The sequence below is a fragment of the Vitis vinifera genome, chromosome 15, assembly GCF_030704535.1.
Source record: "Vitis vinifera cultivar Pinot Noir 40024 chromosome 15, ASM3070453v1".
Classification (NCBI taxonomy): Eukaryota; Viridiplantae; Streptophyta; class Magnoliopsida; order Vitales; family Vitaceae; genus Vitis; species Vitis vinifera.
This window is the reverse complement of record NC_081819.1, coordinates 21,961,530-22,023,708: the sequence shown is the minus strand read 5'-3', so window position 1 is coordinate 22,023,708 and position 62,179 is coordinate 21,961,530. Positions and strand designations below refer to the sequence as shown.

The window sequence follows — 62,179 nt, the reverse complement described above, 5'->3', positions numbered from 1 at the left end:
AACCCACTATATGCATAGTAGGATATCATAAAACTGACATCATCAAGCCCTATTTTATTGCCCACATATTAGAAAGTTTGGGAACAACACTTCCAGTGGCGTTTGCTCAGTTAAACACTCCATAAAAACTATCTAAAACGGGGTCTTTCTTTTTGCCACCTGGTCAATCAACAAGTCCCATAACACCAGTCCTGAAAATTTGAAGCAAGATTGCATCCATCTTTACTGGGTCCTGATCCACTTTTCACCACTCATCAAGATGAAACTGCTCATCAAAAAACAATAAAGTCATACCTTACTATTTTATATAGTACAACTGATAAAAACGCGATGATCACAGAAAAGAATGGGCTAAAACAATGTTTGGGAAACATGATTGTAACACCTACACGCATCAGCTTAGTAGTCCTGGACATACACACATTTATATGATGTATACTATGTACATATATAAATACAGAGAGAGAGAGAGAGGACTTCGTTTGCTAGCTTAATTGTCTTGAATCAGACAAAATTGAGAGTATAGACTTGAAGAATGCTTACTACAAAGCATCAATGCAAAATTTGTTCAACTGAACAAGGCATGTTCTTGTATGACTAAAATTTATGATATGACTCGCACAAATTCATAGTTTGTTTCTAAGTAAATCTAGCAGATAATAAGAAGCAAGAATCTAACCTCCATACAAGGAATTTGTTTCTTCGCCTGCCATAATACTGACTGGTTGCACTTTACATGGAGAAAGTGCTACCCAATGTAGAACCATGCTGCTTAATTATACGGACCGACTGCAGAAGAATATCTTGTTCTGTAGAGTATAACTCGTCTTTGCTCTGAAGTCACAAATAACATTAAGACATATCTTAGTAAAATGAGAAAGAACTAAAAAAAGAAGTGCATGAAACATGGTTGGAGTGTTGAAAAGAAAATGTATCCCAGCATTAGGCACTGAAAACAATACTAATGAGTAATAAAATTAAAGACAGGCCTTGTTTCTTGACGGAACTTTGCAGGTCCTAGCAACCATCAGAGAATCAATATGGACATCATCTAGTGCTGATAAAGGAGACATCAAAACAAAAGCTCATACAAGACTACTTCCACTCCTTTCAACATTCAACAGAAATTAGATCTATTTTACTATAATAGATATCAGCCACATGAAAATTATCACGATTCAGCTTTTGGGACTGAAATATCTGATGAATAATTTTGGCATTAGACAGTTCTAAATATGTAGATGCAAAATGAACTGTTCACAATATGTTTACTGCATCATGGATCAGTTAGCAGCTGTTTAGAACTCGATAAGAAATTGAACAAAACAGATACTTCTTGTGCAATGTGATGTTTAAAGATGCTTGATTTGTTTCTGAACTGATGAGCCTGACACAATTCAAATAAATAAAATAGTGGTTTCATTTTTGCTCTATTTACAATGGTGGTTAATATTTTAGATAGAGAAGTTCAATAAACAAGAAACTGAAATGGTCAATTCCACCAGTAATAAGAATATTTGAAAAGAAAATTTACCATATGTTTGAGATTGCATCCAATAGTCAGCTCAGCATATGACCTTTCTACTCTAGACAGGAAACAGTAAGGGGCCTCCTTTCCCAAGAAAATTTTTGAGTTTGATCTTAGCATGTTCTTTATATCATCTGATATCTGGGGAATCTTGTCCAGATTGTCGCTTTGCAAAGGAATTTTGGTGGCCATAGCATGCCATTGTGCCCGTGATTTATTCACAATTACCTACCAATTTTATGAAGAACATGATGAATTTGGTTAAAATGAAAATCCTCAGCACAATTAGGGTAAAGCAAGCAAAGAAGATCCATCATCTAAAGCTTACTACATAACTGAGATAACAGATGCTCATTAGACAAAGTTCTAATAACATTATTTTCTGTGTGCACACGTGTATGTGTGTGTGTGTGTGTGTGAGAGAGAGAGAGAGAGACCATTCCTATCACATGCAAGGGATCAGAACAGAGATACAAGCATAACACAGCTTAAATGAGATCATTTTGTGAACTATGTGCTGTCCACATAAGAAATCAAAGAACTTAGCTTGTATGTAGCATTGGCAGCATAACATATACAGGATCCTACACCAGGAAACCTCTGCTTTTGCATTATGTAGGCTCAGCATGGTGACTTTCTTCTACACAATTTCTGAAGTCATTGGCATTCATGCTTTGGCTTATTGCAAAATCCAACACTACTTCTAAACTGTTTAAACTTAGTACAGATAACTTTCATCCAAATAGCGGTAAATAAGAGGTAAATAAACTAGTCTATTAAAGTTTCTAAAATTCCTAGCTTTTCTTTAGAAGCAAATGGTGCCTACTCTTGCAAGGAATTGCTTATATAAAAGTTTGTAGCAAGCAGATTGCAGACTTAACTCTAGTGGATTTGTTTTTAAGTGCATCCTTATAATGATATGGAAAAGCTCAGACAACAAGTTTAGGAGGTTGAAACTGTGTGAGTTGCAGATTTTAGATTTTACATTGGTTTGGTGAAATGGCATGGTAGTAGTTCCCATTACATAGTAATAACTAATAGATGGATGTATTAAAGCCTAACTAATAGACAGATGCATTAAAGCCAATCTATATTCTCCTAAAATTCTTCAACACTAGTGAAACAAAAGTATGGTTGACCGTGAGTATGAATGGCATGTGGTGATTAGTTGCAGAAGGGGCAGCGGAAGAGAAAAGGATATGCTCACCTGACTAGAAAAAAGCGAATTTGGAACTATAACAGGAAATTTCTCAGCATTCAGCAATGATGTGGTAGTGAGTCCCATTTCTACAACTTGACCTTCTATGGATCCAGCCTGGAAAAATAGAAGTTATTCATAGCTCATGGAAGAAATCTCAAGAAACTCAAGCAAATAATGTTTCAGTAAAGTGCTTAAACTTTATGAAGCAGGTAAGGATTTTGAGATCATAACAAACGTATAGCAAGCATAGTTTCTTTTCTATTTTTAGAACAACATGCAAATATTATTCCTTCAATAATTGTCCTTTGCACACCATTATGCTGGAACAAAGATTACAAATCTGCAATAAGTTGTTATAATGGCGTAAACAATCAAAATCATTAATTGGTCTGTAGTGTGATAAAACATTACATCCTTACTTGTCTCTTGTTGGGGCCATATGAAAGTACATTGCAATATATGTTGAAGAAAAAATGTCAGACTAGACGGAATGATGGTCTTCAAAAATAACATATATCTCTAGTGATTAGCGAAGATCCTTGCATATATGTAGCCTAGTAAGGAATGAGAGTAGATGCTTAACACTTTGATATATAAAAATAAAAAAATAAAAAAAGGGAGACATTAAGGAGTAATGAGAAAAGGAAAAGAAGAAGAAGAAAACTTCGGTATGCTTGTGTTTTGGAAACTTCAATAAATTCCTTTTTTGCATAGTCATATTAAATGGGGACAATGAAAAATGGCCCCTGTTAACTTCATTATGGAGCTATTAAACAAAGAAAGCTCAATTTGATTGATGGCTCCGAAATAATAGTTTTTAGTAACAGAGAACATGTAGAACATACTTTTATTGTATCTCCAAGTGAGAATGGCTTTGAGAACTGCATAGACAAACCACTTAGCACATTCCCAAGAATGTCTCTAGATGCAAAAGCAGTAGCCACTCCTGCATACAAGATATGAAGAGACAAAAGTCAATTCTCAGGATAATACTTATGAGGAGATAAAACAAGCTTTATTTTCATAAAACTACAACCAAAGTCTCGGGAACAATACCAAAATAAAGAAATTATTTTTCCTAACATCAGATAGTTAACTGCAACAATAATCCTTGAGTTGGTGATAAGAGGGAGGAGTCACCATGTTAATCATGAGATCAAAAAATGAAGAAGAAGAAGAAGAAAGAAAGAAAGAAAGAACCGGAAGGAGGCAGTCATGTGGAAGGTCAGGGGAGTCACTTGAAACAGACAAGAAACTTTGTACGTATGATGGAATGTCTTGTTAGCATGTTACCCAACGGTAGAGACACACTGCTCACTTGGTCCAACCAACAACAATCATATACAAGTTAGAGATGCTTTTGAGCTGCTGTTCTGGTTGCGGGAAACATCCTAATTGATGGAATGCCCAATAATATATTCAATTGCTCTTATGCAATTAGAAATGAAAGTGCATATGAAATTGGCACTTCAAACTTACCTCCTATGCCACCAACAGTCAAAATAGATTGAACAGCTACCCCACATGCCTCCGCTAATGCCATCAATCCAAGGACAAATAGACCAACAGATGAAAGTTTGTCAAGTGCTAGCAACTTCTCTCGATCAAGCCCCACTACAGACTGAGCAGCCAAAGCACGAGCAAACACATTGGTTTTCCAACGATGTAGAAACCATACAAATGACAGGATAAGTGCACCCCTCCAAGCTGGTCCAATGTATTGTGATGCAATTGTGGTTGGTGCTATCATCGTGCCTCTACACACCAAAGTCATGCACATTGGACAATTATAATCATAATACAACAAGCAAAGCAAACAATAACCAAAAGGAACATGTTGAACTTAGAATCACTAACATTTGAGTAAATGATATGAAGGTGATTAGATATCGCACTGGATCCTCCAAAGCACTCCAAAAACTTTTCTCATATGGAACTTGCTCCTCAGGTAAGCTTCCTAGTAGTAATACAGCTGATCCTTGGGTTGCATACTTATGAAATCTCCTCAAAAGCCTCGGCATCACCGCCCAAGCCAATATAGTAGCAGTCAAAGTACACCCAACTGGAATGACAACAGTTTTAAGATACGGAAGTGAATCCAGCAACTGGTCAACATAAGGTGCCAGTTCATCAGAAGTTTCTTTAGCCTTTTGCCCTCTATAAGCCGCTGCATCGACTGTAGACTGCCAAACATCCTTAACCTTATCCAACCAATCACTACCCATAACACCACTATTACTAACATCCGGTTCACTCATACCAGTAGCAGCCTGAACTTCCTTTTCTTGGGGTTTATCTCCTTTACTACCGAAATAAGAAGAATATGATCTATATTTTGAAATTGGGATTACAGAAATAAGAGGTATACTACTCCCAAAGCGTGAATTCAGTAATGTGGGTGAAAATGCATTGACTTGTTTGGCTTTGTAACATTGAGTATCTACAGGAGATGCAATAGACGGTATTCTAAAACGAGCATTTACAAAATTAGCAGCAAATGGAGATTCTTTTGTGTGGTTACTACGATTACTAGAAGCATATGATGATTTTAATTCAACTTGATAGGCATATTTTGCAAAATCCAAACAAGAATCATACGATCTAAACGAATGCGTTTTTGAGATGGGATCACAAAGTGACTTCAAAATTGGAAACCTAATTCCAGCCATTAGAGAAACCAGAGCACACTCAGTGAAAATCCACAAATTCAGCGATCGAAGTTGAATTCTACCCACCAAAGCAAGCTCAAAGAAGCTTCATCAATCTGCAAATTAAATAAACAAAAAGGAAAAATCAGTAGAAGAAGTTGATTTCGCTCTGTTTGTTACTCAGATGGGGAAAGGAAAAGAAAACAAATCAACTTAGGTCTTTCACTATCTCGGCTTTAATTGAGTAGAATCATTTCCTTGTTTGAATATTTCAAGGAAGATTAGACTCAAAACTTTCGTTAATTAACTTTTCTTTCCTCGCAAGCCAAACGGAAAATGAAATCACAGTTTTCAGACAAACCTCATGGAATATTTTGCTTTTTCTCTTTCCATTACGAAGAGCGACGTGGATACAGAGGAGGGGAAGATTAGTGTGTATTTAAGGAGTACGTTAGTCTGAGGTCCGAAGGAGTTGAGTTTCAAATGATTTTGTGTACCGGAATTTGGTATGATGATCCAACGGTGGAAATGTAGCATTGATGGCAGAAATTTTTTACTCTTTCTTCGAAAAATGTTTTGGAAAACACTTTGCCTTCAAATGAATGGGCTAAGGCCTTGTTTGCCTTCAATTAAAACCTAAAAATTATTTTCTGATCTCACAAGAGCGTTTGTACTTTTACATAAATATAATAATTATTATATATTATTTACCTTATATTCTTAAATATTATCAAAAAAATTTAAATTGATATAGGATTTTTTTTTAAATACTTTTTAAAATAATATTTTAAAAGTATTATCATTTTTAAGACATTTCCTTTAAAGTGTGAGTACAACTCTATAAATATGGTGCAACCTATAAGCATAATGCCATAAGGTTTGGTTAACGCACATGACATGGGCTACTCATGCCTTGAGGGGAAGGAATTAGCAATGTTGTCACACATGGGCCAACAATGCAACAAGTGTTGGTCATGGGCTGCTCATATATTCCATGGGCTAAGTGTCACACATGGGCTAACGTGTGACTTTTCTCTCTCTTATATTATCTTTTTGCCAAAAAAGAAAAAGAAAAAGAAAAGAAAAGCCTTTATGTTGACTGGATTGACTTTTGACCAGTTTGACCTAATGGGGAACGTGTTCGGGTTTCCTCGCGGCGCACCCGATCACACCCCGAGTCTCCCTCCACAACTTAGACATAATCGAGCCCATATCCCCAAACGTGAGCCGAGTCCAGGCCCTTGAACGCCTCAAGGTCCCAACCAAACTGGACTCAGCTGGCCTAATGCAACAGTCCATTTGCTACCACACAGAAAGGGCCTGGACCGTATCGGTTTCGTGGGGCTATGCGGTCCATATAATTCGGGGCAAGTTGTCGGCCAGATAAATGGAGTTGCCACATAGGACGTTTTGAACTGGTACAGGGTGATGACTCAGCGGGCTTCACCTTCAACACTCGCCCAGTCATCACGCACACGTGTCAATTACCGTTCCGGTGTATGCTGGCGAACGCTGTTTTTAACGAGGCTACAAATCAAACGGCTAGCGAGTGGGCTGCGAGTATGGAATCGACATGCAGTTGGCCTATTGTGGATCCTTCCAGGATTCATATGAGGTTTATAAGAAACCCGACCCGGATTTGTGGAACCGGGTTAGTGCATCTCTTTCTCATAAATGCTAAGTTTCGATAGTGACCAATAATAAGTAGCCAACAAAGAAGGAAGGCATCATGGTTATTGGTGTGGGCATGTGTAGACAAAATGAAGCCATTCAATACTCGTAAATGCAATTATATCAACACACAAAAATAAAATGGCATCATTCCAATTTTCTTCTTCTTTTGTTTTCTAAGCGTTCTTCTTATTATTATTATATAAAATCTCGCTTTAAAATAAATGATTTTGTTTATATTTTGGCTTTTTTTTTTTACGAATTAAAATTTGAAGTGCGCATCACACGGAAAAGGGCCTGAGTGTGGGCCCTTACGCGTAAAACCCATTAGGCCCATCTCCACAAACGAAAACCCGATAAGGATTTTGACAGTTGTCACCGCGTAAAGGAAGACCACGACTCGGTCAAGTCATTCTGTTTTAACTCGGCTTCCACTAGATCTTTAACTCACTTCCCTGTTTCGTCTTCGACGTCTCTCCGTTCCTCTCTCTCATGGAGAATCTTTACGGAAATCCTAGCTTCTCTCTCCTCCTGTTTCTCTCTCTACACCTGCTAGTTGTCTCCTCTCTCTACCAACGCTTCTCTCCCGTCGACAATTATCTCATCAACTGTGGATCCTCCGACGAGGTCTCCGTTGACGGAAACAACAGGAAATTCATGGGAGACTCGGTCAAGTCCGACTCGGTGTTGATGTGCGGGACTCGGACGATCTCTATCAGGGACTCAAATCCTGATCTGGGTTTGTCCCCAATCTACCACACGGCTAGGGTTTTCACAAAACCATCGAAGTACGAGTTCGAGATCAGAGACAAGGGGACTCACGCGGTACGTATTCATTTCCACCAGTTGAATTCTGCCAAGTACGATGTTAGTGATGCTCTGTTTCATGTTTCGGTTAATGGGTTTCTGGTTTTGAGCAATTTCACTGGTTACGATAATGAAAACGCTAGAATTAAGGAGTACTTGATCTGGGTCGATGCTGAAAAGCTTGTCATTGGGTTTATTCCATCAAAAAGATCGAAATTTGCGTTTGTTAATGCAATTGAGGTGATTTCTGCGCCAAAGGATTTGATTGCTGATACAGCTCAGTTTGTGAATGGTGATAGTGTTGAGAATTTTGATGGGTTGACGAAACAAGCGCTTGAAGTTGTGTATAGAGTCAATGTTGGAGGTCCTAAGGTGACCCCATTTAATGATTCTTTGTGGAGGACTTGGGTTCCTGATGAGGAGTTCTTGAAATTTAGTGAGGGCTCAAGTAGGGTTTATACTAGTGGTCGGATTAGGTACCAAATGGGAGGGGCAAGCCGTGAAGTCTGTCCAGATAACGTTTACAATTCTGCTAGAGTGATTAGTAGTTCAAATGCAACGGTTCCAAATCATAACATTACTTGGGGTTTTGATGTGGTTGAAGGGTATAAGTATCTTGTTCGGATGCATTTTTGTGATATTGCTAGCATTGCAATCGGTCTGATTTACTTTAATGTTCATGTTGATGGCCATTTGGTGTATAAAGATATGGACCTCTCTTACATTACAAATGAAGTGTTGTCTTCTCCTTTCTATGCCGACTTTGTGGTTGATGGAGATAGTTCAGGGGTATTGACGGTAAGTGTAGGACCTTCGAGTAAGAGTTTTCCATATGCAGTCGATGGTATTCTGAATGGGGTTGAGATCATGAAGTTGAACAATTCAATGGGTAGTCTTGATGGAGAGGTTTCAGTGGAACAAGTTTTGAAGAATTGGCCAAGAGGAAATATTGGTGTTTCAGTTGCTTTGTTTGCTTCTGTGTGCTTGTTACTAACTGCATCACTGCTTATGCATAGGAGAAGGGTTGGAGTAAAGGACTCTGTGGCATGGTCACCATTACCAATGGATATCTCTAAAGGTAATCTGAAGTCCAACAATCAATTTTCATGTGGTAAAGTGGAATGCTCTTAAAGAATTATTAAGATCTTGTAACATATATCTCAGATATTTTATAGAAGGGTACTAGAGATACCTTTAGTACTAGTATAATCAAAGATTGTCATAAATGTAAATTGAAGCTTCAATAAAGCTTCTTATGTGGAGAGTGCTGTATTTTTCTTTTTAAATACATTGTATTATGTTGGCTGTATTAACACGATGTGGTTTAATCCTAAAATATGTTTTCCTATCTTTTCATGTTCGTTATGTATTGATGTTCTTTTAGGTGATTCTGCAACAGTTAGGAAATAGCTATGCCTATGAGCATATGTAACTTATAAATTTAGATATCATCATATCATTTTGTTGTATGTTTGAGCTGAACATACCTTTGTTTACTTATGTACCACTAGATAAACAAAGTAGCTGTTTGAAATCCTTCTTTCTTTTCAGAGTAGTACAGTGAAGCTTTACATTTCTTGGTGTCCTGCCAAATATCCTAGAATATAGTTGGAAGAGGAAGGAGGAAAATTTTCCTTTCCTGAATTAAGCATTCTTCTTGGGGGCTAGAAATTCTGAAGAAGTTGAGGTTTCAACCATATTACCATAGTAGAAGGCTAAAAATATGACTTTATTGATCTTCATTTTCCCTTTCCTTTGGAAATCTGGGTTTGTAAGTTCAGCAAGGTCTCTTGAATTTTGCTTAGTCAACTTGGCCAGAGTTGGTTGTTTCAAGGGAAAGGCAATCAAATTGGATTTTGTAGGTCAAAGTGCCAAGTACTTTGACCGCAGCAAATAAAGTCTCATTTGGTTTTTTGAGTTTGCATTGTTTGAGAAGCATTGGGTTTGCTGTGCATGCTTGAGAAGCTTTACATTTCTCGGTGTCCTGCCAAATATCCTAGAATATAGTTGGAAGAGGAAGGAGGAAAATTTTCCTTTCCTGAATTAAGCATTCTTCTTGAGGGCTAGAAATTCTGAAGAAGTTGAGGTTTCAACCATATTACCATAGTAGAAGGCTAAAAATAAGATTTTATTGATCTTCATTTTCCCTTTCCTTTGGAAATCTGGGTTTGTAAGTTCAGCAAGGTCTCTTGAATTTTGCTTAGTCAACTTGGCCAGAGTTGGTTGTTTCAAGAGAAAGACAATCAAATTGGATTTTGTAGGTCAAAGTGCCAAGTACTTTGACTGCAGCAAATAAAGTCTCAGTTGGTTTTCTGAGTTTGCATTGTTTGAGAAGCATTGGGTTTGCTGTGCATGCTTGAGAAGCTTTACATTTCTCGGTGTCCTGCCAAATATCCTAGAATATAGTTGGAAGAGGAAGGAGGAAAATTTTCCTTTCCTGAATTAAGCATTCTTCTTGAGGGCTAGAAATTCTGAAGAAGTTGAGGTTTCAACCATATTACCATAGTCGAAGGCTAAAAATAAGATTTTATTGATCTTCATTTTCCCTTTCCTTTGGAAATCTGGGTTTGTAAGTTCAGCAAGGTCTCTTGAATTTTGCTTAGTCAACTTGGCCAGAGTTGGTTGTTTCAAGGGAAAGGCAATCAAATTGGATTTTGTAGGTCAAAGTGCCAAGTACTTTGACCGCAGCAAATAAAGTCTCATTTGGTTTTTTGAGTTTGCATTGTTTGAGAAGCATTGGGTTTGCTGTGCATGCTTGAGAAGCTTTACATTTCTCGGTGTCCTGCCAAATATCCTAGAATATAGTTGGAAGAGGAAGGAGGAAAATTTTCCTTTCCTGAATTAAGCATTCTTCTTGAGGGCTAGAAATTCTGAAGAAGTTGAGGTTTCAACCATATTACCATAGTAGAAGGCTAAAAATAAGATTTTATTGATCTTCATTTTCCCTTTCCTTTGGAAATCTGGGTTTGTAAGTTCAGCAAGGTCTCTTGAATTTTGCTTAGTCAACTTGGCCAGAGTTGGTTGTTTCAAGAGAAAGACAATCAAATTGGATTTTGTAGGTCAAAGTGCCAAGTACTTTGACTGCAGCAAATAAAGTCTCAGTTGGTTTTCTGAGTTTGCATTGTTTGAGAAGCATTGGGTTTGCTGTGCATGCTTGAGAAGCTTTACATTTCTCGGTGTCCTGCCAAATATCCTAGAATATAGTTGGAAGAGGAAGGAGGAAAATTTTCCTTTCCTGAATTAAGCATTCTTCTTGAGGGCTAGAAATTCTGAAGAAGTTGAGGTTTCAACCATATTACCATAGTCGAAGGCTAAAAATAAGATTTTATTGATCTTCATTTTCCCTTTCCTTTGGAAATCTGGGTTTGTAAGTTCAGCAAGGTCTCTTGAATTTTGCTTAGTCAACTTGGCCAGAGTTGGTTGTTTCAAGGGAAAGGCAATCAAATTGGATTTTGTAGGTCAAAGTGCCAAGTACTTTGACCGCAGCAAATAAAGTCTCATTTGGTTTTTTGAGTTTGCATTGTTTGAGAAGCATTGGGTTTGCTGTGCATGCTTGAGAAGCTTTACATTTCTCGGTGTCCTGCCAAATATCCTAGAATATAGTTGGAAGAGGAAGGAGGAAAATTTTCCTTTCCTGAATTAAGCATTCTTCTTGAGGGCTAGAAATTCTGAAGAAGTTGAGGTTTCAACCATATTACCATAGTAGAAGGCTAAAAATAAGATTTTATTGATCTTCATTTTCCCTTTCCTTTGGAAATCTGGGTTTGTAAGTTCAGCAAGGTCTCTTGAATTTTGCTTAGTCAACTTGGCCAGAGTTGGTTGTTTCAAGAGAAAGACAATCAAATTGGATTTTGTAGGTCAAAGTGCCAAGTACTTTGACTGCAGCAAATAAAGTCTCAGTTGGTTTTCTGAGTTTGCATTGTTTGAGAAGCATTGGGTTTGCTGTGCATGCTTGAGAAGCTTTACATTTCTCGGTGTCCTGCCAAATATCCTAGAATATAGTTGGAAGAGGAAGGAGGAAAATTTTCCTTTCCTGAATTAAGCATTCTTCTTGAGGGCTAGAAATTCTGAAGAAGTTGAGGTTTCAACCATATTACCATAGTCGAAGGCTAAAAATAAGATTTTATTGATCTTCATTTTCCCTTTCCTTTGGAAATCTGGGTTTGTAAGTTCAGCAAGGTCTCTTGAATTTTGCTTAGTCAACTTGGCCAGAGTTGGTTGTTTCAAGGGAAAGGCAATCAAATTGGATTTTGTAGGTCAAAGTGCCAAGTACTTTGACCGCAGCAAATAAAGTCTCATTTGGTTTTTTGAGTTTGCATTGTTTGAGAAGCATTGGGTTTGCTGTGCATGCTTGAGAAGCTTTACATTTCTCGGTGTCCTGCCAAATATCCTAGAATATAGTTGGAAGAGGAAGGAGGAAAATTTTCCTTTCCTGAATTAAGCATTCTTCTTGAGGGCTAGAAATTCTGAAGAAGTTGAGGTTTCAACCATATTACCATAGTAGAAGGCTAAAAATAAGATTTTATTGATCTTCATTTTCCCTTTCCTTTGGAAATCTGGGTTTGTAAGTTCAGCAAGGTCTCTTGAATTTTGCTTAGTCAACTTGGCCAGAGTTGGTTGTTTCAAGAGAAAGACAATCAAATTGGATTTTGTAGGTCAAAGTGCCAAGTACTTTGACTGCAGCAAATAAAGTCTCAGTTGGTTTTCTGAGTTTGCATTGTTTGAGAAGCATTGGGTTTGCTGTGCATGCTTGAGAAGCTTTACATTTCTCGGTGTCCTGCCAAATATCCTAGAATATAGTTGGAAGAGGAAGGAGGAAAATTTTCCTTTCCTGAATTAAGCATTCTTCTTGAGGGCTAGAAATTCTGAAGAAGTTGAGGTTTCAACCATATTACCATAGTCGAAGGCTAAAAATAAGATTTTATTGATCTTCATTTTCCCTTTCCTTTGGAAATCTGGGTTTGTAAGTTCAGCAAGGTCTCTTGAATTTTGCTTAGTCAACTTGGCCAGAGTTGGTTGTTTCAAGAGAAAGACAATCAAATTGGATTTTGTAGGTCAAAGTGCCAAGTACTTTGACTGCAGCAAATAAAGTCTCAGTTGGTTTTCTGAGTTTGCATTGTTTGAGAAGCATTGGGTTTGCTGTGCATGCTTGAGAAGCTTTACATTTCTCGGTGTCCTGCCAAATATCCTAGAATATAGTTGGAAGAGGAAGGAGGAAAATTTTCCTTTCCTGAATTAAGCATTCTTCTTGAGGGCTAGAAATTCTGAAGAAGTTGAGGTTTCAACCATATTACCATAGTCGAAGGCTAAAAATAAGATTTTATTGATCTTCATTTTCCCTTTCCTTTGGAAATCTGGGTTTGTAAGTTCAGCAAGGTCTCTTGAATTTTGCTTAGTCAACTTGGCCAGAGTTGGTTGTTTCAAGGGAAAGGCAATCAAATTGGATTTTGTAGGTCAAAGTGCCAAGTACTTTGACCGCAGCAAATAAAGTCTCATTTGGTTTTTTGAGTTTGCATTGTTTGAGAAGCATTGGGTTTGCTGTGCATGCTTGAGAAGCTTTACATTTCTCGGTGTCCTGCCAAATATCCTAGAATATAGTTGGAAGAGGAAGGAGGAAAATTTTCCTTTCCTGAATTAAGCATTCTTCTTGAGGGCTAGAAATTCTGAAGAAGTTGAGGTTTCAACCATATTACCATAGTAGAAGGCTAAAAATAAGATTTTATTGATCTTCATTTTCCCTTTCCTTTGGAAATCTGGGTTTGTAAGTTCAGCAAGGTCTCTTGAATTTTGCTTAGTCAACTTGGCCAGAGTTGGTTGTTTCAAGAGAAAGACAATCAAATTGGATTTTGTAGGTCAAAGTGCCAAGTACTTTGACTGCAGCAAATAAAGTCTCAGTTGGTTTTCTGAGTTTGCATTGTTTGAGAAGCATTGGGTTTGCTGTGCATGCTTGAGAAGCTTTACATTTCTCGGTGTCCTGCCAAATATCCTAGAATATAGTTGGAAGAGGAAGGAGGAAAATTTTCCTTTCCTGAATTAAGCATTCTTCTTGAGGGCTAGAAATTCTGAAGAAGTTGAGGTTTCAACCATATTACCATAGTCGAAGGCTAAAAATAAGATTTTATTGATCTTCATTTTCCCTTTCCTTTGGAAATCTGGGTTTGTAAGTTCAGCAAGGTCTCTTGAATTTTGCTTAGTCAACTTGGCCAGAGTTGGTTGTTTCAAGGGAAAGGCAATCAAATTGGATTTTGTAGGTCAAAGTGCCAAGTACTTTGACCGCAGCAAATAAAGTCTCATTTGGTTTTTTGAGTTTGCATTGTTTGAGAAGCATTGGGTTTGCTGTGCATGCTTGAGAAGCTTTACATTTCTCGGTGTCCTGCCAAATATCCTAGAATATAGTTGGAAGAGGAAGGAGGAAAATTTTCCTTTCCTGAATTAAGCATTCTTCTTGAGGGCTAGAAATTCTGAAGAAGTTGAGGTTTCAACCATATTACCATAGTAGAAGGCTAAAAATAAGATTTTATTGATCTTCATTTTCCCTTTCCTTTGGAAATCTGGGTTTGTAAGTTCAGCAAGGTCTCTTGAATTTTGCTTAGTCAACTTGGCCAGAGTTGGTTGTTTCAAGAGAAAGACAATCAAATTGGATTTTGTAGGTCAAAGTGCCAAGTACTTTGACTGCAGCAAATAAAGTCTCAGTTGGTTTTCTGAGTTTGCATTGTTTGAGAAGCATTGGGTTTGCTGTGCATGCTTGAGAAGCTTTACATTTCTCGGTGTCCTGCCAAATATCCTAGAATATAGTTGGAAGAGGAAGGAGGAAAATTTTCCTTTCCTGAATTAAGCATTCTTCTTGAGGGCTAGAAATTCTGAAGAAGTTGAGGTTTCAACCATATTACCATAGTCGAAGGCTAAAAATAAGATTTTATTGATCTTCATTTTCCCTTTCCTTTGGAAATCTGGGTTTGTAAGTTCAGCAAGGTCTCTTGAATTTTGCTTAGTCAACTTGGCCAGAGTTGGTTGTTTCAAGGGAAAGGCAATCAAATTGGATTTTGTAGGTCAAAGTGCCAAGTACTTTGACCGCAGCAAATAAAGTCTCATTTGGTTTTTTGAGTTTGCATTGTTTGAGAAGCATTGGGTTTGCTGTGCATGCTTGAGAAGCTTTACATTTCTCGGTGTCCTGCCAAATATCCTAGAATATAGTTGGAAGAGGAAGGAGGAAAATTTTCCTTTCCTGAATTAAGCATTCTTCTTGAGGGCTAGAAATTCTGAAGAAGTTGAGGTTTCAACCATATTACCATAGTAGAAGGCTAAAAATAAGATTTTATTGATCTTCATTTTCCCTTTCCTTTGGAAATCTGGGTTTGTAAGTTCAGCAAGGTCTCTTGAATTTTGCTTAGTCAACTTGGCCAGAGTTGGTTGTTTCAAGAGAAAGACAATCAAATTGGATTTTGTAGGTCAAAGTGCCAAGTACTTTGACTGCAGCAAATAAAGTCTCAGTTGGTTTTCTGAGTTTGCATTGTTTGAGAAGCATTGGGTTTGCTGTGCATGCTTGAGAAGCTTTACATTTCTCGGTGTCCTGCCAAATATCCTAGAATATAGTTGGAAGAGGAAGGAGGAAAATTTTCCTTTCCTGAATTAAGCATTCTTCTTGAGGGCTAGAAATTCTGAAGAAGTTGAGGTTTCAACCATATTACCATAGTCGAAGGCTAAAAATAAGATTTTATTGATCTTCATTTTCCCTTTCCTTTGGAAATCTGGGTTTGTAAGTTCAGCAAGGTCTCTTGAATTTTGCTTAGTCAACTTGGCCAGAGTTGGTTGTTTCAAGGGAAAGGCAATCAAATTGGATTTTGTAGGTCAAAGTGCCAAGTACTTTGACCGCAGCAAATAAAGTCTCATTTGGTTTTTTGAGTTTGCATTGTTTGAGAAGCATTGGGTTTGCTGTGCATGCTTGAGAAGCTTTACATTTCTCGGTGTCCTGCCAAATATCCTAGAATATAGTTGGAAGAGGAAGGAGGAAAATTTTCCTTTCCTGAATTAAGCATTCTTCTTGAGGGCTAGAAATTCTGAAGAAGTTGAGGTTTCAACCATATTACCATAGTAGAAGGCTAAAAATAAGATTTTATTGATCTTCATTTTCCCTTTCCTTTGGAAATCTGGGTTTGTAAGTTCAGCAAGGTCTCTTGAATTTTGCTTAGTCAACTTGGCCAGAGTTGGTTGTTTCAAGAGAAAGACAATCAAATTGGATTTTGTAGGTCAAAGTGCCAAGTACTTTGACTGCAGCAAATAAAGTCTCAGTTGGTTTTCTGAGTTTGCATTGTTTGAGAAGCATTGGGTTTGCTGTGCATGCTTGAGAAGCTTTACATTTCTCGGTGTCCTGCCAAATATCCTAGAATATAGTTGGAAGAGGAAGGAGGAAAATTTTCCTTTCCTGAATTAAGCATTCTTCTTGAGGGCTAGAAATTCTGAAGAAGTTGAGGTTTCAACCATATTACCATAGTCGAAGGCTAAAAATAAGATTTTATTGATCTTCATTTTCCCTTTCCTTTGGAAATCTGGGTTTGTAAGTTCAGCAAGGTCTCTTGAATTTTGCTTAGTCAACTTGGCCAGAGTTGGTTGTTTCAAGGGAAAGGCAAGCAAATTGGATTTTGTAGGTCAAAGTGCCAAGTACTTTGACCACAGCAAATAAAGTCTCATTTGGTTTTTTGAGTTTGCATTGTTTGAGAAGCATTGGGTTTGCTGTGCATGCTTGAGAAGCTTTACATTTCTCGGTGTCCTGCCAAATATCCTAGAATATAGTTGGAAGAGGAAGGAGGAAAATTTTCCTTTCCTGAATTAAGCATTCTTCTTGAGGGCTAGAAATTCTGAAGAAGTTGAGGTTTCAACCATATTACCATAGTAGAAGGCTAAAAATAAGATTTTATTGATCTTCATTTTCCCTTTCCTTTGGAAATCTGGGTTTGTAAGTTCAGCAAGGTCTCTTGAATTTTGCTTAGTCAACTTGGCCAGTGTTGGTTGTTTCAAGAGAAAGACAATCAAATTGGATTTTGTAGGTCAAAGTGCCAAGTACTTTGACTGCAGCAAATAAAGTCTCAGTTGGTTTTCTGAGTTTGCATTGTTTGAGAAGCATTGGGTTTGCTGTGCATGCTTGAGAAGCTTTACATTTCTCGGTGTCCTGCCAAATATCCTAGAATATAGTTGGAAGAGGAAGGAGGAAAATTTTCCTTTCCTGAATTAAGCATTCTTCTTGAGGGCTAGAAATTCTGAAGAAGTTGAGGTTTCAACCATATTACCATAGTAGAAGGCTAAAAATAAGATTTTATTGATCTTCATTTTCCCTTTCCTTTGGAAATCTGGGTTTGTAAGTTCAGCAAGGTCTCTTGAATTTTGCTTAGTCAACTTGGCCAGAGTTGGTTGTTTCAAGGGAAAGGCAATCAAATTGGATTTTGTAGGTCAAAGTGCCAAGTACTTTGACCGCAGCAAATAAAGTCTCATTTGGTTTTTTGAGTTTGCATTGTTTGAGAAGCATTGGGTTTGCTGTGCATGCTTGAGAAGCTTTACATTTCTCGGTGTCCTGCCAAATATCCTAGAATATAGTTGGAAGAGGAAGGAGGAAAATTTTCCTTTCCTGAATTAAGCATTCTTCTTGAGGGCTAGAAATTCTGAAGAAGTTGAGGTTTCAACCATATTACCATAGTAGAAGGCTAAAAATAAGATTTTATTGATCTTCATTTTCCCTTTCCTTTGGAAATCTGGGTTTAAGTTCAGCAAGGTCTCTTGAATTTTGCTTAGTCAACTTGGCCAGAGTTGGTTGTTTCAAGAGAAAGACAATCAAATTGGATTTTGTAGGTCAAAGTGCCAAGTACTTTGACTGCAGCAAATAAAGTCTCAGTTGGTTTTCTGAGTTTGCATTGTTTGAGAAGCATTGGGTTTGCTGTGCATGCTTGAGAAGCTTTACATTTCTCGGTGTCCTGCCAAATATCCTAGAATATAGTTGGAAGAGGAAGGAGGAAAATTTTCCTTTCCTGAATTAAGCATTCTTCTTGAGGGCTAGAAATTCTGAAGAAGTTGAGGTTTCAACCATATTACCATAGTAGAAGGCTAAAAATAAGATTTTATTGATCTTCATTTTCCCTTTCCTTTGGAAATCTGGGTTTGTAAGTTCAGCAAGGTCTCTTGAATTTTGCTTAGTCAACTTGGCCAGAGTTGGTTGTTTCAAGAGAAAGACAATCAAATTGGATTTTGTAGGTCAAAGTGCCAAGTACTTTGACTGCAGCAAATAAAGTCTCAGTTGGTTTTCTGAGTTTGCATTGTTTGAGAAGCATTGGGTTTGCTGTGCATGCTTGAGAAGCTTTACATTTCTCGGTGTCCTGCCAAATATCCTAGAATATAGTTGGAAGAGGAAGGAGGAAAATTTTCCTTTCCTGAATTAAGCATTCTTCTTGAGGGCTAGAAATTCTGAAGAAGTTGAGGTTTCAACCATATTACCATAGTCGAAGGCTAAAAATAAGATTTTATTGATCTTCATTTTCCCTTTCCTTTGGAAATCTGGGTTTGTAAGTTCAGCAAGGTCTCTTGAATTTTGCTTAGTCAACTTGGCCAGAGTTGGTTGTTTCAAGGGAAAGGCAAGCAAATTGGATTTTGTAGGTCAAAGTGCCAAGTACTTTGACCACAGCAAATAAAGTCTCATTTGGTTTTTTGAGTTTGCATTGTTTGAGAAGCATTGGGTTTGCTGTGCATGCTTGAGAAGCTTTACATTTCTCGGTGTCCTGCCAAATATCCTAGAATATAGTTGGAAGAGGAAGGAGGAAAATTTTCCTTTCCTGAATTAAGCATTCTTCTTGAGGGCTAGAAATTCTGAAGAAGTTGAGGTTTCAACCATATTACCATAGTAGAAGGCTAAAAATAAGATTTTATTGATCTTCATTTTCCCTTTCCTTTGGAAATCTGGGTTTGTAAGTTCAGCAAGGTCTCTTGAATTTTGCTTAGTCAACTTGGCCAGTGTTGGTTGTTTCAAGAGAAAGACAATCAAATTGGATTTTGTAGGTCAAAGTGCCAAGTACTTTGACTGCAGCAAATAAAGTCTCAGTTGGTTTTCTGAGTTTGCATTGTTTGAGAAGCATTGGGTTTGCTGTGCATGCTTGAGAAGCTTTACATTTCTCGGTGTCCTGCCAAATATCCTAGAATATAGTTGGAAGAGGAAGGAGGAAAATTTTCCTTTCCTGAATTAAGCATTCTTCTTGAGGGCTAGAAATTCTGAAGAAGTTGAGGTTTCAACCATATTACCATAGTAGAAGGCTAAAAATAAGATTTTATTGATCTTCATTTTCCCTTTCCTTTGGAAATCTGGGTTTGTAAGTTCAGCAAGGTCTCTTGAATTTTGCTTAGTCAACTTGGCCAGAGTTGGTTGTTTCAAGGGAAAGGCAATCAAATTGGATTTTGTAGGTCAAAGTGCCAAGTACTTTGACCGCAGCAAATAAAGTCTCATTTGGTTTTTTGAGTTTGCATTGTTTGAGAAGCATTGGGTTTGCTGTGCATGCTTGAGAAGCTTTACATTTCTCGGTGTCCTGCCAAATATCCTAGAATATAGTTGGAAGAGGAAGGAGGAAAATTTTCCTTTCCTGAATTAAGCATTCTTCTTGAGGGCTAGAAATTCTGAAGAAGTTGAGGTTTCAACCATATTACCATAGTAGAAGGCTAAAAATAAGATTTTATTGATCTTCATTTTCCCTTTCCTTTGGAAATCTGGGTTTAAGTTCAGCAAGGTCTCTTGAATTTTGCTTAGTCAACTTGGCCAGAGTTGGTTGTTTCAAGAGAAAGACAATCAAATTGGATTTTGTAGGTCAAAGTGCCAAGTACTTTGACTGCAGCAAATAAAGTCTCAGTTGGTTTTCTGAGTTTGCATTGTTTGAGAAGCATTGGGTTTGCTGTGCATGCTTGAGAAGCTTTACATTTCTCGGTGTCCTGCCAAATATCCTAGAATATAGTTGGAAGAGGAAGGAGGAAAATTTTCCTTTCCTGAATTAAGCATTCTTCTTGAGGGCTAGAAATTCTGAAGAAGTTGAGGTTTCAACCATATTACCATAGTCGAAGGCTAAAAATAAGATTTTATTGATCTTCATTTTCCCTTTCCTTTGGAAATCTGGGTTTGTAAGTTCAGCAAGGTCTCTTGAATTTTGCTTAGTCAACTTGGCCAGAGTTGGTTGTTTCAAGGGAAAGGCAAGCAAATTGGATTTTGTAGGTCAAAGTGCCAAGTACTTTGACCGCAGCAAATAAAGTCTCATTTGGTTTTTTGAGTTTGCATTGTTTGAGAAGCATTGGGTTTGCTGTGCATGCTTGAGAAGCTTTCTCGGTGTCCTGCCAAATATCCTAGAATATAGTTGGAAGAGGAAGGAGGAAAATTTTCCTTTCCTGAATTAAGCATTCTTCTTGAGGGCTAGAAATTCTGAAGAAGTTGAGGTTTCAACCATATTACCATAGTAGAAGGCTAAAAATAAGATTTTATTGATCTTCATTTTCCCTTTCCTTTGGAAATCTGGGTTTGTAAGTTCAGCAAGGTCTCTTGAATTTTGCTTAGTCAACTTGACCAGAGTTGGTTGTTTCAAGAGAAAGACAATCAAATTGGATTTTGTAGGTCAAAGTGCCAAGTACTTTGACTGCAGCAAATAAAGTCTCAGTTGGTTTTCTGAGTTTGCATTGTTTGAGAAGCATTGGGTTTGCTGTGCATGCTTGAGAAGCTTTACATTTCTCGGTGTCCTGCCAAATATCCTAGAATATAGTTGGAAGAGGAAGGAGGAAAATTTTCCTTTCCTGAATTAAGCATTCTTCTTGAGGGCTAGAAATTCTGAAGAAGTTGAGGTTTCAACCATATTACCATAGTCGAAGGCTAAAAATAAGATTTTATTGATCTTCATTTTCCCTTTCCTTTGGAAATCTGGGTTTGTAAGTTCAGCAAGGTCTCTTGAATTTTGCTTAGTCAACTTGTTCAGAGTTGGTTGTTTCAAGGGAAAGGCAATCAAATTGGATTTTGTAGGTCAAAGTGCCAAGTACTTTGACCGCAGCAAATAAAGTCTCATTTGGTTTTTTGAGTTTGCATTGTTTGAGAAGCATTGGGTTTGTTGTGCATGCTTGAGAAGCTTTACATTTCTCGGTGTCCTGCCAAATATCCTAGAATATAGTTGGAAGAGGAAGGAGGAAAATTTTCCTTTCCTGAATTAAGCATTCTTCTTGAGGGCTAGAAATTCTGAAGAAGTTGAGGTTTCAACCATATTACCATAGTAGAAGGCTAAAAATAAGATTTTATTGATCTTCATTTTCCCTTTCCTTTGGAAATCTGGGTTTGTAAGTTCAGCAAGGTCTCTTGAATTTTGCTTAGTCAACTTGGCCAGAGTTGGTTGTTTCAAGAGAAAGACAATCAAATTGGATTTTGTAGGTCAAAGTGCCAAGTACTTTGACTGCAGCAAATAAAGTCTCAGTTGGTTTTCTGAGTTTGCATTGTTTGAGAAGCTTTACATTTCTCGGTGTCCTGCCTAATATCCTAGAATATAGTTGGAAGAGGAAGGAGGAAAATTTTCCTTTCCTGAATTAAGCATTCTTCTTGAGGGCTAGAAATTCTGAAGAAGTTGAGGTTTCAACCATATTACCATAGTCGAAGGCTAAAAATAAGATTTTATTGATCTTCATTTTCCCTTTCCTTTGGAAATCTGTGTTTGTAAGTTCAGCAAGGTCTCTTGAATTTTGCTTAGTCAACTTGGCCAGAGTTGGTTGTTTCAAGAGAAAGACAATCAAATTGGATTTTGTAGGTCAAAGTGCCAAGTACTTTGACTGCAGCAAATAAAGTCTCAGTTGGTTTTCTGAGTTTGCATTGTTTGAGAAGCATTGGGTTTGCTGTGCATGCTTAAGAACATAAAATTAAAACTAACAGGTTCTTTAGTTTGCAGTTGTCGGGTTTCATATTAGTGGCTTATGCATTCTTTCAAATTTTGGTTAGGATAGCTTGAAATTCTTCGATTACTTTTTATGAGAATGTGATAAGAGTTGTTAAATTATTTTGTCATTCATTTCCACATGGTCTTACACTTCTCTATTGTGATTTGATCTTTGCTTAATAGGTGTTATGAACTCCTTGCCATTTCCTCTCAAATCCTAATTATTTGGTCATCCACTATAATTACATCTTAATAGTTTAGCAACTACCACGCTCAATCAATCACACTCAAAAGTCTGAACTGCATCCCTATCTTCTCTGTTCACTGTCTTGGACATTTTCTCCCATCAGTCATCTTCGTATCTCAGGAGTCAGGACTCAATTTCTGTGGGCATTACCCCTTTTCATGGTGGCTTACTACCTTTCTTGCCCAGGTTGCCGTAGAGTTCCATTCTCTTTTAGTATTGCCCAATTAACTTCTGTGGGCATTACCCCTTTCTTCATGGTGGCTTCCCTATCTTTCTTGCCCAGATTGCCGTAGAAGGTCCATTCTCTTTTAGTATTGTCCACTCCTGTGGGCATTACCCCTTTCTTCATGGTGGCTTCCCTATGTTTCTTGCCCAGGCTGCTGTAGTGTTACATTCTCCTTTAGTATTGTGCAGAGCCAGAGATTCATTTTAGAGTGGCAGACAGCAGGAGATTTGGCAAAATTCAATGAAAGTATAGAATTTAGCTCAACAGGAAGCACTTTTAACCTCAACAATGGAGTCCATGTTTCGACCCCTCTCCCCTTTGAAGTGTTTCACAGCCTTATATGGCCGTGGCTCAGTCCTGTGTCTGTACATCCAAAGGTCAGTTCTTATCATCTAATCAGGACCTTCTGTGAGGTATATATATGAGTTTCATGAAGAAGCCAAAAAGAACTGCAAGCAAAAGTATGTAGACCTAGGAAAACCATGGAACTTTTTCCCTGGGTTTCCTAAGAAAAACCATGAATAACACTAAATTGCCCTCAGAGATAAAACCCTTTTAACAAAGGATTTAGGCTTGGGTCTAGGATGATTTAGGGTTTTAAAATATTTCAAATGACTTGAGGGTCTATGGGGAGAAGAAAGAGTTGATGGTTGCGATGGGTATGTGAATTTTTAATTTCTTTTGATTTTTAGTTAATTACTCTAATTAGCATATTAAGAGTGAGTTTTATAATGATTTTAGTAAATATTTTTAACATTTTTTAATATTTGAAAGATAAAAAATTTTAAATATTAAAAATATTAGAATCGTTTTTTAGAATCTGAGAAAAATACTCTAAAAATGTGTTTGATGATGATTTTAGAAATTGTATTCGGTTTTTCTAATACTTGAAATTTTGTATTTTATAAATATTAAAGCGGTAAAAAACACTTTATGAATTACTCTCAAATACATTAAATTATTTGTCCTTTGATACACATTTTCTTTTCTATTTTTAAAAGCAATTATTTTTAAAAGTGGATAAGTATTAATTTTTTATTACTTATCTTTAAAAATACTAATTTTTAATAATTATTTTTAAAAAATGAGATATTAAATTTTATTTTTACAATTTCAGATTTTAAAATTTTTAATAATAATTTGTAATTACTAAAAATTATTATATAATATATTATTAAAAAGAACTAAGAGTGCAATTAATAATGTTTTTATTTAAATTAGTTTAAGTGAAAGTGTTTTTGATAAATAAATTTTAAATTTTAAAAAAATAAATTTTAAATTTTATCAATCGATTTTTCATATTAAAAATATTTTATAAAAATACTCTCAGTCATATTCAAAATAATTCTCAATACTTGAAAGTTCGATGATAAATAAATAAATAAAAAGATAATTATATAAGAAATCAATTAAATAAATATATACTATCTCTTAGGATAAATAACAGAATGTTATAAAACACTTGAGAATCAAGATAATATTTTCTCTTGGAGTTATTCATAGATATCTGATTATGGAGATTCTCTTTATAGAATATGATTTTGATTTCCATTTCCTCTATTTTAATTACTTTATTTAATAAAACCGCGCATTATCACTGCGATTATCTGAGAGGCGGCGGCCGACACAAGCTGCAGCGGACCGCGGACGACGGTCATTTCTTTCTTGATTGCAATTTGCAGGTCAACGAGGTATTTCGTTTTTAAACTGGTTGCTTCCCATTTCGAATATTGATTGAATTCATTTGCCATAATCAGCAAAAAAAAAAATCATGATATTATTTGACAAAATATTTAGAGTCGGTAAGAAGCGATATGTTTTTATTAATTCATAAATGATTATTTATAGTTTAAAATTAATACATATATGGTAATAGTACAATCACAGTGATAGTACTATCATCTACAAACTATCATAAATATTTAGAGTGTGTTTAGTAGTAATTTTAGAAAGTGTTTATAATATTTTTAATACTTGAAAAATAAAAAATTTCATATATTAGAAAGTTTAAAAATATTTTTTAAAATCAATATCAAACGCACTCTTATAATGTTTACTCTAGAATGATAATCATTTTCTTAGTATATTTCACAAAAACCTCTTTTGAATGTCTCACTAGAAAAAAAAACCGTTGTGGAAAAACCCTTGGTAAGAAAAATACAATATTATTTTGGACTACTATGGTTGCCTTGTTAAAAGCGTTATCAGTAAAGTCCAATGAGACAAAACCCCAATGAAAAGAAAAAAAAATTGAGTGTTGTAACATTCTTATTTATCTTTATCTGTTCCCCAAAATGTTGAGGTAATTACACTTTTTATACTAACTCAACATAAAGACTTTTGAGTCACCCATCACAATGTTATGTTTGAACTTCTTGAATATTATAGTTGATAATGTTTTGATGAATAGGTTTGCTAACTTGTTGTACATTAATTTTACTGCTTTTTTGAAGCTTATGGTGTAAAAGAACCCGAGAGACATATGTTTAATTCTATACATTTAATGTATCATTTTTTAATTTGTACGATGCATGTAACATTATATTGATGTAGCATTATCAAATTATTTTTAATAAAAGATAGTCCACATGATTCTCGAATATATTGGATTAAAAATCTGAACTATAACATTCTCGACTTTATAAATTATATATATTTTTTAATAATTTGAAGAAGTAGTTACCATTGCCCCTTTCAATATGATCAATTTTGGAATGTGATAACTTGGTATACAGGACAAATTACTGGTACTTAATCATTTTTCTTGGACTCTAATATCTTCGAGTTGGTGTAGAATTATATCTTTCTACTAAATTCATGGAAATCGATATATTTACTCTTGTACAATTTACCAAATGCATCAATTCACCAATTATATAATTAAAATATCAACAATTATGAACATCTAACTTGATTATATAAAATATGATTTGCATAGTTTTTTACTATGAGATGAAATAATAAAAATAAAATGCAAAAGCATATCACTTTTAATATATCTTTTGAAATAAGAACACTTAAAGAAAATAAGACTACATATTCATAAAAAATTTTGTAAATAATGTTATAAAATAAATATAAAAATTAAAGGGAAAAAATGATAGGTGAGGTTATGTAGGCTTTTTTTATTAACTCATAAATACTTATTTAAGGGCTAGGCTTAATTCCATTATGCTAAGGTATGTAATGTTGATATTTATATAAAAAATTCTTAAATACTTATTTATAGATTAAGAATAAGTAAATAAGGGAGAAAGAAACTAAACATATATGCCTACATACCTCTAGCAGATATTTGTGTTTTATTTTTCATAATAATATGGAGATAATTTTGCTTATATAAATATATATAATACATTTATACTAATTATGTAAATGTCATATTTTTTAGCTTATTACATATTTATTACAATGCTTATTATATATGATTAGAATCCATAAAACATATCAAATTTCTTTTTAAAAAAATTAATTTCTTTATAAATATTCTGTTTAATTTTGTTAAATTTATCGTTACCTTATTAATACAGTGATACTGCCACGCACACACTTGGGCACACTTCAAGCACACTCAAGCCCATGAATCCACGTGCCTCACACAAACCTACCTTTGGGCGCTCCTAGGGCACCCAAAAACTCCAAAACTATGTCCCAGGTATTGTCATTTTCAGGGGCAATACCGTCTTTTCAGATCAATGGTGCCCGGAGGATAAGAAATTTAAGGCGCGCCTCGGCGAATGGAAAATTCGATAAGTTTTTTCCATTTATTTTGTGGCTGGAATTTATTTAAATTCTACTCGATCTATGATGGAATGATGACGTGCCTGACCCATGTGACTGGAGCAAAGTAGACCGTCCACGTGTCACGACTGACTTCATCGTTGACCGCTAAACACTGTCAACCTGCCAACACCAATACATAGATGCCCCTGTTTTTATTATTATTATTATTTTTATACTTTCCTCTTGAATGCTACTGTACCTTCTATAAATATGGCCATCCCATTCGCACAGAGTGAGAGAGTAATAGAGTGAGAGAGAGAGAGAAAGGTGATGGATCCAACGGTGAAGAAGCAGTCATCTTCCTCTGATGGAACGATCAGAGCCGTAAGAGCAGCCATTAGACTGCTTGCCTTGATGATCTTCCTGGGTATTCTTGTGTTGTTCGTGATGATGCCCACTAATACTTACAAGAAAAAATGGTTCGTTCAAGTCGTGGCAACAACTGATTCCACGTATTTTGGACGACAAGGTTTGATTCTTATACCGATGAAGTTTAACTCTGTTAGTCTAACCTTTATTTTTTCGAATAAAATCTCTATATTTGATGTTTGCAGGTGCCACCATCCTGATTTATACATTTCCAGTACTATTTTCTGCTGTCCTGGGCTGTGCGTATCTCCATTTGGGAAAGAAACTGAATAATAATAAATCTAAAAGGTGATTCCACAGTGATTTTTCTTCTTAATCAACCATATTTTTTTCCCTTTTGGGATGATAAGATAGGATCATTTTGAATCAACAGCAGCCCAAAAGATCGGCTGGCCGTATTGAAGCGGCCTGTCCTCGTGAAAGGCCCTCTGGGGATTGTTTCAATGATAGAGATGCTCTTCTTAGTGATGTTCATTGCACTACTTGTTTGGTCGATTTATACTTATCTCCGCACTGGGTTTCAAGGTATCGAAGATAAAGCAGCCAAGAAAGGAGAGAAACTGTGAGAACCCTTTAAGAAACTTTATCCATTAATCGTAAAATCTTCATATCTTATGAGTCTGACAATGGGGTTGTTAATTAATTGGTGTGTTTTTTTGCAGGTGGGTGTCCAAGCTGGGTGCTGCAGCTCTGAGGCTAGCGCTTACTGGGAACATAGCCCTTGCATTTCTGTTCTTTCCGGTGGCTCGTGGGTCGTCGATATTGCCACTTATTGGCCTCACTTCAGAGGCTAGTATCAAGTATCATATATGGCTAGGGCACACTTGTTTGACCCTCTTCACTACACATGGTGTCTGCTTCATCATTAGGTGGATTGCCAAGGACAGTATCTGGAAGCAGGTAACTTAATTCCATACTTGATCTTATGCAGAAATTTCAGAAAGTGAAAACTGTTTTTCCAAAACAGAAACATGTTAACATAAAAATTTAGTCACCTTGACATAGGTAAAAGACAGAAAAGCCAACCACCCTTCTGAAAAGAAGACTGCAGCATTACTTTACATCTTGAGGTTTCATCCATTGAATTTGGTGTCCACCATATACGTTACACTGTTTTGTTTGGTCTGTCTCAATTCATTCGCACATGGACAAGACACCCATGTGAAGAGTCCATTGCAAAGAGTAAAGGCCAAGTGGTTGTGTTCATATATACGTTTTGGTTTTCAAAAACAGTTCTGAAACAATTTTTTAAATCAATTGTTGTTGTCAGAAGCTTTGTCGGAAAATCTATTTGGGACCCAAAAATATATTTAACTTATGTTTTTAAATATGTCTGAAAAATAAATTTTATATATAATATTTTATTTTTAATCATTTTTCTGAAAACACTTGTTTTTTTGTTCTTTAATTGTCTCATATGGGTAGTTCAATCTGCATAAAATCCAAAGAAACGTGGAGAGGAAGTAGAAAGGAAGAGATATTTGTTTTCTTCACGTCACTGCTGACTGTTTGTTTGGCCTTTAGCTTCTTCTCTCACATGCTCTCCATGCATAAGTTGGATGTTTTGTGGGAGTCTTTTCTTTTTGTTATGAAAATTGGAAGCTTATAAGCTATAACCCATGTAAACGAATTGACCTTTTGAGAAGAGGGTATCAAAGTGGTAGGACGCATTTCATTTTTTGTTTGACAATTGTATGGTGACCCCATTACTCACATACCCTTTACTTTGGAAGTGATCTATCGATATAGGCCCACAAGGGGTTCAAGATGATCCTATTCTTCCCATGGGGTCAAAACGACAAACCGATAGATGGTTTTTGTGGTTCAGTGGTCCACCCAACAGAGGGTGCATAAGAAGTTGACTTTAGGGTCCAGCCTTTTTAATTTCTTCTGTGTTAGAAACACTCGAAATAATCAGGGATACATTCATGAATATGGGTAGTCATAACATGGTAGAAAAGTTATAAATTTTATGAAAAATATGTGTAACTACTCTCGAAAATAATTCTGAAAAATGGTTTTTAAAAATTCTTCTCTAAATTTTTATAAAACAAAAGTTTGTTTGAAAACCTAAATTATTTAATATGTTTTAAAAATTATTTATTTAGTTTTTATTTTTAATTATTCTACATATTTATATAATTATTTCTTTAAATAACTCTTAAAAAACAATTAAACAATGTTCTCTAAAAACATTCTATTTTTTATTTTTAAGAACAAAAAATATAAAACAATTTTTAGTTGTCAAATGTAATTTTTTTTATTTTTTATTTCTTAAGAACAGAAAATTGTTCTCTAAAATAGTTCCAAAGAGACCTATACTACTTGCAATGAGGTAGTTGAAAAAGAAATCTAGAACCCTCTTTAGCAATGTTTTTTAAAAAAGTCATTGAAAAAGAAATGAATAATAGTTTGTTTGAAAAGTTGAAATATTTTCGCTTTGTCTGAGTTTTCAAATATTATTTAAAACTAGCTTTTATATGTAATGTTTTATTTTCAATTATTTGTATAATTATTTTTTAGAACGGTTTATAAGAAATTAATGTTATGAAAAAACCATTTATTTTTTAAACAAGTTTTTGATTTCTAAAACAAGTTTTCAAAAAATTCGTGGGATTGATTTATGTTTTCTTCTTTTATTTGAATGCAGATCCGAGAATGGGATAGAACCGGTGTATCAATTCTTGCCGGAGAGATATCTCTGGTAGGTGGATTAGTCATGTGGGTGACTACCTTCCCTAGAATAAGGAGAAAGAAGTTTGAGCTCTTCTTTTACACACATTACCTTTATATAATCTTCATGTTGTTCTTCATCCTCCATGTTGGTATCACCTACGCCTTCATTTCTCTCCCTAGTTTCTACCTTTTCCTGGTCGATCGCTACTTGAGATTTCTACAATCTCAAAGAAAAGTTCGCTTAATTTCTGCCCGCGTTTTGCCATGTGAAACTGTTGAGCTCAATTTCTCAAAGACCCCAGGTGAAGCGGCAACTATAGATTATTTTTCGGCTTCTTCTACTACTATAGATTAATCATGATCATTTGAATGATACTCAAAGAATTATTTTCTTAATCAGGTCTGCAATATTCGCCAATGAGCATCTTGTTCGTAAATTTACCTAGCGTTTCCAAGCTGCAGTGGCACCCTTTTACAGTCACTTCTAATAGTAATTTAGAGCAAGATAAGCTCAGTGTGACGATTAAAGGTGATGGAAGCTGGTCAAAGAAGCTATACCAGATGCTTTCATCGTCTTCATCAGTTGATCATCTTGAAGCATCCATTGAAGGACCTTATGGACCTGTTTCAACTAATTTTCTAGGGTTTGTTTAGCATAAGAACTATGGATAGGGTTTATTAAATGTTTAGTTTTTAGCTAACAAATATTTATTACACTGGTTGCAGGCATGATACGCTTGTGATGGTGAGTGGAGGCAGTGGGATTACTCCCTTCATCTCTGTTATTCGAGAGCTAATCTTCAGTAGTTCTGTTCTGAAAATCAAAACCCCGAAAATTCTCCTTATTTCCTCATTCAAGAGCTCTTCAGACCTCACAATGTTAGATCTTATCCTTCCGATTTCGGGTGGCCCTTTAGACCTATCCGGCTTGCGGCTACAAGTCGAGGCCTATGTGACAAGAGAGAAAGAACCTGCTACAGAGAATGTTAAGCCCCTTCAAGCTCTATGGTTCAAGCCGAAGGCGACAGACGCACCAGCATCAGCAATTCTAGGCCCAAACAGCTGGCTATGGCTTGGCGCGGTAATATCATCGTCTTTCGTCATCTTCCTTGTCTTAATGGGACTTCTTACTCGATACTACATCTACCCTATTGATCACAACACCGGCCTAGACTACCCGACCTCGGCTCAAGCTGCTTTCAACATCTTATTGATGTGCGTCAGCATAGCCATAACAGCAAGTGGAGCTGTCCTCTGGAACAAGAAACAAAATACCATGGAAGCAAGGCAAGTTCAGAATATGGAAGGGTCTTCAGCCTATGGGTCGCCAGCATCATTCTATAATTCTGATAAAGAGCTGGAAAGCCTCCCTCGCCAGTCTCTTATCCAATCCACCAAGGTGCACTATGGTGAAAGACCCGATTTAAAGAGTAAGTAAGAACATTAAATTCTATCCCCACCATACCTAAATCATAATGGAGTAGACCTTACAATTAACAGTGTGATTCCTTGCAGGAATTTTGTTTGATTGCAAAGGAAAAAAAGTTGGAGTTCTTGCAAGCGGGCCTAAGAAGATGAGGCATGAGGTTGCAACCATATGTTCTTCGGGTTTGGCAGACAATCTCCATTTTGAATCCATAAGCTTCAGCTGGTGATTTACTCTAAAAATCTTCAGCATGCACACAACGATGGAGGTGTATAGTGGATTAATAGTGTAAGCAATACTAGTAGTTGTGGTTTTCTTGTATTTTTCTCTCCTTTTCTCTCCTTTCCTTTTCTTTCCACCTGCAATTGCAAAATTGAAGAAAATAAAATTTGAATTGCTTTGGAGATTATCCTTCTTCTTTTTTTTGACCAATATGTCTCATCACTAAATGTGTGAATATTGAGGATTTCAATGTTGAAAATTTTCGAAGCTTGAACACAAATTTTTTGCTTATTACACAATGTATGTATAAAATTTGATTTTATGTGTTTTTTGTAAGCCTAATCAAAAGCCCACAAACTCTGGCTATAGGTTCCTACAACCAAAGTTACTATTTCTTAAAATTGGGCCTTACGCCTATTGGTTTAAGAGGCCTTACGCCTATTTCTTAAATTGGCTGAAGTGTGACACTATCCTTAAAGTAGATCTCCTCTCCTCTAAGATGAACCTCAAGGCAACTAGTGTCCTACCTCTAAGATACAACACTCAGAAACTTTGGCTTAAGGTTCACTCCTTTGGTGAGAAACGATACAACTCAAAGTTTTGACGTCGTTAGAAAAAGAAAAGACTGTAGAGGACTCAGAATGGGATTGTTACTACAATAGGCTTGGATGCTACAAAGGTACGGCTGGCTGTAGAAGGGTAGTGGATACAACAAAATTGAGAAGAAGACTACAGCAGATGGAGCTTAGCTCGGTGAAGGGTGCAAGGCTGTAGCAAAATTGAGAAGAAGACTGCAACAGATGGAGCTCGACTCGATGAAAGGTGCAAGGCTGCAGCAGAACTCGGAAAAAGACTACAGTAGATAGAGGTCAATGAAGGGTACAATTGTGAGTGGCAGCTCAGTCAAGGGTGCAGGGCTGCAACAGAACTCAGAAAAAGACTACAACAATTGGAGGTCAGTGAAGGGTGTATCAGTTCGATCTCTATGTATGGCAGTAGTAGATCGATCTCCCGAGTATAGAAAGGCCTGATTATCTGATGAAAGGATGCAACAACAAATGGATCTTGAAAAAGAGCAGGATGCGCGTGAACATGACAAACATTCAGGGTTTCAGGTTCAAGCTACTCTGATTCCCACTAGAATTTCATTTACTATAGGAAGTACATATAAAATTGGATTTTATATGTATTTTTTGTAAGCCTAATCAAAAGCCTACAAATTCGGGCTAAGTCCCCACGACCAAAGTTACTTTTTCCTAAAATTAGGCCTTAGGCCTAACAGTTCAAGAGTTCTAAGAAAGTAATTCAAGCAACTTGACCTAACTCAAAACCAAACTAATAAAAAACAAAACAAACTGAAATATGATGCTTATTGGATTAAACTAGCTGAGGTGCGATAGTACCGTCCTTAAAGTAGATCTGTCATTCTCAAAGATGAAACTCAATACAGAAGAGAACCAGTGTCCCACCTTCAGGATACAATAGTGCATTCCTTTGGTGAGACATAATACAACTCATGAATTTTGAAGCCATTAGAAAAAGAAAGATTGCAAAGGACTTGGAATGGGACCGAGAAGAAGACTACAACAGATGGAGTTCAGCTCTACCAAGGGTACAAGGATGCAAGTATGCAACAGAGCTGAGAAGAAGACTGCAACAGATGAAGCTCGACTCGATGAAGGGTGCAGGGCTGTAGCAGAACTCGAAAAAAGACTGCAACAGATGGAAGTCAGTGAAGGGTGTAGCAGGTCGATCTTTATGTGTGGTAGCAACAGATGGAGGTCGGTGACGGGTGCAACAGGTTGATCTCTCAAGTATGGAACGGCCTGATTATCTAGTGAAAGGATGCAATAGCAAATGGATCTCATGACTGCTTATTGGTTGTTGGACCAAATCAAAGGAGTTAAAAAAATTAAATAAAACTAATTTTAATTTTGTAAATGATTGTTAGACTCGTGGGGGCCCTTCTCACAGGATGCGTGTGGACACCACGCAGGTTAAGGGTTTGGGTTCCAACTACCTGAATTCCAACTAGAAGGGACTTGAGGACCCTAAGTGTGCGAGGCTCCAACTTACCGCTCCACGAGCCCAAGAGGCTAAGGACTTTTAGATGTGTTTTAGTCACCATATGCATGACAACGAATGTTTTATTTAGATGAGTGTCATTGAGTAATTTGTAAACTTCTTAGGGGTTTATATAATTTTTGTTTTGTCACAAAATTGTCAAAGTGGGACATCGTTGCTACATTAGACTATGTGATTTAAAATTGGCAACTTCACTCTAAATATTTTTTGTTATGACTTTTGTGGATTGTGTTTCACTCTCCATTGAAGATTCTATAGTTATCGTTTGATCAATCGTGATAACACAAATAAGTATAGAAAGATTCTATAGTTATCGTTTGATCAACCGTGATAACATAAATAAGTATAGAATGTAGGGAATTAAACCGAATTCCCAACTCGTGAGAAACAAAAATTAAAGAAAAACACACGCTAAAGAAAAACAATCACACGCACAAGACAATATTTACGTGGTTCGGCAATTTGCCTACATCCACGGAGTTGCAGGGATATCACTATTATCAGGGAAGAATACAGAGTACGACTTGGCGGCTACAATATTCTCTATATATATATAGCACGACAACCCTACCATACTAAAAAACCCTAATTACAAAAGGTGGTTCCACAATGGGCTAAATGGGCCCAACATGCCTCAATAAATCTCCCATTAAAAAAGCCATGCAATATTATTCGGGTTGGGTCGTCAAACCAGATCAAACAAAACTAGACTCCACAAAGCCCAACAAATCTCCCACTTGGAGACTAGTCCAATCACCAACATCAAACCGCTATCCTCCAAGAAACGATCCCTCATCCCTACAACTCATCCTCCTGTCCTCAAGCTAGAAGACCAATTGAAGATGCGCACAGCTTCAACTTCTCAATAGTGACACCCTTAGTCAACATGTCTGCAGGGTTCTTAGATCCACAAATCTTCTCAAGTATTACCAGTTTATCCTCAACAAGATAACGGATAAAGTGGTATTTTATTTGTATATGTTTCGACTTTGAATGAAAAGCCGAATTTTTGGCAAGAAAAATTGCACTCTGACTGTCACTGTGTAGAATGCCCATTTCCTGCTTCTTACCCAATTCATCTAAGAAACCATGTAGCCAAATCATCTCCTTTCCAGCTTCAGTTGCTGCAACATACTCAGCTTCTGTAGTAGACAAAGTAACAATCTTCTGTAGATTTGAAGTCCATGATATAGCTGTACCACCTAGAGTAAAAACAAACCCAGTAGTACTCTTTCTACTATCAATATCACCAGCAAAATCAGCATCTACATAACCCTGCAGTTTCAAACTTGCACCTGTGAAGCAAAAACATGTATCTAATGAACCCTTCAGATATCTTAAAATCCACTTGACTGCCTCCCAATGCTGCTTTCCAGGCCTACTCATGAATCTGCTCACAACTCCCACTGCATGTGCAATGTTTGGCCTTGTACACACCATAGCATACATCAAGCTGCCAATAGCTGAGGCATAGGGCACCTTGCTCATATGGTCCCTTTCTTCTTCTGTCTTTGGTGACTGTTCTTTGCTTAGTTTGAAATGACTACCCAAGGGTGTGCTCACTGGTTTAGCTTCATTCATGTTGAACCTGCTGAGAACTTTCTTCACATACTCTGACTGTGAAAGCTTCAATGTACCATTAGCCTTGTCTCTAATGATTCTCATACAAAGGATTTGCTTTGCAGCTCCCAAATCCTTCATTGCAGACTGTTTGGACAATTGCTTCTTCAGATTATTAATCTTCTCAATGTCAGACCCTGCAATAAGCATATCATCCACATACAATAGTAATATGATATAAGAATTGTCAAAGGACTTAAAATAGCAACAGTGATCAGCTTCATATCTCTTGAACCCAATTCTATGCATAAAATTGTCAAACTTCTTGTACCACTGTCTAGGAGCTTGTTTAAGGCCATACAAGCTCTTTCTCAGTTTGCAGACTAGATTCTCTTGTCCCTGAACAATGAACCCTTCTGGTTGAATCATGTAAAGGTCTTTCTCCAAGTCACCATGAAGGAATGCTGTCTTCACATCTAACTGCTCAAGATGTAAGTTTTCTGCAGCCACCATTCCAAGTACAAGTCTAATTGTTGACATCTTCACAACTGGAGAAAATATCTCTGTGTAGTCAATGCCCTCCTTCTGCTGGAACCCTTTAACAACTAATCTGGCCTTGTAACGTTTGCTACCATCATGCTCATTCTTTATTCTGTATACCCACTTGTTGTGCAAAGCCTTCTTTCCTACTGGCAATTCAGTCAGTTCCCATGTCTGATTCCCCAATAGGGAATCCATCTCATCCTTCATGGCTAACTCCCACTTGCTTGAATTCTCATCTTGCAAGGCTTCATCATAACACTCTGACACCATCAGTCAACAGGAGATAATTTAAAACAGGTGAATAACGTTGCAGAGGTCTAATGTTCCTGGAAGATCTGCGAACTTCAGCTACAGGTGTACTCAAATCTACCTGTGAATTTACATTCTCCTTATCTTCTTCACCCCCTTTTTGGACAGTACTTTCAGTCAATTCATCTAAGTTGACAAACTCAGATTTCTTTTGATCTATCTCTGTAACATCTGACGTTACAGTTGACCTATCCTTGTACATAACCTGTTCATTAAATATCACATTTCTACTTCTGATGATTTTCCTGTTTTATTCATCCCAAAACCTATAGCCAAATTTCTCATCACCATAGCCAATGAAAAAACATATTTTTAACTTTGCATCAAGTTTACTACGAGCATCAGAATCAATATGAACATAAGAAACACAACAAAAAACTTTTAAATATGAAAACTTCACCTCTTTACCGCTCCAAACCTCCTCAGGAAGTCTGAACTCCATGGGAACTGATGGTCCTCGGTTTATCAGGTAAGCTGCAGTGCTAACAGCATCAGCTCAAAAAGTTTTTGGTAGTCCAGCATGCAACCTCATACTTCTAGCACGCTCATTGAGAGTTCTATTCATGCGCTCAGCCACACCATTCTGCTGTGGTGTCCCAGGAATGGTCTTCTCCATCCTAATTCCCTGTGTAGCACAATACTCACTGAATCCTCCATCTATGTACTCTCCTCCATTATCTGACCTCAAACATTTTACTTCCAAACATGTTTCTGTCTCAACCATGGCCTTCCACTTCTTAAAAGTTACAAATACATCAGATTTATTTTTCAGAAAATAAACCCATACCTTTCTACTTGAGTCATCAATAAAGGTGATGTAGTACCTTGAACCTCCTAGGGATGCAACCGGAGAAGGCCCCCACAAATCAGTGTGTACTAGTTCCAATTTTTCAGTCTTCGGTGTCCTGCCAGTTTTCAAGAAGCTCACCTTTTTTTGCTTTCCTAAGATGCAACTTTCACACATGTCAAAATCAATGGACTTCAATTCTGGTAGTTTTCCTTTTGACAGCAACATCTTCATCCCTTTCTCACTCATGTGACCAAGTCTGCGTTGTCATAGGCTTGTATCAGTACTTGCATCAGCAACTGCAATTGTGTCTCTTGGACATGAGGTCATATACAGAGTGCTAGTCTTCTTTCCACGAGCCAATACCCTAGCTCCCTTTGTAACCTTCCAAGTACCACCAACAAATAGTATTGCATGTCCTTCATCATCAAGTTGTCCAACAGAAATCAGATTCCTCCTCAGGTCAGGAATATGTCGAACCTTCTCCAGTAACCAAACAGACCCATTGGGCAATGATATCCGGACGTCTCCCAGACCCACAACATCCAAGGCTGAACCATCAGCCAAATACACCTTACCAAAATCACCTGCAACATAATTCTGTATGATTTCTCGGTGTGGAGTGGTATGAAACGAAGCTCCTGAATCCAAAACCCAATCATCAAGTGGACTGTCTACTGCAAGAAGTAATGCATCTTGTACCTCTTCTGTTACAACATTAGCAGAATCATCTTCATTCTTCTTCTTAGGGCTTTTGCATTGCCTTTTAAAGTGACCTGTTTTCCCACAATTCCAGCATTGTACTTGTTGGCCTGATCTAGATTTGCTTCTGTTCCGATTAGAATTTCTGGAATTTGATCTACCCTGATTTGAATTTCTATTATTACCTCTGCCTCTTGTCTCAAGGTTTAGGGCAGAACCAGATCCTGAGGTTTCACCTGCATCTCTTCGGTGAATCTCCTCAGCCATAATTAAATCTCGTATATCATTGTACTTGAGCTTTTCCTTTCCTGTAGAATTGCTTACTGCCATCCTCATTGCCTCCCAACTGTTTGGCAAAGAAGCCAAGACGATCAGAGCACGAATCTCATCATCAAAATCAATTTCTACAGATGACAATTGATTTGTGATTGTATTAAATTCATTCAGATGTTGTGCTACTGATGGATTCTCTGCCATCTTCAAATTGAACAATTTCTTCATCAGATGCACCTTATTGTTTGCGGACGGCTTTTCATACATACCGGACAAAGTCTTCATCAGATCTGCTGTGGTCTTCTCCTTTACAACATTGTGTGCAACAGACCTAGACAGAGTTAACCTAATAACTCCTAGAACCTGTCTGTCAAGAAGCGCCCATTCCTCAACCTTCATACTCTCAGGTTTTGTCCCCAAAAGAGGCAGATACAATTTCCTCCCATAGAGATAATCTTCAATCTGCATCCTTCAATACGCAAAGTCTGTGCCATCAAACTTTTCTATTCCAGACGCCTTTCCTGCTTCCTCTGCCATTGCTCCCACTCAAACCTAACCCTAGGCTCTGATACCAGTTGTAGGGAATTAAACCGAATTCCCAACCCGTGAGAAACAAAAATTAGAGAAAAAACACACGCCAAAGAAAAACAATCACAAGCACAAGACAGTATTTACGTGGTTCGGCAATTTGCCTACATCCACGGAGTTGCAGGGATATCACTATTATCAGGGAAGAATACAGAGTACGACTTGGCGGCTACAATATTCTCTATATATATATAGCACAGCAACCCTACCATACTAAAAAACCCTAATTACAAAAGGTGGTTCCACAATGGGCTAAATGGGCCCAACATGCCTCAATAAATCTCCCATTAAAAAAGCCATGCAATATTATTCAGGTCGGGTCGTCAAACCGGATCAAACAAAACTAGGCTCCACAAAGCCCAACATAGAAAAGTTTGAGAAAAATAAATTAAAATTGGTTAAGATGTGGTGTGAACAATAGGTTTTTAAGCGGAGCTAAAATATTTTAAAACATGTTTAAAAGAACTCTGCAAGCATCTCTTGCACTCTAGGGGTCTAAAGCGCTTATGGCAAAATTCTGTAGAATTATGGAACATTGATTTTCTAATTTTTAGAGGCTTTATTTTGGAAGAATTTTAATCTCATCCACTAGATTTTTTACATTATAAATAATTTGCCTAAAAAAGGATTTCCTCTTTGATGTGAATATTGAAAAAAAAAAAAAAAAAACCTAATTCATCTTCTTATTTGTAAAACACTCGAAAAATGTTTGTTTTTACATTTGTTGGATTAAGAAGGAAATTTGCATTTTCTCATATGCTGAGATATGATTGATCCACTAAGAACACATATGGTGTTGTGTTGTAAACTTGAAGATCAACAGTGTAAGATTTAGGAATAGCATCCATAAAATAAATTCATATATTGTTCTTTCATATAACAAATCTGAGGTCTCCCATAGGGAGTTTTTACATCCACAAAGTCTTCTTTCTCTGTGAGATTATGTGTGGTTTTCCAAATAAAAAATTCACCGTATCTAGTTGATGATGGCTCTTGACACTTCCAAAGGAGATAATTAACTAATTAAAACTATTTCATTTTTTAGTTAAAAAATATTTAAAAAACTATTCACTCCTCTAGTTGTTAGTTAAAATATTGCTATAAACTTTCCTCATCAAATTACAAGCAAAGTTTAAAATATCAGTAAACATGGATACTGATACTTGGATTTTACGAATATATTAAAAATATCAGTGAATATTTTGACAAAAATATCAATGAATATTTTGACAAAAATATCAGTGAATATTTTGACAAAAATATCGATAAAACAAAAATAGTTCAAAATTCATGAAAATATTTTTTAAAAAAAATTAAAAATGATAAAATAAATAAAAAAATATAAAAATAAAAATAAAAATGATAAAATAAATAAAAAAATATACGTATTAAAATTATTTTAAAAGTATAATTAATATAAATATGAATAAAGATAATATTTATCAAATTTTTATTAAAAAAAATTAACTTAAATTCTTTTAATATATTTATATTCATTTATTTTAAAAATTAAAAAAGTTATTAAAATATGTTTTATTACATTTTAAATAAATATAAATTAAATTGATTTATATAAAATATTTTATCAGAGATATAATTTTTAAAATTTTATTATAAATATGTCGTGATAATTTTTCCTATTAATATTAATTTATTTAAATAATTAAAATTATTAATAATTTAATCAAAATTTCACCCATATACGATTTTTCCGATATTTGGCCAATATTTTTTAAACCTTGATTACAAGTAATCCTCCGTACGCATGATCCTAAACTTCCACATTTAGGTATTTTTAAGATTTATTTTATGCGCGGAATTTAATTAAATTCTATTCAGAATGAAATGAGAGCGTTTGATGATGCAATCATGAAGTGCGTGACTCATGCGACCGGAGCAAAGTAAACCGTCCACGTGTCATGACTGACTTCATCCTCGACCGCTAAACATTGTCAACTTGACAAAACCCAATACATAGCTGCCACGTAAGCCCAATGTCAAAAATTAACCAGCACCCAGAAGCACTATAGCCGACGTGATCCATGCTTTTATTTTTATTATTTTATTATTTTATTTTTATTCATTCCTCCCGAATTCTCTTTCTATAAATATGGCCATTGCATTCACACTCTCGGTACAGAGGCTTTGAGTGAGAGATCAGTAATAGAGTGAGCGAGAGAGAGAGAGGTGATGTATCCAACGGTGAAGCAGCAGTCATCTTCCTCTGATGGAGCGATCAGAGCCGTACGAGCAGCCATGAGACCGCTTCTCTTGGTGATCTTCCTGGGTTGTCTTGTGTTGTGGGTGATGATGCCCACTAATACTTACAGGGGAAAATGGCTCCTTCAACTCCGAGCAAAAACTGATTCCACGTATTTTGGACAACAAGGTTCGATTCTTAAACCGATAAGTTTAATTCTGTTACTCTAGCTTTTTCTTTCTCGAACAAAATCCGTCGAATATATCTGACTTTTCATACTATATATTTTATGTTTGCAGGTACCACCATGCTGATTTATACATTTCCAGTACTATTTGCGGCTGTCCTGGGCTGTGTATATCTCCATTTGGGAAAGAAACTAAACGATAATAAGTCTATAAGGTGATTATACGCTGATTTTTCTTCTTGAATTTATCATTTTTTTTCCCCTTTTGAGATGATAAGATATGATGAATTTGAATCAACAGCAGCCCTAAAGAAGATCGATTGACCGTATGGAAGAAGCCTGCCCTTGTGAAAGGCCCTCTAGGGATCGTCTCAATGACAGAGCTGCTCTTCTTTGTGATGTTCATTGCACTTCTCGTTTGGTCGTTTTGGGAGTATCTCCACAACGGTTTTCAAGGTATCGAAGCTACAGCAGCCAAGAAAGGGGAGAAACTGTGAGAACCCATTAAGAAACTTTGTCCATTAATTTTAAAATCTTCATATCTTATGCGTCTGATAATGGGGTTGTTAATTAATTGGTTTGTCTTTCGCAGGTGGGTGTCAAAGCTGGGCGCTGCAGCTCTGAGGCTAGGGCTAACTGGGAACATAGTCCTTGCATTTCTCTTCTTTCCGGTGGCTCGTGGGTCGTCGATATTGCCACTCTTTGGCCTCACTTCAGAGGGTAGCATCAAGTATCATATATGGCTAGGGCACATTTGCTTGGCCCTCTTCACTTCACATGGTGTCTGTTACATCATTAGGTGGATTGCCAAACACAATCTGCTAAACCAGGTAACTTAATTTTATACCTACCCTTATGCAGAGATCTTAGAAGTGAAAACTGTACGTTTCCACAATAATATCTAGGATAGCTCTAAAAGACAGAAAAGCAAACCACACTTCTGAAAAGCAGACTCCAACTTTACTTTCCATCTTGAACCTTTATTCATTGAATTTGATGTCCACCATATATGCTACTCTGACTTGTTTGGTCTATATCAATTCATTCCCTCCCATGGAAAAGACACCCAAGTGAAGAGTCCATTACAAAGAGGAAAGGCCAAGTGGCTGTGTTCATACATATCGGTTACTTTTACAAAGGAAAAAAGGTTAAATCACTTCATGTGATTGTCTCATTAGGGTAGTTCAAACTTCATAAAATGCAAAGAAACATGGGGAGAGGACGCAGAAAGGAAGAGAAATTTTTGTTCTGCACGTCACTGCTGACTGCTCGTGTGGCTTTTAGCTTCTCTCATATTTCCTCCATGCATAAATTGGATGGTCTGTGGGACTCAGTTTCCTTGTTATGAAAATTGGAAGCTTATAAGCCATGTAAATGAATTGACTTTTTGGGAAGAGAGTATCAACGTGGTAGGACCCATTTCACCTTTTGTTTTGTAATTGCATGGTGAGCCCATCACTTAGATACCCTTCACTCTTGGAAGTGATCATCCTTCCATATAGGTATCCACAAGGGGTTGAAGATGATCCTCTTGTCCCCATGGGTCAAAAAGACAAACTGATAGTAGTTTTTGTGGTTCAGTGGTCCACCCAAAGAAGTTGACTTTAGGGTCCAGCCTTTTTTTATTTCTTCTGTGTTAAAGCAAAAGTCATCAAATTTTAATAATTAAAATGAAGGAATGTAAAGAGCTTGATAGGATTCTACATTATTTGTTTCCTTGGATAGAATTTGTTGGCAATATTATCGTAGAGAAACGTATATAGAAATAACTCATAATATTGCAAAAAATTCGTGGGATTGATTTATCTTTTCTTCTCTTAATTGAATGCAGATCCGAGAATGGGATAGAACCGGTGTATCAATCCTGGCCGGAGAGATATCTCTGGTAGGTGGATTAGTCATGTGGGTGACTACCTTCCCTAGAATAAGGAGAAAGAAGTTTGAGCTCTTCTTTTACACACATTACCTTTATATAATCTTCATGTTGTTCTTCATCCTCCATGTTGGTATCACCTACGCCTTCATTTCTCTCCCTAGTTTCTACCTTTTCCTGGTCGATCGCTACTTGAGATTTCTACAATCTCAAAGAAAAGTTCGCTTAATTTCTGCCCGCGTTTTGCCATGTGAAACTGTTGAGCTCAATTTCTCAAAGACCCCAGGTGAAGCGGCAACTATAGATTATTTTTCGGCTTCTTCTACTACTATAGATTAATCATGATCATTTGAATGATACTCAAAGAATTATTTTCTTAATCAGGTCTGCAATATTCGCCAATGAGCATATTGTTCGTAAATTTGCCTAGCGTTTCCAAGCTGCAGTGGCACCCTTTTACAGTCACTTCTAATAGTAATTTAGAGCAAGATAAGCTCAGTGTGACGATTAAAGGTGATGGAAGCTGGTCAAAGAAGCTATACCAGATGCTTTCATCGTCTTCATCAGTTGATCATCTTGAAGCATCCATTGAAGGACCTTATGGACCTGTTTCAACTAATTTTATAGGGTTTGTATAGCATAAGAACTATGGATAGGGTTTATTATATGTATAGTTTTTAGCTAACAAATATTTATTACACTGGTTGCAGGCATGATACGCTTGTGATGGTGAGTGGAGGCAGTGGGATTACTCCCTTCATCTCTGTTATTCGAGAGCTAATCTTCAGTAGTTCTGTTCTGAAAATCAAAACCCCGAAAATTCTCCTTATTTCCTCATTCAAGAGCTCTTCAGACCTCACAATGTTAGATCTTATCCTTCCGCTTTCGGGTGCCCCTTTAGTCCTATCCAGCTTGCAGCTACAAGTCGAGGCCTATGTGACAAGAGAGAAAGAACCTGCTACAGAGAATGTTAAGCCCCTTCAAGCTCTATGGTTCAAGCCGAAGGCGACAGACGCACCAGCGTCAGCAATTCTAGGCCCAAACAGCTGGCTATGCCTTGGCGCCATAATATCATCGTCTTTCGTCATCTTCCTTGTCTTAATGGGACTTCTTACTCGATACTACATCTACCCTATTGATCACAACACCGGCCTAGACTACCCAACCTCGGCTCAAGCTGCTTTCAACATCTTACTGATGTGCGTCAGCATAGCCTTAGCAGCAAGTGGAGCTGTCCTCTGGAACAAGAAACAAAATACCATGGAAGCAAGACAAGTTCAAAATATGGAAGCGTCTTCAGCCTATGGGTCACCAGCATCATTCTATAATTCTGACAAAGAGCTGGAGAGCCTCCCTCGCCAGTCTCTTATCCAATCCACCAAGGTGCACTATGGTGAAAGACCCGATTTAAAGAGTAAGGAAAAACTTCAAATTCTATCCCCCCATACCTAAATCATAATGGAGTAGACTTTACAATTAACAGTGTGATTTCTTGCAGGAATTTTGTTTGAGTGCAAAGGAAAAAGCGTTGGAGTTCTTGCAAGCGGGCCTAAGAAGATGAGGCATGAGGTTGCAACCATATGTTCTTCGGGTTTGGCAGACAATCTCCATTTTGAATCCATAAGCTTCAGCTGGTGATTTACTCTAAAAATCTTCAGCATGCACACAACAATGGAGGTGTGTGGTGGATTAATAATGTAGACAAGACTTATGGCTTTCTTGTATTTTCTCTCTCCTTCTCTTTCTTTTCTTTACTCCTGCAATTCTGACCATAGTTTGAAGAATGGAAGAAAATAAAATTTGAATTGCTTTGGAGATTATCCTTCTTTTGTTTCAGAGCAAGTTTATTGTACATATAAAATTTGTTTTTATGCGTATATTTTGTAACCCTAATCAAAAGGCCAGAAACCCGGGCTAGGTCCCCCACGACCAAAGTTGCTTTCTGCTAAAATTGGGCCTTAGGCCCACGAACGCTGGAAGACACCAGCCTGATCCGCTTCAGATTGGGCCATATTTGGGCTTCGGATTTCTTGAAGGAAATGACCGATGAGTTGACGCGATAATAACTTGGATGAGCGATGCAATGGAATCATGTAAACCGTTCACGTGTCACTGTTAAGGGTTCAATTCTGAGTTGGGGACCACGATAATATTCTTTTTTTTTTAAAACAAACCTAAAAATATAGGTTGTGCCATAAAATAACTTCCAATCTACTTCGTTTGTGACATCTAGGCATTAAACCTTTTTTTTCTTGAAAAAAACTCATCTTATACCAATATCTTTTTGCAATAACCAATGGCGCTTGTATTTTACCTATTTATATTATTTTTTATAAAGATTGTTTGTATGTGTGTTGTGTGCCCCTCATTGCAAGGTTGTCCCCTCAATTGTCCACATTTGCGGCCGTTTGATAAGAAGACCTAAGACTTAATGGATAGTTTGTCTATATCTAAAAGGAAGACGTACGATCTTAAACCGTGACAATAGGAGTGGCATCTTACTAATCTCCAAGCATTTAATTACCTTCAAGCGTTGATTGTGCACCAGACACTAGCCATGATTGATGCAGTCGTTATAAATTCCAATATTAACAGTTTATCAAAGTATAATGGTCGTTATGCATCAACAATCAATTTCATAATAACGCATAATTAAGTGCAATTAATGTGTTATTAAGAAACACATAAGTAAGGATAAATAATCTAGGAAAGGTATGTTGCTTTTTTTCTAAACAAAGTTTTTACATGATCAAACCAACTCTTTGACTAAAGCTTTGGAAATGAGTACTCGGACAACACTTCTGAACATCCCTTTTAAGCAAGATATATATCCATCTATGTCTCAATTGGTCTAGACAAACAGGTTCATCTCTCTCTTGGGATCTAGATAGACCCCTGCATTTGGACCGTGCACCAACATGTGTGCGTATTTTTTCAAATGTCTCAACCAACATGGATGACCACATGTCCAAGATATTAGGCATGTTTTTATTTAAAACTATCTTGATTATTTTTTTATTAAAAAAAAAAAGTTACAGTATGTCAAACCACTACTATTTTGGATGTCTCAACCAAATATTTTTCTTTTACATATGAGATAAAAGATGCGACATATTAATATTTTTTTTAAAAACGTTACTTCTGTGAAGCATGTCAAATGAGAAATCATATAAAAACAAATATGGATTTGTTAGAGGTCTTTTCAAAATTAAATTCAAATTCAACTCAAATTATGTAAATATAACCTGATGATTTATCACTTAACAATTTCAACTACCTCCATGTACATATAGAATACGAAGAGTATGTTCTAACTACATCCATGTACATATAGTATATAGAATACGAAGAGCATATTCTAACTTTTAAGTTTATAAAGTCTTCTTTCATATCCATCTAAATAATTTTATCTATAAAAGTATCATTTTATAAAAAAGAAAAAAAAAGTTTTATTTGAGAAGATACACTTTGATGTTTTTTTGGATAGAAAACTTCTCCAAAAAAACATGAAGCATATTCAACCGGATACTAAGATATTGTTTGTTTTTTTTTTTTTTTTGCTTTTTATTTAAAACAATTTGCTTTCAGAATTTAAGTTGTTTATTTTTCTATTTTTTTATGATTTATTATAAACTTTTTACTTAATAGAAAAAACCAAAATATGTAGCTTTTTCTAAATAAAAAAATAACATATTAGTTTTTCTTTATTTTTTAATACTTAATAGAAATAAAATACTATAAAAACAAACAACCTAATATTTAAAACTATTAAATATTAAAATTTTATTTAGAATTAAGTAAAAAAACAAGTACCACCTAAGACCATGTTTGATTTATCGGAAATGAAGTAAAAGGAAACATGTAAAAGAAAAATAAGAGATACATTTAAATTCAATAATCATATAATACATATGGTGCACTTTGATGCAGCTACATCTTACTATTATTTCAAATAAAATAAAAGCAGCCAATGAGATATTTATATAATTCAAAACAACTTATTAAGTGATTAATTATTATAAATTTATATTATTAAAATCATATTAATTATTGGATTAAAAGTAAGGGTAAAAAAAGTAATAAAAATATTTAATACATCAATTTTTTTAAACAGTTTTTAAAATTATCATATTATTAATTTAAGTTTTCTATCTTATATAAAAATTATTACAACTTACGAGCACCTAGACTAATCCCACAAAGCCCTGAAGTTAATGACCAAGTAAGCCTCTAATGGCCTTGAGGGGACTCGAACTGGTGACCATTGGAGAGCAAACCCAAGGTCGGACTAACTAAGCTACTCCTCAGGTTTCAAATGGATAGTAAGGGTATGTTTGGTTAACAAAAAATTATAAAAAAAATATATTTAAATTCAATAAGTTATAACTGCTTCAAACTAGCGTGTCACACACGAAATGCTGTCACAGAGTTAAAGAGCATTAGAATTTTCAAAAAAAAAAAAATGGTTGGAGAATTTGAATTATTGATCAAAATCCTTTCTTCAACCCCAAAATTAAAAATCATATCCAACTTGAAGAAAGAACTGGGAAAACTATATCAACCAACTGCCTTATCTACAAAAAAGGAACAATTCCGATTCTAAAGACACTCAGAAATATGATCAAATCATAACAAAGGGGTTGTCATATTTAGAATATATCAGTATGCTCATCTTCTAGCATGACCCGACCATAATTCGATACTCAGCCCAGAAAATGATTCAGGTATTGAAGAATAGCACCCTCTATCAGCCAATATTTTGCTGGACTGAAGAGCCTAGGGTTGGAAATTCAATTTCCTTCTCATTTCTCTTCCAAATTGTCACTACTCTTAAGTCTTTCTTCCAATGCTTCAAGCAAATCATGGTATTCAGCAAATGCAGGTTGTGACTGAAGAATATGTATGTCAAGAAAAGAAACAATGAGATGAGCATAAGAATATTGTGGAATGTTATTATCAGTAAAGCTATAAGAAAAGAATACCTGCAGAGTTGCACCATATGCAGTCCATAGCCGATTATCATGCCGGAAAAGATCTAAAAGGACCTGTGCAGAACCAGATAAATTGACAAAATGAACCTTGGTTTTTCTAACTTGGGTATTGGACCCATAAGATTTAAAGACATTTCCATAGAAATCATATGGCTTTAGTGGAAATTTTTTATACATAAACCAAAGTCATATCCTTATGTTGGATCACAAGGAACTAACATTCAAGATAATACTATGATAAATTGTCAACTAGAGCTTGTTCCTTGTCCCAGTCATTTCGGTATGAAAAAGCCATTTTATCAACCAAACAAAAAAAATAAAAAATAAAAAACCTTTAAAAATAAGGCAGTTCAAAGCCATTTATGTCTTCTTCAAGCCTTCATCTCCTTTTAGAACTATCACCAAAAGGTACCCTCCATAATTTGGTATTTAGATTATTACTAAAAAGTGTTTAAAACAATTCATATTGTAAATAGGGTTTGAAGCACTTCAAAAGTAAAATTTTGTTAGAAGAGTTGACTTGAATTTCAAAGTGAAATCATCATTCCGATAAAGCAAAGCATGTCAGCAACTTCCATAAAAATCAAGAGATTAGCTCAATCTCCAAAGTGAATGAAGTTTAACCTGACAACAAAGACAAATCTATCCTCGATAATTGGTATGTCCATACATTTTAATAAATCAAATTTACTCCTGCAAGAACCGAAGTTTGAGCTGAATTCAACCTTGGAAATAGGACTACTTTTATGTGATTCTCTTGAAGGATGTGAAACTTATGGTAGGATGAGTATCACACCAGTGGTTGTTCACATACTCATAATGCAAATATGATAGAAGACAGGGTTTATGACAAAATGAAGCCAAACTATACCTCAGATCGTCTTAGAAGAGTAGCCAGGACAACTATCCACTCTTTAAACTTAACAGAGCACATATGAGCCAAAAGGAACTCTGCATCCAGCCGGCTCTGCAGCGTACCCATTTCAAGCTGAAAATATGAAACAATAAATCAAATCAAATAAAGGTCAAAAAAAAAAAGAAATTAACAGTCATGCTTGCCTCAATACTCCAAAATTTATCAAAAATCTGCATATCATAGGATAAATATCATTATGCTTTGTGGTTTGGGCTACATAACTCAAGGCTTACTGCTTCGCATTCCTTTCTTTAGGGATGTTAAGTAGCTATTGCTTTTTAAAAGATCAATGTCACATATGAGACATTTCATTTTTTTTTCTTTAGTAATTAGCATGCTTCAACATTTCCTCTGAACATTTGAAGTAGCCATTTTTTGTTGGTATTGTTGCAAAAAGACTCATGCCATAACTGAGAAATTTCATCAGAGTCCATTGGTCATATGTGTTGAAAGATTCGTGTTGATATTAAAATTCTTTAAAAAAAAAAATAAAAGATTGCACGCCTTCATGAGAGAACAGTTAAACATGAAGGCTATTGTATCATCCAATGAAAAAAGACCCAGAAGAAGAGATATTTCATAGTCCTGTCTATTGACGTGTCTAGTCAACACAAAATGGAAAACACAAATGATCAGTTATTTTTACCACTTCATACACTGGTCAATATAGAAGCAGAGGAAAACCTAAAATGACCCATTCTCGTGGCAGTTATTTTCATAAAACATATAGCTACAACTTGTAAACAGAGTGCAAATAAGATAATATAAAGTTGCTGATCATGGATAGCAGCAGAAAACCGTAAAGTTCCAGCTGCTTTGTGCAGTTATGGAACATCTCTAGAGCAAGAAACAAACATTTTTTTATGGTTTCATTGCTAGAACATATTACATTCAGAAACTAGCAGATATCTAATTCAAAATGTTGAATGAAATCAAAACAATAAAGTTGTTAACCATTGAAGAGGAATTTTGACGGTTACCTTTTCCCCGATTAGTTCAAGCCCTGAAGCAAAGCTCTCCAAGCGAGCAAATCCATACCTTTCTCGTTGAAGATATTCCTGTAATAAGTAGGTGGTGAACAAGTTAGAAGCAACCACTGATGATACTAATAGTCCTAAAACCAAAAATGAGGTTTTCTTACCACTAGATCAAACTGAGTGCCTTTAACAAATGCAACAAGTTTGGAAAGTTCTTTTCCTGACATCAAATAGTTAGCATGGTTTTCTAGGATGTTTTTGACAGATGTAATATGCGCACTCTGCTCTTTAAATGAGGGGCTACAGTGAAGGAAAACAAATTGCCTAGTTAGTATCATATGGAGTGTCAAAGTAGCAGAGGTCCATGTGACCTGCAAAAATAGTGTGGAGAAGTATATTTACCTTTTTGAATCCGAACTCTGTCTCCTACTGTTAGAACGGAAAAGAAAATAGCCCAAAAATCTGGGGGAGAGTTTGTCTGAATCTGTTGATGCCTGTTCATATTCCCTTCCGGATCTCAGCAAGAACCTTACCTGATAACCAAACAAAATTATCATTCTCCAGAAGCAATTAAAATTTCATTAACTAACTAAAAGTAGGGCCACAAGTTGGTCACATTCAACAAGGCCCAATCCTTGGACAGGCTTGAGCAGCCTTTTTCACAGGTCAGTTGGGCTTGGGTTGAAAAACATTGAACCCAACCTAAAGTTGGGTGGATGTATATATATTAGGCAACCTGACACAACCTCAACCTATATTATTATGGTCATTGTAATAACATTGATTATCATTATTCTCAAATTTGTCTCATATTGGTACACTTTGCCATAGTTTTATATTATCTGTTACACCTATTTTGAATAAAAAAGAAGATAAGAGCAGACCTATCAAAAAAAAACAAAAAAAAGATAAGAGCAGCCTAATGTTGGTTTAATATTGCTGCCCAACCCAACTCAGCCCAAGCTCAGGGGATTAAGTTCCAGTTAAGCCAACAGAGGCACAGGACTTTAGAGCTAGGATTGAGCTTGGTTTGACCTGTACCCTGGCCTGACCCACCCATGTTATATCCCTAACAAAAAGAAGCATATGCTCATGTCTGAACCATACCAGCTCCCCAGCTAGTTCATATAAAGATTCATCAAGGGTTGCCTGCATAGCATCAAAGATTGAAGTTAAGAGATAGAAAAACATAAGGGAAAAATTGTAGGAACCTGAAACAGAAATTTGTAACCTACCAGCATGTGTTTACCTGTAATAAACGTAAAGCACAATACTGACTCACGGCAGGGCCCTCAAGTTTAGCAATCACCTGCGGCATTACACATGGAACAGAAAGAATATATGCATTACAATTCAATATAGGTTGGTCATTTGTATAATATACATTTTATTTGGAACTCCCTAAGCAACAGATTTGGTAGTTTTTCAAAACCAGCTCAGCATGTTTAAAAGGAGGAAAAGTAGTTATGATGCACAACTTTGTGACCACAACAGAAGTGAGATGTTTTTGGCATTATTATTATTATTTTTTTTTATAGGTAAAAGGATATTGTATTCAATAAAGGTATACACAATGTATATATATATAAAAACCAATAGGGGTGAATACACACAAAAAGCACTACACCCTAAGGGGAGTCTAACCAATCCACAAAATCTATCAAAGAAGTAACATTATCCCCCATGTACACTTTAACCCAATCCCAAAAGAGATACAAAAAAGAACTTTTAATTGTTTGATCTAAGCTTTCCCTATCCTCAAAGCTCTCCTATTTCTTTCCTTCCAAATGGACCAAAAAATGCAAAGAGGAGCAACTTTTCAAGCCTTTTTCCTTTTTTTCCCAACCAAAAAGCCACTCCAACTTAAGAGCACCCCTCTCACATGAGTGCATCACCCACTATACATGAAAGAGAGCAAAAACTAGCTGCCACAATATGCTTGCTTTCGGACAATGCAAAAGAATATTATCTCCCATTTCCTCTTCAGCCTTACACATGTAACATCTGTTTCACATCCTCCATCCCCTCCTAAGCTGATCCTGTGTCAATATCTTAACCCAAGTTGACTCCCAAGCAAAAAAGCTAACTCTTGCAAGGGCTCAAGAGTTCCACATTGTACTGTGTGGGAAAGGCTCCACCCTCCTACTTGCCAGAGAGAAGTAGAAGGACTGAACTGAAAAATCTCCATTCTTAGTCCCCAACCAAACCATGGCATCATTAGTACCCAAAACAATGGAGTAGTTCTGCAACTTCCCAAAAAAGGCATCAACATCCTCTAACTCCCAACCATTGAATTGTCTAATAAACCTCGGACCCCAACTACCTCCATCCCAAACATCTATCACCCAAGCATCCTTAGAGGAACCAATAACATAAACGCCTAGGAATACATCCCTTAGAGACAAATCCCCACACCACTTATCTTTCCAAAATTGCACCCGATTCCCAGAGCCAACTTGAAGACATGTTTTACCTTTGAAAACCTCTCATCCATTTCTAATTGCCTTCCAAACCCCTACACCATACCTCCCTCTCACCTCATTTGTGCACCACCCCCCTCCTGTAACCCATACTTACCAACAATTACCCATTTCCAAAGAGGGTTCCTTTCCCTCACAAATCTCCAAGACCATTTCCCCAAAAGGGCCTTATTGAAAAGCACGAGGCTTCTAAAACCCAAACCCCCTTTTTGTTTCTCCATACAACAACCGACCAATTAACCAAATGAAGCTTATTCACCAAAGCCCCTCCTCCCCAAAGGAAGCCTCTTTGAATCATTTACAATCTAGCCACCACTCTTTTGGGGATAAAAAAGAGGGACTGAGTAAATGTGTGAACAAAATAATATGCTCTTAATCAACGTTTGTCTTCCACTTTCGAAAGGTATTGCCTCTTCTACAAAGCAAGCCTTTTTTGGAACTACTCCTTCACCTCTTCCCAAACCCTACTGGACTTGTAAGGAGCACCCAATGGGAGGCCTAAGTAAGTGGTTGGAAGTGCACCCACTTTACAACTTAAAACCTTGGCAAACTCCTCCAAATCTAGAACATCCCCCACGAGAATCAATTCACTTTTCTCCAGATTAATCTTTAGAATCAAGCATGCCTCAAACCACATAAAAACCCAACTCAGGCACTCTAGATTTTCCTTACTTACATCACAAAAAATGAGAGTATCATCTGCAAAGAACAAATAGGATACCTCTACTCCCACATCATGCCTTTCTTTAACCCGAAACCCCTCAATAAAGCCACCATCCTTTGCCCTAGAAAGCAAGCTGGAAAGAATCTCCATCACTAAAATAAACAAATATGGAGACAAAGGGTCTCCTTATCTCAACCCTCTAAAGTTGCTAAAAAAACCAGGAGTGCCATTGATCAAAATAGAGAAACAGACCGTGGAGATACACCATCTAATCCAATCCAACCACTTGGAACCAAAACCCATTTTATCCATAACTGCAATGACACAACTCCAATTTACATGGTCATACGCCTTTTCTATATCCAGCTTGCATAAGAATCCTCTCAAATTATCTTTAAGTCTAAAATCAATGGCCTCATTAGCTATCAAAACAACATTTAAAATTTGTCTCCCCCTCACAAAAGCATGCTGAAAGTCCGAGACCAAAGTGCCCACCATCTTTATACTTGTATATATGATGTTCACACTGTACAATTTCTATTCAACTGACAAATTCTTACCAAATATTTTACAATAATACAGTCTAAAAAGCAACCAATCCAGCAACGCATTAGAGGTAAGCCAAATATCTGTGTTCAGTTATCAAGACTGTATTCTTACAAGTATATAGCAAGCTGCAGTTCTGTACCATCTCCGTTGGAAGCATTCCTCAAATAACCTAGAGAATGGGCAAAAAATACCTTAAGATAAGCCAAGTATACTTGTAAGGATAAAAATAACAACAATGTGATACTTTCATTACTCAGAATTTATGCATTATGCATGGAATCAGCATCCCAAGGTGAATTCCACTTGGAAGATGCATATACTAAATAAGTAGAAGATCATGATGAAGAATGGTGTGTTTTGGTTGTAAATTTAAAGAATGAGATGTTACCAGTACAAGTACAACCAATACATTATAAAAAGCAAAGGAGCAATTGCAAGACAATGCAAGGTGCTCAAGAAAGAGCACAACCAAAAGAATAGGAATTGTAGTTAAGAATGCTAAGAGGAAGAACAAAACAAATGCATCCATGTTCCTGTAAGGTAGCTGTGTCAAAACACCTCTTATCCATGTGGACAATATAAACTTTTACTATTGGTTATATAGGTTCTTCAATTGATATCCGATACTATACTTCATTTTGGAGGTAAATAAAAATTAAGATAAAAGACATACTCTGTCGATCTTCCAGCAGCAGCGAACAAATTTGCCCAGTGTCTACCATCAGTTTTTCTTGCAACACTTACAACCACATCAAGATACTCCGGAAAGTTTTTTATTAAATCACAGGTCTTCTCCAAAAGAGAGAACTTGCCTCCACCTTTAGGGCCTGAAACTTGGCTTTTATTTGAGTTTTGCCTGCAAGGAAGCAGATAGTGTAGCTCTGATAAATGCAAAATCATTTCATTAAAAGCTTAAATATGGCAAATCATGGGCTAAATACACAATAAATGAGAGTGTAAGAGAACAATAAAGCCCAAGACATCAATTGATGATGGTCATATAAAACCAATTTCCCTCAGTAAGTAAGGAGCATTTTTTTTGTTGAACTTGATTAAATCAAGAGTGTAGACTGTTTTCATATCAACATACATATCATAACAGAATGTGAAAAAAAACATTTTTCTCCCCCATGTGAGGATAGTAGGCTGGTGTTAATTGGCTTTAAAGAGTGATATGTGCACCAGATTTTAAAGGGTGATAAAAACAAACAGTTTTAGAGTGACAAATGCATCAGAGTTTTGCATAAGAATCAAACTCTATGATGATTCCCACCAGAAGTTTCTCTCCATGAAGTTCTTGAACAGTAGAGCTTCTGCATTTTTTCTTGCATAAAATATGAATCATACTTTCATATGGTTCAATAATTATTCTTTCATTAGAAATACCTGGAAATTTCAGCATCAAATACAGTAAAAAGAAGCCACTCCAGACAATGGGAAAAATGAGGCTTCTCTGCTGATAATTGTGCCAAACGTAATGCTTCCTCGCTCTTGTCCCTCTGGTGTATACAAAATTAGAAACAGAATTAGGAACCTAGAATAGCAATAGAATTTTCTGTCAGCATCTACTACCTAAGATGAAAATTGAGTACGAATGCAATATTCTCCAGAACTTGCCATGTTAGAGTCATAACTGAAAGAAAACTATTAAATATTTTTTTACTTTCAATCTGACATCTAATGAGAGCAGTGATATTTCAAATTTACTCTTTTTTAGTAATGTACTTTATTCATAATTTTCATACAGTAAGTTTGAGGCAATGCAAGGACTCAAACTAATAAAAATTAATCTCTCTACTATGCAATTTACTAGTAACATTTTTTATAGGCAATTGTACTTAATTAATTAAATGTATCAATAATTTTTGTAAACATGCAAATTTGGATGAAGGTAAGAAACAGAAGGATATTTTTGCCATCAAGGCAACAACTACCCTGAGGAAGCCCAACCACTTCAGCAAGGCTACATGGCTTGACCATCCTGGAGAGTACTTTAACAACAAGGCTTGAAACATTTCACAAGATGAAATATCTAAGTGGCAACTGCTAAACAGCCCTATAGGCATAGCTCAAGTGGGAAGAGTTAGGGTGGGGATGGGGAGTTCCAGGTTCAATTACATGTAACAGCATGAAAAACAAAAGGCAAAAAAACGAAAACAGAAAACCAAAAGAAAAAAAGAAACCAATGTTCAACAACCAACTTGTTATACAACATTACAGGGCATATATATGGATTATGAAGCAAAAAATAAATTAAAAAAGAAAAGTGGCAATACCATGCGGATTTTACATCTCATTATGCAAGATCAATGGAGCATTCAATACAGGAGTTACTTGTGGAACTGACAGGCATTTTTGGTCCAAATATTGATTGGCATCAAGAGCAAACAACAGGCTCAAAAAAAACTGAGGTGTTTTGGGGCCTCTTAAACCTCAATAAACATTTACTAGTTGCAGAGCAGGAGGGTTGGGCCAATTTAAATTAATCTTTTGGGCCAAGCTAGATTCCTCAGTACCACTAATAAAAATCAATGAAATGCAAGAAAATTTCCAGAACATGCATCGATTTCCACATGATCTATAGATTCTATACACAATAAGCATTCAAGTTTTCATTAGATGGCAAAAATGCTACCTGAAGAAGGTGCCGGAGTAGGCAATGCAGAATAGTTTGAGCTTGAGGAGATGGCTCAAAACATGGGAACTCTGTGCCTGATGTAAATGACATTCTCTGGGAAACACCCACAACCACCCCAGCATTTGGAAGAAGCCCAAGAGGGTATATCTCACGGTCAAATTCCAGCTCAGGATCCAACTAAATGTCAATGTCAAGTTAATTAAGCATCTAGGAATACAGCGATGAAAGAAGCATATCAAGATAACTACTAACTAGTACTCCATCCAATTTAATTCTAAGAGATATGAGCATAATTTCAGAGACTTCTCTAGGGGAACTATAGTTGTGCATCTTTCTTGCAATACGATTAATTAACCACGCAAACTTGACATCTTGAGAAGTTAGAAGAACTTATAAAAAAATCTCCTTATTTATTTAAAATGCTAAATATGTATAATTCAACATATAAAACAATGTTGAAAGGAGCTCCAAGATTTTAGATTGCATCATTTGGACTACAGCTGAGGTAAATGAAAACATATAAAACAACAAACAAGTTGCAGAAAATACTAAAACTTCTGATTACTTAAAAAAAATAAGAAAAACTAACTTTATATAGCTTTAATTATTAGATACATGCATACCTGCAAGAAATCCTCCTGCTTAAAAGGGTCAACACCTGGAGATGGATACCAAACCTGAAATGATAAGCTTCCAACCATAATCTATATCAGACAAGTAAGAATGAAATAGGCTAATAGAGAGGTGCAGAATTTAAAGCTAGAAAAACTGGTATTTCAAAAACTGATATAGACCAGAGCAGTCTATTACCTGCATTCCTCTATGGCCATAATCCAACCATGAAACTTCCTCAATTAGGTTCGTTTTTTCCTCTGATTGACCACAGGTAACCCAAAATAATTCAACAGAATCCGTGAGCTCTCTTTCACGTCCATCATCCAGGTCAAGTAGTGAAAGCTCCCCATTCACTCTCAATATCAAACATCTGGCAAGGCATGCAGGTAGTCAGAAGTATGTTGTGTGAGAAAGTTCTATTTAACATTTTGAAGGATAAGAACATACCTGGCAGGCTCTCTGGCCAATAAATCTGATGAGGATGAAATGTGATTCTTTGAGATGTACTCTCTTGGAAGCTGATCAGGGATAAAACGCATCGCTGAAGGATGGGTCTTTGCAGTCATGATAGAGAGCTCTCGTACTGTAGAAAGCTGTTTGTCATTTTATCACTTAAAAATGCATGAAGAATAAATGTTCCATCACAATTCTCTGATTCATTATGCAACTCGAAACTTTGCAAATTCACAACCACCCATAAAATTAGATAGTTTTTTTTTTTTACCTGCAAATCTGGAGTCCTGGAAGGTGTCAATTCACCAGATAATTTCACATGGAATATATGCACATCAAAAGGGCGATAAGTAACAAGTATATAATCCTGATAGACATCCATCACCATGGGCTTGGCAAGCAAGGTTTTCCGACCAAGTAGTGAGCTCTGATCAAGGTGATATCTTGGATAGAAAAGCAATTCATACCTGTAATAGAACTAAATAAGTAAAACATAACATATCAATCTAAAGAAGGTACAGAATCCTCTGTATTAAAACCATAGACGCTACTAAAACTGCATCCTTACAACTCAACTCAGACTGCGTCTTTACATAATTTTTTCCAAACAAAACTAGTCCACAAAATCTCTCAATTAGGAAACTTTTCAAAGTACTAATTAAACAGAACATGTACATGCAAATAAATTTCTCACGTGTTAGAAGAATCAACATAGTTGCAGACAACAACAATTTTTCCCAACCACAACAACCCATTGCACTGGATCTTTTGTTCCTGGGAAATATCTCCAAACATTCGCCATTTTTTCAGACGAATATCGTATAAGATTAAGCCATGGAGACCAGCAACTGCTAAGTACATCCCATCCTTGCTAGCCACCACATGTTGAACAGGCCAATTTTGGGAGATATAAGAAACCTAGCCCAAAGAGAACTATATTAGGAGCATTAATAAAATAGAGACTAAAAACAACGAATTATCAAGTACATAATTTAAACACGTAACTGGAAGGTTAAGGTGAAAAATTTTAAGTTCATCCGTATCTTCCGACTGCACAACAAGCAAACGATCTTCACCATAGATCACTTGGCGGACATAAGTCGTGCCTGAAACTCCTCTGTTAAGGCAACATTTACCAAAAGAAAATGCAACAATTCTCTCTATACATCTTTCCTCAATAGCATAAAGCCTATATCCATATTCATCCCACTGCATCAGTGAGGTACCACCCATCATAGGTTCAAATTTACAATCTTGGTTTGGCTTAACAACTGGAGAAGATACTGAACTTAAGCCCATTTGGCGTATTGTAGACATCAAACGACAACCAGAAACAGACCAAACTGTAAGCCCTCTTAACTTCCATCCAACAGCAAAAGCGGAATTATCAGGCGTCCATGCAATACAACTTACCGGACCAGTATCGTCCATTGAATAACTGCACAGAAGACAGGAGCAAGACAAAGACAGTCAAGACAAAAAGCATTTAGTGACAATATGCATCTAGCCATTTCTGATGTACAATGGAAATTGTTCCACCAGTTTTTGGCATGCTCATGAAGAAAAAATTGAACTTTAAACCAAAAGCACAGGCTCCTTAGCATCAAATGGACAGTAGATGTAGTGTAGCCAACCAGATCTATAAAATGACCATCCTATTGGTACATTAGGCTATGTAGTTCAACATTGGCAATTTTGTTCCATTCATTCTGACTTAGGACCTTTCTAGATTTAGTCTTACTCTCTATTGAAAACTTGAGGTTGTTGCTTGATCAATCAAGATGACACAACTATGTATAGAAAGGTCCAAGAAAGGCAAATTGGTGTTAGGTAGGCATGGTGTGGACCAAACTTTTGAAATTAAGCTAAATTCTTAAAAGAATTTGAAAAATCTCCTCAAGCGCTAGCGCAAAGAATGAAATCTCCACAAATTTATTTAATTTCCATGTTTGAACCAATTTTATTTTAGAAATCCTAATCTGAGTCCACTATACATTGTTTCCTAAAAATTACTCTGCTAAAAACATTTTTGGTTTTTATGCGAATATTTGACAAAACCGAATTTGACTTCCCCTTCCCAAATCTCTCAAAGAAGTTCATTTTTGCTTCTATTGGGTTGAGAAGGCAATATGCATCCCCTCAAGCATTGAGGATAGATCCACCAAGAGCATACGTGGTGTTGTGTCGCAGACATGAAGTGCATTATAGGTGTTGGAGAGTAAGACTTAACGATAGCTTCTGTTAGGTAAATCTTTGTATTGTGCTTTCAAATAGTAGGTTGGAGATTTGAGGTCTCTAACTACATGATTTTTACATCCACATGTTGTGCGGATGGTTTTCAACGTAAAAATCCTGCATGTTTTATATTGATTGTTCTTTGGGCTTCCCTAATTTAAAATTGAGACAATTAAATAATTGAAAATATTTAATTGAATAGGGCTGAAACAACTATTCACCCGCCTCTAAGCGATGCATAAGCTAGGTCACATAACTTTCACATCCAATTTTAAAGACTTTCTTTTACCACTTTTTTTCTAAAAATAACATGGAAGATTAAATGGTCCAATACCATTTTACTATCCAAATTATTTATATGGTCATGACCCTCATCCAAGCAGATAACCATCAAAAAACTTATTTCAGAACACTACCCTTATCAGATATGGTCATGACCCTTATCTGAAAGTAATAATGCTTTTCATTACTGAGGGTAAAGGAGAAGATTGTTAATTACAATAGAATAAGAAGAAAAGGAGTGTCATTTCAGAAACCTTAGGAGAGGGTAGTGCAATTTACAAAAATTTGTGAAGGAACATTTATGTAATTTGAACTAATTGCAAATCTTATAACCATCAACTATGACATGATTTCCTGATTTTGCCAATAATTTGCAAAACTTACCCCCAATCATACAATGATACAGTCCGAATAAGTGATGCAGATTCAGCAAGGTCATATAGCTCAACAACACCTCTTCTGGTACCTACAGCCAGGATTTGCTGCTCTGAAGCTATTGAAGCACATACAGAATCACCAGAACCCAACCTCATTTCCGCTTTGATTAATTCGGCTTGTTTTAAGCCCTTCTTACTTACAGAACATAACACCAATTGCCCATCAGAGTAAAGAACAAACAATAACCTCAATAGTAGGGAAAGCTCCAGCTGAATAACAGCAGATTGTTGGGATGTATTATGAGTGGATGTAGAAACTACTCCTGGAGCCCCTCTTGAAGAAACACCATTGTCTAGAGAATGTGATAATTCAGAAACTTTATTGCTGTCATGCATAGGGGAATCAAGTTCAAAGGCCCCACAAAACTGTATGAAACAATAACGACAACATGAAGAAAATGAACAAACCGGAGAAAAATAACATGTGGTCTAAAAAATTAGTTCAGCATCAATACTAAAAAAAAAGAGAGAGAGAGAGATGCTGCCCTACATCGATTTTTTTTTTTTTTTTTAAATAAAAAATAAAAAAAAAGGAAAGAGCTATTGAGACTTTCCACTACCAATCAAATTCGCATTACCTCCCCTTTCCAGGAAATAGTATATAAAGATCCATCTGAGAGTCCAAGGAGCATATGTTTGTTATCACTCACAATATTGCTCCTGGCCAAAAAATAAAACAAAACAAATCAATAAGTAAACTTCAAGAAACCCTGTGCTAAATACATTAAAGTAGAATTTGATGCAGTAGAGGAAAGTGAAAGAAAAATGATGGATGGATGACTAGTATCACACTAGAAGGAGTCTAGGAATCACTCCTAGAAACCTTAGGGCTTCACACCTAGTATCTGTCTGCATCACTCAAACAAGAAACCATGAAATGCTGGAAAAATCTGTGTTTTTCATTCATTGATTTTCAGAAGCAAGTCTGCCCAAACTTTAAACACTAGAACCCTGAGACTCCTAAAACTCATTTGATTTAATCACGGTAGTAATAAAGCTGGGGTATACATTGTGTATGCCCTCTTTTATTTAGAATGCATTTTCATTATCTATCAAATAAAAAAGGTTCTTGCCCAACACAAAATTCATACACAAACTCAAAAGGATAAACCCCATAATTGTCAATGTCAGTAACATGGATTGTGAGAACCATTTCCCACTTGTTTCATTTCTTAAGCATTATATTCTATTTAGCTTCCTAATGTTCACATTTTATTGCATCAATTCCAGAATTATGTATATCACATTCCTTAAACTCCTAAAGTAATCTCCCAGTTTAGAGAAAAACTTGAGCTCAGATTGGAACTAACTTTAAATCATTGAATTATAGTCAGCAAGGATGCTTACACTGTCAAGTCCTTTTTTGCAAAGGGCACCTGCTCACTGAGAAGTAGAGAAATAGTTGCAAGAAACAAGCCAGATGGCTGCTTCCCTCCAATTTGTATTTTTTTTTCCATGAACTGAACCTTAAAAATGTGAAGGAAAAACGAAGATGTCTGCAATAAAAAGAAAAAGGCAAGCAATGTGATACGTCTAAATTGATTGTTAAAGCTATATGCATAGGAAAGAAAAAGTTCTGTGAGATGCAACAGGTTTGGATGGCCTATCCATTTCAAATCTACAATTTTGTGATATGAGGAAAAGATGGAAACAGAACAAACTAGTAAAACAAAACACTAAAGTAGGAACAGAACACTTTTGATGTCAAAGAGAGTAGATCCCTTTTTTCTGCTTCATTTTTTCTGCCACATTTCCAGGGTTTTTTGTTCAATTCTATTAGGTAGAGAAAAATAAAATTGCTATTTCGAGTGTATAAAATGGCAGTCACAATAACAAAGTAATAATGACCTATTAAATTATATTCACTTCCATTTCCGCTTCCAATGTTACTGAATACACTGCTGCAAAGCAATGTAACACAAGCTGACTTCTCCTTCCAATTGACACAACAAGACAATTCTCTTTTTATTTAGAAAGAAAATGTCCAACATTATATTGTCATACATAAATACTATTCAACACAAAAAAAAAAAAAAAAAAAAAAGGGGGAGGGGGGGTTTGAATCACAACATAGTATTGTCATACACGAATCCTTTCCAGAGTCCAGGCATACCAAAATATCGACAGCATCGAATGCAAAGAATATCTCGCTTGGCATATATAAATTCGATATATACAAAAATATCAACACAAAAACAATAAGAATTGCGGAGTTGAATTGAATTGAGTTTGACTCCAAACTTACGAGAACTGCAATCAATTTGGCATCAGGACTCCACACAGCCTTCATATTCTCACCCTCCCGCTGAATCGAATCCGCATCCCTCTTGTACTTTCCCAATCTCACTTTATGCTGATCCAAAACACAAACAACCTCAATTCCGAAAATGCACTCAGAAGCAACAAAAAATCACACAATTCACAACCAGCTAGAAACCAAAGTGGACCTGAGAACAGCTCCAGAGCTCGAGATGAGAGGGAGCCACAACAAGCAACAAGCGATTCACTAGTTTGAGGTATACGATCTGCTCGGATGTAGGGCACAGGGCTTGCTCGAGAGGGATGACCTGAGGCCATCCATACGCCATATACATCTTGCTCCAATCTTGGATTTGTATCACCGCGACAGTTTAGATCTAGAGGGAGAGATTGGATCAGAAGTGAGTTAGGGTTTGTAAAGAAAGAAGAGGCATTTCCGAGAAATGGAATGGATCGAATCAGTCGATTCAGTCCCAGGTGGTGGATCTGACCATCGTAGGGTCCGTTTGGGATCGTGACATGGACAAAAGGAAAATTCTTGTACGGATCAGTCCATATCCTGCAGCTCATGGGCCCAAACCCTTCTGAGGCCCAATGGAAAGTGTTCATCTAGGCCACTAACGGCCCAGAAGGGGATCGCAAGTGGGCTTATGGGCCTCGTTTGAAGCCCATCAATAAAAGATAGAAATAGAATTGCTCGTTTTGGGCTTCTTCCGCTGTTCAAACTATAATCTACAATACCTTTTGGGGGTTTTTTGTTGTTTGGGCTTAACTCCCTACAATTGGGCCCTTGATATGCATCCAGTAAGGCTGCAACTCGAGCGGGTTTGGGGAAATTGATGGCTAATCTAAA

General features: G+C 36.4%; 4 protein-coding genes across 10 annotated transcripts in view; 2 read left to right on the top strand and 2 right to left on the bottom strand.

The window, feature by feature from the left end:
* Window positions 1-5,972, bottom strand: part of LOC100261915 (mechanosensitive ion channel protein 1, mitochondrial) — a 6,055-nt gene extending 83 nt beyond the window's left edge. The window contains exons 1-8 of one of the 6 annotated variants that reach the window (XR_787806.3): window positions 5,739-5,839; window positions 4,587-5,493; window positions 4,209-4,486; window positions 3,575-3,675; window positions 2,736-2,843; window positions 1,535-1,756; window positions 680-834; window positions 1-265 (exon numbers count right to left, since the gene is read on the bottom strand). The exon at window positions 1-265 is cut by the window's left edge and continues 83 nt beyond it. Coding sequence is in view for 3 of the 6 variants with exons in the window: in XM_059743106.1 (XP_059599089.1) it covers window positions 733-834; window positions 1,535-1,756; window positions 2,736-2,843; window positions 3,575-3,675; window positions 4,209-4,486; window positions 4,587-5,398 (1,623 nt within the window). In the remaining 3 variants the exon portion in view is untranslated. Of the gene's footprint in view, window positions 266-481; window positions 835-1,534; window positions 1,757-2,735; window positions 2,844-3,574; window positions 3,676-4,208; window positions 4,487-4,586 lie in introns of those variants that run through there. The other 5 variants (XR_787807.3, XM_059743106.1, XR_787805.3 and 2 more) reach the window with 5 other exon arrangements.
* Window positions 5,973-7,373: 1,401 nt separating this feature from the next.
* LOC100255197 (probable receptor-like protein kinase At5g24010) lies at window positions 7,374-9,203 on the top strand. The gene has a single exon (XM_002278024.5). It carries the CDS (start codon window positions 7,541-7,543, stop codon window positions 8,984-8,986), a length of 1,446 nt encoding a protein of 481 aa, XP_002278060.1. The 5' UTR covers window positions 7,374-7,540; the 3' UTR covers window positions 8,987-9,203.
* A 17,017-nt stretch (window positions 9,204-26,220) lies between these two features.
* LOC100246548 (uncharacterized) lies at window positions 26,221-43,650 on the top strand. Its single transcript, XM_002275957.5, has 17 exons — window positions 26,221-26,499; window positions 26,585-26,687; window positions 26,773-26,961; window positions 27,062-27,299; window positions 29,050-29,377; window positions 29,476-29,719; window positions 29,802-30,505; window positions 30,591-30,727; window positions 32,260-32,524; window positions 39,744-39,959; window positions 40,070-40,172; window positions 40,259-40,450; window positions 40,550-40,787; window positions 41,789-42,116; window positions 42,215-42,458; window positions 42,541-43,244; window positions 43,329-43,650. The coding sequence occupies exons 1-17, from the start codon at window positions 26,301-26,303 to the stop codon at window positions 43,466-43,468; spliced, it is 4,572 nt and encodes a 1,523-aa protein (XP_002275993.2). The 5' UTR covers window positions 26,221-26,300; the 3' UTR covers window positions 43,469-43,650.
* Window positions 43,651-46,310: 2,660 nt separating this feature from the next.
* On the bottom strand, window positions 46,311-61,846 carry LOC100249848 (uncharacterized). Of its 2 annotated transcripts, XM_003633913.4 has the most exons (23): window positions 61,515-61,846; window positions 61,313-61,420; window positions 60,415-60,563; window positions 59,646-59,727; window positions 59,015-59,433; window positions 57,119-57,551; window positions 56,808-57,031; window positions 56,385-56,580; window positions 56,108-56,253; window positions 55,856-56,030; window positions 55,669-55,722; window positions 55,043-55,222; window positions 53,794-53,906; window positions 53,081-53,263; window positions 52,519-52,576; window positions 49,964-50,023; window positions 49,822-49,863; window positions 49,117-49,247; window positions 48,879-49,014; window positions 48,718-48,795; window positions 47,693-47,809; window positions 46,813-46,875; window positions 46,311-46,719 (listed from the first exon to the last, which is right to left on the bottom strand). In XM_003633913.4, the coding sequence occupies exons 1-23, from the start codon at window positions 61,659-61,661 to the stop codon at window positions 46,633-46,635; spliced, it is 3,381 nt and encodes a 1,126-aa protein (XP_003633961.1). In that variant the 5' UTR covers window positions 61,662-61,846; the 3' UTR covers window positions 46,311-46,632. The 2 variants fall into 2 exon arrangements, with proteins under 2 accessions (XP_003633961.1, XP_010661834.1); XM_010663532.3 differs by lacking the exons at window positions 46,311-46,719; window positions 46,813-46,875; window positions 47,693-47,809; window positions 48,718-48,795; window positions 48,879-49,014 and having other exon boundaries at window positions 49,139-49,247; window positions 49,950-50,023.
* Window positions 61,847-62,179: the final 333 nt, after the last annotated feature.

What these genes read in the sequence shown, in the direction of transcription:
- LOC100246548 (XM_002275957.5), top strand. Translation starts at nt 26,301, where the DNA reads ATGGATCCAACGGTGAAGAAGCAGTCATCTTCCTCTGATGGAACGATC. An exon ending in AACGATAATAAGTCTATAAG is followed by an intron (nt 40,173 to 40,258) that starts GTGATTATACGC and finishes TTGAATCAACAG; the next exon opens with CAGCCCTAAAGAAGATCGAT. An exon ending in CAATTTCTCAAAGACCCCAG is followed by an intron (nt 42,117 to 42,214) that starts GTGAAGCGGCAA and finishes TTTCTTAATCAG; the next exon opens with GTCTGCAATATTCGCCAATG.
- LOC100249848 (XM_003633913.4), bottom strand. Translation starts at nt 61,661, where the DNA reads ATGTATATGGCGTATGGATGGCCTCAGGTCATCCCTCTCGAGCAAGCC. An exon ending in TATGTTGATTCTTCTAACAC is followed by an intron (nt 56,581 to 56,807) that starts GTGAGAAATTTA and finishes GTTCTATTACAG; the next exon opens with GTATGAATTGCTTTTCTATC. An exon ending in CTGCAGCTTGCTATATACTT is followed by an intron (nt 50,024 to 52,518) that starts GTAAGAATACAG and finishes GTAATGCCGCAG; the next exon opens with GTGATTGCTAAACTTGAGGG.
- LOC100255197 (XM_002278024.5), top strand. Translation starts at nt 7,541, where the DNA reads ATGGAGAATCTTTACGGAAATCCTAGCTTCTCTCTCCTCCTGTTTCTC.